Consider the following 63,591-nt stretch of genomic DNA (forward strand, 5'->3'; position numbering starts at 1 on the left):
GGTAACATTACTTAATATATTCACCTTACCTTTAAGTAGTTTCTTTGTGTTACATGCTTGAAAACAGAGCTGTTCAAAAGAAAAAGGACTATTTTCCTTGTAGAAAATACTGGTTCTTTTTAGAAAATGACTGACAGAAAATATTTTTTTTTAGTTCAAGGAGATTAACAGTCATTCAAAGGTTTTGAAGGAAAGAGTATTATGAGCAGGGCTCAACAGTCTTTTTCACAGTGCGGATGAACATTTTTCAATCAACTTCACATATGAAGCTTTTCATATGTGATCATCAAATCTGGAGTAAGAATGGCAACAAATAGAAAATCTATCAAGAAGTTTCAGAACTTGGAATAGGCATTGAAAAATATTTCACCTTTGAATGTATTTTGTTTTGATAGTATTATGTACAAGTATTCATAAGAAATCTTACACGCGTGTGTCTTAAGGTCTAAATTCAGGGGTGGGACAGTGGATATAATTCTGCCGAATTTATGTGGGTACAACTTGAACAATTTCTAAAACTTGCCCTTTATTCTAAGAGCTGCGTTTTTCTTTTCTGAATACTACAAACCCTAAAGAGGGTCGTGCAAAGAGAAAAGAGCCCTCATTTCCATTAAAAATTGTCATTTCTCAACTATTAATTTTCCCTCCAAACGTTGGAGAGAAATGTGTAAATCTACAGAGGAGGCATGATTTTATGGCATACAAAACATTAGTCCTGACTCTGAAAATAACACATAGATACACAACCTAGCTCTGTTTCCACTATACAGTTAATGCATGCTTTTAGTATTTCCAATTATATATATGGCATGATCTAACAGAAGACCATGTATTGTACATAAGAATGCATCGATACAATTTGGCTAGATTTCTTCAGTTGCAGTTAATGCAGTATTTAGTTAGTATAACATTACCTCCTTGATTTTTAAACTGTAACTCCAATAGGGAACAATTTGCTCCATTAGTAGAACAAGACAGATAGTTCGCAAAGCTGCGCAGCTTCCTGCCTCCCACCTAGGACACTAACCTTCTTGGGAATTGTGAGTTAATCCAGTTAGCCCTGCAACCACAAGGAAGCTTAAGCAACATATGAAACACAGAGCACTGTAGCAGTGTAAATGTAATGTAAATATGTGGGCATTTAAAATCACCAGAGCTGCAGACCTGAGAGGTGATGTTTTTGATTGAAAGCCCTGTGTCAGACTGCATTTTGAATGCAGGTTTTAGTCAAGCAATGACTTCAAGTTTGTTACATCCACAGGGCTGGCAGGCCTTCTGAAATTCCAGGAGATACTTGTGTCAATTCTCAACAGCAAAAAGGAAAAGAATTAGGATCATTCTTGACTTTCTAATGAAGTGAACACATATGTTTCTATACTAGTATTTAACTTTGTTAAAAATAATTTCTTTGGGGGTTTTTTTCCCAGTATTTCAAACTCTCCTACAAAATTTTCTTGCTGTTTTCAAAGTTTTCCCCATATGTGTCTTTGCAAAACTACTAGTGAGAAGAAACCAGTTACCTGAAAAAGGACATAATAATCAGGTTTTTAGTGGAGTAACTAAGGATTTGGGGTGTTGAAGAGGATTTGGAGCCTGCCTTTTTGTTGTTTAATACTCCTGTTTTCCAAATGATTAGTGATTTTGGATGCATTCTTTATACGTGGGCCTGCCTAAGCCAATCCCAAGTAGATCTGATTTTCTCAGAGCAAGGCTTTGCCATTACAAAGGTCAAATTACACCAAAGTATCTCAAATTAGGCACCCCCTGGACTGAGAGATTTAAAACCACTAGTCCTTTTTCAAAGACTTGACTGCTGTATCTGGAAGCATTTTAACCCAACCAGCCTCTTCTATTCTGATGCAAGTAAGTTGTGGGGTTTGCCCCATAGTCAGGTTCAATATCTAGCCAAATCAACTATAGAAATGCAAAGGCTGCATCACATGCCAGATCTGGCATGGGACATACAGACTTACATAGAGTTTGAGTCAAAGAACTTACTCTACAAGGAAAACTGAGCTGGCATTCAGCCAGAACATTAAAATGTTCTTTGAGAGGCAGCACTGCTGGTTGTCAATGCCATGTGGTCCGTGTTGGTTAATGTTTGTGTAGGACTTTCTTACCTTTGTGAAGCCTTATCTAAGATGTAGTTACCATCAGAGGTCAAAGATCTTCTCCTGCGATGTAGCTCTCTTTGCTGCCTAAATGCAGGTCTTTAGGTCTACAAATAATGCAGTGAGCTTCAAATTTTACAGGCCTGTAGGAATAGGAAGAATTGTGCTGGCATCATGGGATACATATGGGTGTGTCTTTGCCTCCTCCCTCGACAATGGTACTATCCTGTTAACATTAGTCTGCCAAGTTAGGTACGTTATGTTCTAGCAGAACACAGCCTCCTAATAATGTTTGTTTGACCGATGATAAACTTTATTTTCAACAGGTGGTCTGTATGGGCTTGAAGGCTGCAATATTGCAATTGGATTTTTATCATTCTTCCAGTCTGGGAGGTTAGGCTCTGAGAAATCAGAGAGAAGCCAGTTATTTCTACCAAGAAAAAAAAAATCTTCAAAATGTCCTAAGGAAAGTTGTGTTATATTTTATGAAAAAAATAATCACGACACTGTGTGGTATTTGCTAATGGACAGGTGACATAAGCAATGTCCTCTGAAGGAATGCAGTTGTTCGTGGTTATTTACATTTCTGCTGTGAGTCGGATATAAAATCAGAGCCCCATAGCATTGGAGAAAGTTACTTTCTCCCTTAGTAGCAGTCCCTGCAGCAGTGAGGGGGTAAAATGACACTAAGAACAGATCAGTGACAAAGGAGCAGAATGCAGCACTCCTCAGCACAGCCTGGTGGACCCAAAGGAAAGGCCCCTGGGACACAGATTTATTGCCTCAGGCTGCCGGCTTCGCTGAGGCTTTTTCTCCAGGCGTGGACAATCCAGGTGGACTCTTTGAAACAAGACAACAACAATTTTAAAATAGCTTTAAAAAAGGAGAAAGTAAGCACTTATGAAAACTGGCAGGCAGAGGGAAGGAAGGAGTTTAGGTATGGAGTTGCGGGACTAGAAAGAATGACGGAGGAAATAATAAAGGGAAAAAATGACAAAGTGAAAACAAGTGATGAAAGAGGGACTATAGAAAGGACTGACAATGTAAAGGGGTGAAATAAAACATGATCTCTTATGCAGATGTTCGCGATTAGGAAAGGTTATTTCTCCTTCATTTTTATTTCCTTGGCAGAGAAGGGGGAGCTGTAGGGAGGAGGAAATTAAGTGTTTGGTCCTGGTGTCGATGGAAACTTTTGTTTCAGCTGCAGCTCAGGCAGGGGAAGAATTTCCCCTGGTCAGACCCAGGTGAGGGCTTACAGAGCAGTGGTATCTGTGTTGGAGGCAGAAGCCCTTAATATCCATATTAATTTGTCAAGCCTTGACTAAGAAAAGCAATGTTAATGAGGCTTTAACATGCTTGCCACTGACATGTGACATGCATCTATAAATATTCAACGAATGAAGGGATCACTTAACCACTCTTTCTTTGTTTCAGCCTCAGTTCCCATCCCAAACTGAACTGGAAAATTTTTTATGGGCTTTGGCTTGTCTCAGTTAAATTACCACCCCCCCCACCCCCACCCCCCCCCCCCCGCCTTTCTATACCTCCTTTCCTGTCTACTTCTGAATCACTTTCTCAAGCTGTGTCCAGGCTGCTTTCAGCTCTGGCATTGAACTGCAGCTTGTCACTAAAGGCATCCTGGCATGTACATAAAAGGGATTTGGAGGTGGAAATGACCACCAGTTAAATCACCTCATCCTCCCTCCAGTCAGTGCAAGATTGTTCCTGCAGCACACTCCCAAGGGCTTGGGGTTTTAATGCTTTGAGCAACAGAAATTCCACCTCCACCCCCTTTGGGAGGGGTGCCTGAGGGCTAATAGATCACACTCTTATGCAATTTTTCCTGATATGTAGCCTACATTTTCCTTTGTTTGATGTCTTTACACCGTTATTCCTATTTATAACTGGTGCTGGGTGAATCCCAGGTGGTTCTGAGGTTTATTTCTGTTTAAGAAGGCATGCAAAAAGGCAGAGACTAGTCCACATTCTTTAAAACTTTTGGTGCCTTCCTGACAGGCTCCCTTATTTCTTCCTTAAAACTGCCCAGGATCCAGCAGAAAGCCTCATTTCTCTCTGTCCCAGGAGGGTAGGAGGCTGGATACTGGCCAGTTCTCTGCTCTGGTAAATCTCTTCTGAGAACAGAGACTAAAGCCCAGATCTCCTCAATCTATAATATGCCTTTTTCTAGTCATTACCCAGTAGCCTAATTCCTCCAGTTTAATTTCCTGCATTCATCAGGCTGTTGCCGTGCTTTTTGCTCTCCCTGATTTAATTGAGGGGGTTTATCCATCCCTTTTCATTGGACCTGTTCCTTTGATGCCTGAGCACAAAAGGTACTTCTTATGTATCTTTTCTTACAAAAGAAAAGTATTTCTTAAGCTGTTACTCCAGTTGATATCACATGAAACACTGCAGTAATCAAATGGGAGCAAGTGGGATCCCTTCCCTTGTTCTGGTAAAATTTTGCATGAAAGGATTCAGTCAGGGGCTGTGAATTCTTCCTCTAGTCCTCCATCCTGCACATGGAGACAAGTGCTGCAGAGGAGTCTCAGCATACTCCACGCTTTAAGGCTGTCCAAGCAATAGTTCAACATAATCATCACCAGCAATCCTTTTCAGCAGGGACATATTATACATGTGTGCAAGTTCAATGACAGACAGCGCTGTCAGGACTTTCTCACCATCTGAAATTCTTCATCATGAGAGCAGCTTCCTCCTTATTCAGTTGTCAGAGACATTAGCCCAGCCCTTGATTCAGGCATCTAATTTGGCCAGGACACATAGTTCACAGAGGGACTGTTCCTACTACTGTCCTTTTAATAAATACTAGTTACCAGGACTGTAACAAGCCCAAGATCATATCTTTATTCTGTTCAGTTTGAAGAAGGATTTAAATCCACAAATCCATGTTGCTGTCAGAATGGTCCCTGTGCTATGGTGTATAGTCTGTCTTCTCACTCTTTCCCTTTGAAGGATAAATAACAATAAAAAAATTGTTCTGCTGCAGGAAGAGAAATAAGAAGTGAGAAATGCCTGCTGTAGTCTGGTAGTCTAGGCATTTAGATTATGTGAAAATTATTTTTAAATGCCTTTACTTGAGACATTTTAATTTTTTACACAACAGTAAATAGGTTCAGCAAGACACTGGTTCACAGATAGCATTCATGTTTAGATTACTCTTTTAGGAGGCAAAAAAACTGCAGTTCTATCCCCGATCAAAATCCAGGACACTGACTTTCCCCCAGTCTTACTACTCTTCTAACACTAGTCAAGAGGTAGGAGGAAGAAGCAAAAGCACTGCTTCTCCTGTATGTTTTGTGTGGTTTAAGTGTGCTATTAGCCTGCTAGACCCCAAAAGGAAGGTGGAAGGAGAAATAACCAGTTGTGAAGCTTGCTGGCTCACAGGCAGCACAGTAGTAGTTGGTCTTTGGTGGTTGTTCACATAGCGAGTACTAGGAATAGAGTAGGCTGGGAAAATTGTCTGCTGTAGAAATACAGGTGGGAGAACAGGGTTTCCGTAGACATGAGCTTCCTATGTCCCCTGTCCTGGACAAATGTAAATCCATGGTTACAATTTTTGCCATCAGCTAGTTTCTAAACTATATATACATGTACGTAAAATTTGAAAGCAGGGGTTTATTGCGTAAATTGAATGGCACTGTCAAGAAGTAATAGATACTGATAACAAACCACTGCACTGCCAGAACAAATAGCTGGACAGCGTAATTACTTATAGAAAGGGATTTTTTTTTTTTTTTTTTTTTCTGAGGCAGAGGACTGAAGACCATCAAACCAACCCTAAGATGACTCAGGAAAATTTACCAAGAGTAGCATTATGTACATAGGGAGACCCTTTTTGGCATTACAGACTGTAAATTACGGTTATTCCTAGGAGGGAACAAAAGAGGTTCTGTCAGTTGTACAATTACTTTCATTGGCGGTGCTCTTTCAACTCAAGAAAACACTGGCTGAGGTTCAAGACCAAGATTTGGCTCAAATGCCACCATAATTTTTCAGAAATGTGATGAATGTTCCTCAAGAAATAGTTTCCTAAGAAAGCCACAAAAATGTGTCCAGCTAGGTTACCAGATATCTAGAATGATATCCAAATGTTGCTACCACTGATGATCAATTGCCACAAGTAATTTTATCAAATGACATTTTTACCTGTCAGACTAGCTGATACTCTCTGACAAAAAGATACCCAAGAATTTGGATGAACTGTTTCATAAAGATTGATGTATGTATACATGTACACAATTCATCACACGTATCTCAAGCATTTGTTTTGAAGGATAAGCTATTAAAAAAGAAAAAACATCTAGTGACAGTGGAAAAAAGTCCTGCCTGCCACTGTGAAGGTAATGACATGTTGGACATGCACTAATAGCCTGAAGGTCATATACTGAACATAAATTCAGTCAATTATCTCTCATGCCATATTCCCAAGCCTGAGCAAAAACTTTATTTTATTGAAGCTGATTAAGATTTTTTTCCATTGCTGTCAATGAAGGCAAGGTGTCAAAAGTTTCTCCTGCTGTCTTCTCTGATGATGCATCCCTACAATATAGCAACAGTAAAGCATGTATCATTACTGATCTCAGTTCTAGCAAACTTAGAATATTAGTAAACATTAGTAAACTAATCTTTAGTTTATCTTGACTAGAATCTTAAATTGTTAGAAGAGACTAGAGATGAGTCATGTAAAACATGCGCTTTTGAAAAGATCACAAAACACCTTTAATGATTACTGCAGTTATCAGAACACAAACACTACTTGTACAATTTTTTCTATAATGCTTTACATAGAAATACTGGAAAATCGCTAGGTACTTCCAGAGAATTGCTGCTGGCAATGGGATGAAGACATAACAGCATAACCATCAAGCAAAAGCAGGAGAAATAGCAATTTCTCTCTGTACGACATTCATACAACTAGAAGTGTATTTCTGAGGAGGCAGATTTAAAATCATCTCAATTCTAACATCTATCTGGAATATCTTCTACAATTCGGAAAGTTGATTTCTTTGCACCTTTAATCAGCTGTACAAACTGGTAATATTAATTTCCTTGTTGGCAGTATTGAATTAATTAAGTTTAGTGACATATTTAGAGATTTACCAGTGAAAGGCTTTGCAGCTAGGAAAGTAGTTCAACGCTCCTCTAACTAAATGGGCCTCTCCAAGCCTGTATTTTTACTCTTTGCTCTTTTCTTTCCTGGGCTGCAGAAAGATTTTAGGTCCATAGTTAACCCAGAAGATGTTTCCACCTCTCTGTCAACTCTCCAGTGACTTCTTGGTACTTGTAGTTTTGGTATGAGTGTGATCAGATACTTCCTCACCTTCATTTCCAAGTTATTTTAGATTATAAAGGCCTGGCATACTCTCAATCACAAATCTTAAATTTGGCAACATTGCTACAACAGACACATGCATACAGAAAGCAGAAGGCTAGACAAAACAGGATAATTTGAAGACTGTATTTAATAGCACAGGAAAGAAACAGAATTAAATTCCCCCAATTTGATAAGATTGCTGCAAAGAAATGAACTTGTAGCTTAGTAAAATGTGTTAAGTTTTGCCTCTCAGCAGGCTATAAAAATTAATGCTTACTAGTTAAGGTTTCAATGTACTTAAATAATTTGGTTCCTATTTAATTGCATTTCTGCAGGACTGAGAATAAACAGAAAAATATCCAAAGTTTGTTTATACTGATTAAAACCTTTCCCAGACCTTAAAATACCAGGGGAAATTTTCTTCCCAAAGAAAGGTTAGATTGATTCCTGATTTAATCAGTTGCTATCATTATTGAAACCAGGGGTTTATATGGTGTCTTAGACCCAGAATAACCCTCCTGTTATTAACTCTGTACCATCTGATAGTACCCTCTATATTAAACAGACCAAGAATGTAGTAAACAGGTGATAAAAGACACCACAGAAACAGGTCATAACATACTCCTATGTCTTTAATGGAAACATTTTGTTACAATTTAGGTTATGTGATATTCTTGCATTTTAAAAATGTGTTAAAGAAAATGCACAGAATAAAAAGTGAAAGGACACCAATGAATGTAGCTATTTTAAATGACCAAGTCATAAAAGAAATAAAATACATTACACAAATAAACAAAGGTTATATCCACAGTTATGAATACGCACTCTCCTCTACACAAAAACAACAATAAATAAAATCACATTATATGCAGATAGTTCTACTTACATCAGTACAATATACTGTGCAGCTTTCCATTTGTTTTCTACTAGACTGGTACTAGGTTTCTCTGTTGCCCAGTATTTTTACGTTAATAATGAACAGTATCACCAAAAAAAGGGGACAAAGTTAACGTCCACAGTGTCTATCCTGAGTCCTCTTAGTTTTGTGATAATTACACCCTATGCACAGGAAACACAGCAAATTCTACCCATTGCCTTCATCCTGCCACTCTGCACAAGTCTTCTCAGCATGTTTAGACCTACACAGTAAAGACAACAACGTTACTAGGTAAATACCCAACCTAAGGGCACGGTACACCCTCAGCAGGTCCTATGCATCACTTAAATCGTGTTTAAATTTTAGGTAAGGGGGCTGTGTGAGATTTAAAAGGTGAAGAATGCTTTCTGCTGAGTCTCTAAGAAACTAGATATTGAACAATAAAGACAGTGTACTGTGCAGAAAGAGCTTGATCCCATCCTCTGTACAGTCAATAGTATCATCATGGGAGTATAATCAATCCCAAGCATTTTCCTTCTTCTCTCTCCCTAACTCAACTGCACAGGTATTTTCCCTATATTCTCAACAGATCTTGTTATCCCTTGCATCCTATATGACGCAGAAGTCATTACAACGTCTGCCGCAAAGCTACATCACGGAGATACTAAATATGTAAGGAGACATTTATCATCTCACATGGCACCAATATAAATGATCACTGATTAGTAACTGTGATATTGGCTTTTCAGTGGCGGCTCGTTCCTCTGTCACACTGCATACACAGTTCACAGAGAAAGAGAAGTCCAGATCATCACCAAGTATGAACCAACATAGCTGTGCTCATTATGTCTGCTGGTGGTTTAGTATAACATTAGCAAAACCTCTGTTCAGAGTTTGGGGGGGGGGGGGGGGGAGGGGGAGAATTTGTGTTCCCTGTGCATACCAGTTGAGATTACAAAAGAAACCATTAAAATAAGATTATTTTTTAAATACCCTTTTTGGTACATCTTCTTTGCTTACTCAAGTGTCTTCTAGAAATATTCACATGACAGAAACACCAAGCAACAGTTCACATAGAGTGGATTTTAACCTTTCAAAGACTTAACACCTAATGAATCCACATAAGATTTCTGAAGTACTATAGCTTAACATGCAAACTGTAACAGTGTCAGGTTATTTAGAATATTTTGCCTTTGATGCAGAATATTAACTTAGTGGTTAGTGAGAGATTTTGAATGAACTCTGGGCCTCTCCTTTCAAAAGCTAGTTTTGTATGCTGTAAATTTGGTGTATGTCAGTTAGGAATCATTCTGAAAGGTAAATTCTGGAAGGAGTAATAGCATAATAGAACAGTCTATGTAATGATACACTGGACATGATTGAACACTAGCCCAAGAAAGCCTCCAAGCCATGGCAGCATTATCTTCTTGATCAAAACCAGCAGTAACCTCATAAAAACACCAACATTAACCTTTATCCTTTCTTCCTCTATGGGTGAGATAAAGGGAGAGCTGCATCTATGCCAGACTTAAGGCTTCACTGGGACAAACCACAGTCCTTAGGCTTCCTGCCATTCTCTAGAAGAGAAAAGACACTATCAAAGTCTGCCGCACAGTTTGCTGACCCCTGCAGACAGCCAGATCTGAGGTCTCTCACAAACAGCTATTTGTTTTAATTTGAACAATCATTTTCCATCAGTCTCAGAGCTCAGATGTTAAAAGGTACCTGAGAACGGAAAAAATAGAGGCCTCAAGCCATCTGAATTAATTTCTGCCTCTAAGCAGGGATATGCACAGTGCAAACACTTCCATTCTTCCACTTGAGAGGTTTCACACACACACAAATCTTTTTGTGCTTTCAACAGCAAGAAAGAAAGGTGGGGGGGGAGGAGAGGAGACACATACAACACATCTGAAGGTGAAACTTTTTCCAGCACGTCCTTAAAAATATATTCCAAAAAGTAACTTCTGTATTTCTTTATTTCTAAAAAGAGCTAAAACTGCCTCCTACAAAACATGCACTTTGCTGAGATTTGTCCCTTCATCGCTCACTGTTGTGAGACAAGTTACTAGGGCATGTTGCTGACCAACAGAAAAGGTAATGTACCATTAGAAACTTAAATTTCTGTTCCCATATGCCCTGCTTTGGGGAGGGTAGTCACTAGATTTGATGTCATTCTATAGCAACAACAATTAGGGTGGAAAAAAAAAAGACTGGCTGACATCACCTGACAGCATCTCACCATACTTGGACTAGTGCATTTTCTGTGAGCCCAGTGGTGCCCAGTAATCATTTTAGCTTTAAAGGGACTGCTTCTATAACCACAATTTACGGGGCCAGCCTTGGGTGTTTTTAAAAGGAAAGAATGCCAGCTGCAAAATTCAGATTAAACTTCAAAATGTTTTTGCTTAATCTGATTTTTCAACTTTGGTTAAAAGACAGGCAACATCAGACAATTCTGGGTATAGATCTCTGATAATGGCTGGTGTGGCTGTGGGCCAGCATGAGGTGTGCTGGCAGCTGAGTAGCGCGGTGGCAATGAACAATGGCTTAAATCACCTAAAATCCAGCTCTCACTGAAGAGGGAGCATTTCTGACTAAATGATTCAAAATGGCTGTCTCTTTTCAACATACTTCTGAAGCTAGAGAAAAGAGCATGAAAAAAATGGGGAATTCACAAGTGTTCACTCTAGTCTGAGAGAAAATGAGGAAAAATAACCTAAACTGCTTTATTTAAAGGAACAGAACAGCTACACGGCTACTCTGAAGCACAGAGGAGGGTAGTGAAGGATGTGGAACTGTCCTGAGCTCCGGAAAAGGTGGACTGAATTGCCAAAGAAATTTATGACCAGGACTATTAGCTTCCTGTCTTTGATGTCTATTCTTGGCTTTCCAGGAGCATTATGGCATTCATGAGGTGAAAATCGCGCTGGAGCCAAGGTCAGCTAAGGCTGATACAGACTGTTCTACTGCAAAGCTGAGAAATTCACTCTGAACTGCTTCAAGATGCTGAGTTTAAAGCCTGAAGACACTTCACTGCGGGCCTGAGTTTACTTCTACTGCATCAATGAGAGGGTTTTTTTGTCAGCTTAACAAGAGTGTGATCGCATCCTCCAAGCCAAAAAATGAATCAGAGATCAACCTCCCAGTAAAACATGCTGTCAGGGAGCACACTCTTGTTTTGTCCAGAAAACCTTTTCAAAGGTTTAGCTACACCTTAATAGTTCTCCATTAAAAACCAACAAAATACTTTCAATAATGCAATATAGCATTTCTTAAAAAAAAATTTAAAACAGATCAATAAAATTTATTTTCAGAAGTGAATGAATGTAAGTCTTTAATAACTGAAATCTGGCCACAACCTTGCAAGGTGTACAGCACTCTCAATCAAAAGTTTTAGCAATGACTGAATGTTCTCAGAACTTAGCTGGGTTTGGTCTTCAGTGAAGAACATCACAGAAGGAACTGGTAATTAACTGGTGATGGTGGTAGCCACAGACAACTCAGGACACACAAACCGTCCATAAACAAAACTTCGAGAACTACCAATGGCACAGGTACAAAGCATCTAGGCATCTGACTCTAAAGTTGTGGGTCTCAGCATACTAAGTCACAGGGACTACTGAAATTTTTGCTTCATCTTTGTCAACTTGCAGTGGAAGTCTACATGTTGAAGATAAGAGGGTGGAAGTCAGGTAATTTGTCCACAGAATCCTCAAGAAAAGGATTCAGAGGTGAATCAGCTATTAAGCTGACCAATATTTGGTAATTTTAAAAAAATGCTAAATTAGCAGAATGTGCCAAAGTTTGACAAACAAAAAGTATGAAGCCACTAGTTCAATTTCAATTTAACAGGCACAACTGTAAGATTTAGCAATAAACACATGGCATGGCCTATGGGGCCAACCTTTCTCCAATTCAAGCACACGGCAAGATTCCCTTTGGTTCAGCCATGACCAGGATCATACCCTCTGGTCCCAAGTGAGCAAAGCACTTAGAAGCTGAAGTTAAGCATATTTTAAGTGTGTTCTAAAGTGCTGAGCTGAGTCAAGGCCCTCCTTGTGCTGTTCTGTAATACAGACGTATGTTTGTAATACGGGCAATTTGTTGAAGCCAAAAATGTCGGTTTTGAAAACTCTTTTGAGAATCAATTATTATTATTTTGATTACACATTCCCTTACAGAGTCTGAAGCCTAAACATTATGGCATTGAGCTAATGCAGATGAACCAGAAAGGAAAAATGCATTAGCTGGTAAAGAATCTCTCTGTTGAATAATCTAAACTCAAGGCAGTTTTTGATCTATGGTCCACAGAAGACCTGGGAACTATTAGCAAGAGGCCTGTGAAAGGCAGCTAAGAAGAGCAAGTTTATTTATGCTATACAGGAATCTACTTATGTGAAATGTCTTAAAATGATCTCCACACTTCCATGGGAAAAACAGACAGGTAGGTGTGCACCAATTTAGGTGTGCACCAATTTAGAAAGATTAAAGCTCACTCATCTAGAATGTTCTAATGTGCAAGAACGGTTCACCTTTCTTGGGAGGTACTGGGATGTAAAGTTGTGGCTCGGCCTCCATCAGCATCCCACCAACAGATGTTTCATAAAAACACTTCCTGAGGTCATGATTAAAAACCCTACATGAAACTGGGAATCAGAATTATTATGTTTTTAATTAAAAAGTGACCTTTCACTATACTTTTTTTTTTAATATGTTTAGTTATAGTAAGATGATGCAATAAAAAAGCTGTCTTAACAATTTATTGTCCCAGGCAGATCTCCTGGCTCAGATCTTCTGGTCTGACCTGACTGTGCATGGCACAGGAAAAACACAGATCAACACTACTGTCTTCCTCCGTAACTAGTGACTGTTTGAGTACTAGTTCACACTGCAAGGCAAGTCCTAACAAACATCATTCTGAAAAAATTTTGTGCTTCAAATCATACCCTCTTTCCTTTCCTTCCCTGTTTCTGTGGCAAAGTAGTCAAATGGATAAAAGAAAGTAAAAATACTGAAAGGTGTATTTGCAAAACAAGTAGATCAAAACTCCCTTGGAAATTATTTAAAAAATCCCAAACCTTAAGCATGCCCAGGGGCTAGAACTGCTTGAAAAAAAATTCCAAAAACTAATCAGGAAGTCTTTTTTTCTCCCCAGCTCCACAGCATTATGAATGCTGCTCTAGCCTACGTTCTTCTCTGGTGGCCATGAGATAAGAAGGCTACTTCAGAAAACTGTCCATTGACCGCAGTATTGCTTTGGCTAAGACACCTTTGCAGAAGTCATACGGGCCCAGACTGAGAAACGGGATGATGGAAATCCACCATGTGAACAACAGCTGTTACAGTGAGTCCCAAAGACATCAAATCTACCTGGTCTACATCCACCACCTATACCAGAGCTTCTCTGACAGTCAGGCAGCCCTGCCCTCTGGCTGCCTGTGACATTGGACAATACTTCACAAGGGCAGGTGATAAACCCCTGCATATGCTAAGAGATGAGTGAAACATAAGAAAAAAAAAGTCCAAGGAAATACTCGATGGGGTATTTCCCCATCGACAAACAAAAGGCAGCAGAAAGAAGACAGAGCCAGCTTTCACTCTTCATTCACTTCCAGCTACCCAAACTGGTTTCAGTGAATTGGCACTCTGGCTTCTCAGGACCTAGCAGTTTTGTAGACCACAGGCTTCAGTGCCAGTTTTGAGATTAACTTTCAAGTCTGACTATGACAGCTGAGACCGGAAAGTACTGCTTATGAAATCAAAATAGGATAAACCAAAAGATTTCATGCACTAGAACTATAGTCATAGCCGGATTTTCCCACAGATAATATTTTTATGGGTCTTCTTCACCACATTTGTAGTATGTACTGTTCATTTCCATTTGTTGACTAGAAAGCGCAGAGATCTCTTAACTAGTATAAAATAACCTGTCAGTAGCTAGTTCATCACAGATTCAGTTTTGCTCCTGGTAAAGTCAACAGCCAAAGTCCCAGGGATACTGATGGCAGCAGAATTAAAGTGAGCCCTAGAGTAGTGTTTTACCACCCTGATTCCTGAAGATAGTTCCTCGTGTGTTTAACTGTACACACACGAATAGTTAGTCTCAGTGATTAATGTAGGACTATTTAACATGTGAAAAGTTCATTATTTTCAGGATCAGGGCCACCATCACATAGACAATTCAATAACTGCATTTATATTGTTTAAATAACTGTTTAAATGTTGCACATGCCTGGACAAGAAAGTGGTGCAAAAAGTCTGTTACTATCCATAAAGTCACTGTTCCTCCCCTGAATACTGGTTCTAAAATGTATTTACAGCTGTTGGCTTTCCCTGCGTGTTACTCCTATCATAAAAAATATGTCTTCAAAACATCCTCTCCCTTCATTTTTAATCCTACCAAAGCAAAAATAGATACTTTAATAGAAAAATACAAGATTAAAAATATCCTAAAAATAAAATGGTAGCATGGAATGTAATTTTTACACAAAAAAAGATCCCCTTTTGAATTGCCTCAGCTATACAAACACTTTCATATTTACAATTTTGGATGCAGTCCTGTGCTCACTGAAGTTAATGGGATTTCGCCATTGACTTCACTGGGAACAGGAGCAGGCTCTACATGGACTGTATTTGCCTCTCTGAAAAGTCATGGCAGTGGAGAGAAAAGAGCATGATAAAACACATATAAGACTAAGGAATTAGCCAGTCCTCTCCAGGGCCTGATTGTCTTCTCTCTCCCTATTTCATACTAGTGAAACTCCTCATCCTTCACTGGATTTTTTCCTAACTCCCAGCACCTAAGAGGGAGAATCAGTGCTTTTGATTGTGACACTGCACAAACAACGAAAAAATGGTTTGTATGTGTTTCCACCTGCCTGACTTTCTCAGTGGAGTTAATTACACCCCAGTGGAGTTAGTAACACCCAAGTGCCAGTTCACTCCCAGAGCTAAACTCCATATGCCCAGTCTTGTATCCCCTGTAATCAATGGCAATGATTCAGTGATGCAGGATCATACCCCAAATGAATCCCTTTTTTCCTTTTGACAGCAACCAGCACCCATGCCTCTGAAACCATATTTGATACCCCTGGTTGAGATGCAATTAAGGAAGAAGGTGGTAGGAACTGGGGGGAAAAAAAAAAAAGGGAACAGAATGAGGCATTCCCCATCAACTAAACCCATGTCTCCTGCCCTTAGAATATGCCTTAAGAAATACCGTCTTTACATATTAAGTACTTCCTATAACGTCAAACTGCATCATTTTCTTTTTTCATGAGATGAAAGGCCATGTGGCATAATGTGATTAGTAAATCATTCCTGAGCTTCTGAAAGAAATTAAGACAAAATTACTGCTTAAAAGAGTGAGTTCTTCAAGAGCCTCTTCTTTTGACACTGATGTCTTTGGTTGTGTCCTTTTCCTTAATTCTTTTTTTCCCCTAGGAAGAATGGGATTCTTTTTCTTCTTCTTTATGCGGCAGAAAAATGAGATCTAATGGAGTCTTCACGTAACTGCCGATGTTTCCCCATGTTACAGTCCTCCTGTCGAGTTCGTCTCTCAATAGTTATTCTGTATTTCTTTCTGCATGAAAGGAGAGGAACAGAGTGAGAAATCCTTCTCCAGCTATAGGATAACAGGACTTCCCTTATAAAGAATGCCTGTAGGGGACAGCTGGGTGCCAGTTGAAAAATGAAATGTGGCAGAATATGAAACCCTGGTCAAAGATTAAAGTAGTTTGCCTCCAAACATTTCACCCAGGCTCAAGAATGCCTGTTAATTTCTACACGGCAGTCTCAAAGCACCAAGACACAGACGTTTGCTCCTTTGAAAATTTCTGATCTAAGTGATTAGGAAGTTTTTGTGAAGTGTCATGTGAATTGTGTCACATCACTGCTTTATGTTGATCAAAGCCAAATTTCTTTCCAGTATACGGGGTGGGGAAGCACTTTCGGCAGAGTTCAAACAACTGATCTGACTCTTTATTCAGTTGTGTTTCTCACTGAAACTATATATTAACCAACTAATCTTCTCATTTCCCTTTGAGAAAGCTACTATGTTTGTAATGTCAGAGGAGGTAGTATGATGAATTAAGAAGAGGGCTGTAGATCATAGATAAGAAATAAATACAATTGCTCATGCATCAGACACAGCTTTTCCTGTGTGTCTTCCTCTAGGGCCTTTTGAAGAATTCTGTTATGTTACTTTATATGACAAACAAGCCCTCTGACTGCCTTGCAGTTTCCCCTTCAGTACCCAAATCTCCCCCCCAAGATCATAAGAAGATTCACATTTATATTTTATGCATTTATGCTTCTACTCAGTTTCAGGACCAATTTTTCAGAAGGGCATTAGTCCAGTCACATGTGCATACACCACTACTTGTGCAAATGTATGACAAAAAGCTTGTATGCCAAGGAAAGCTCTGCTCCACCTGCATGTGTAGCAGGAGACAGAGCTAGATAGCTAGCAGTGGAACAATGATTTTCAAAACACCAAGGTTTTAATTTGGGTAACATGGCTCAATAGAAAGCAGGAACCTACAAGTTCTGAAAAGATTCCCTAGACATTTGTGTCTGTATCAGTAGGCTCCAAAATAACTTGAAAAACCTACGTTCTTTACTTCATTTAAGTATTTTCAAGTCAGATCCTTCCACAGGTCAGAGCATGCACAGTAGCAGTTCATGCACAAGGACAGGTCCACATTTTAGAAATGTAGCTCTTTAAATCCTTTCAAAGCTGCATATCAGAACTACTACCCAGGTCTTTTAATGCTTTGCATGCACACTCAAAACTGTGTTTGCATGCTCATTTGTACCTGCAGCTTCTATACCTTTCAAACTGTATCTCCAAATGAGATTTAATCAGAAGGTACATATACAGTTTGAAAGGTACAGAAGCTGCAGGTACAAACTACTTTCAGGCACACAATTGCTAGACCTGGATTTTTTGAAAATCTGACCCATCCTGATATGTTATGTTTCATATGTTTATTCTAATAGTGGAATTAGAGGGTTGTCCTATTCCTGCTTTGAGTGAGTGCAATCAGATCTCCAGGGTGAAATTCACCTACGTGTCTTTAGATGTCTCCAACGTGCAGATCCATCTGACAGAGTACCCACGGCTTCCTTCAGCCAAAGGAGAGAAACAGGCATTTCTAAGAGGGATTCTTCTGACCTGGTTTAGGTTTTACAAGAGGATGACATGAACTGCACTGAAAGAAGTGCTCATTTCTCCCCTCTGACCATAAATACAATGACTGGGTGTTGAGCTCAGGTGTGTACATCTACTTTTACAGACACTCACCTTTGCTAACATGGATTCCCAATCCAAATCTTTGTGCCAGATGACTAAGAGTTTAAGTCCTGTTCCTACAATGACACTTTGCATAGTTTTATACCAGCTCAGGACATGTCTTTTGCCTCATTTCTTGTGCTCACATACCCATTCCTTCCCAATATCAGCAATGCCAAAAAACACACCTAAAAATTATCCTCTCAGATTGAGAATGTATAAAAGTTTCAAGAACCTCTGATGACATACAATATAAAGACAGACTTGTATTTTCTTTTTTATTTTAAAGAGAGTCTTTAATCAGTCCCAGCTAACTTATCTCAAACACAAACAATGTATTATATAAGCACCAAACACATGCAAGAATAAAATCACCGTGCAGAATTTCAGTTGTAAGCACATGATGAATAATCCTGGTTCTGGGATCTTTTGAAACCCTGGAAGTGTGCTAGTGAATTGAGGCAGTTTTTGCTTGTTTCATTTTGGTAACATTTTTTTACAAACAGGTATTTTTATTGGATAGAATTATTTGATTCTTATATGCAGAGGTTAATTCTATTCTTCTTTCTGCCTTTTCCATAGTATAAGAGGATAAATTATAGTACATAGAAGACGCTGAACATGTATAACTAATTTATTCTGTCAGTGTAGGATCAACTCTCAAGACTTCAGATTTGCTGACTAGCAGTTTAAGAATTATTTTACTTAAATAGGAATAAAACACTGATCACCCTGCACTGACCTCAGCTTACTAAGTTAAATGCACAGCTTTGAAATCCAAATGCTCTCTTACACCGAAACAGAAACCTCTTTCTAGCTTCCAGTACAATTCCACTCTATACTCAAAAACTAAGCACAGTACCAGGCAGGTGATACAAATCTTTTGCACGACCACAGCCTGCACAATTGTGCTGGCAAGGAGTACCAAACAAAGAAGGCTTTCAGGCCAGGGCACTTTTCTAAAGCAACTGTGAGCGACTGGAACTTGCTGGAATTACTTCCATGAGTAAAGTTACTCAGAGATGTAAGTGGTTATACGATGAGGCCCTGAGTCAATAAAATGATTTGGATATACACAAAAGGACCATCAAAGTGTGTTTGTCTTTGATGGGAATGTTACCACAGATGATTACGGTGCCTCTCTGTCTCCTATGAAGGACGTGCTGCCAGGAGCTGAGAAGTTCGAATGACAAGTAAAGAGTTTACAGAACTTTCAATGAACTGGACTAACCTGAAGAAGTAAAAAGCCATTAGCAATCCTGCTCCAAGCAAGGCGCCCACAACTATTCCTGTAACTGCTGACTCTCCTAGACCACCTGCTTGAAGAGAGGAAAAACAATCAATCAATATTCTTGTATTGAGAACTATTTGCACTGACGTATTGGAAAATACACAAAACTAGGAAATGAATGACCAACACCAGATAATAACTAAAGCCTTTCAGAGCTCAGGACAGCATGGGAACCTCTTCCTCAGTTCCAGTTTCTGTACATTTATTTTTGTCCTTGCCTTCCCTGGGGATAAACAAGCACCCAAGATCAGTGTCAGATGAAGACACAACTCTAGAGATGTGATACACAGGAATGTTGTTAAGAAACTGGTCTGGACAGCTTGGTCTGAATCATAACACAGACTGGGATTACAATGATGTTCGTAATAGGAATCAGCACTGAATATGCCCTGAGCCATTATAACAGAAACAAACTCATTTCACCTAGTTTACCATCATAACCCTCTATCACCCAGGTTTATTAAAATGATTGTATGATTATCCAACAGCTTCTCAAATATTTTTTTTTCTGAACCTATGCTATTCCAAGTTAAACCCATATGAGCTTTGCCTTGCTCCGAATCTCAACAGAGGCAGAACAGGGACACAGTGGCTGAAGGGGAGCCCAAGTAGGGACTGTCACTCTGCAAAGTGAAGAACAGTCGAAGAACAATGGAATTTTCATGTGGGTGCAGCCTGCTACCTTTTCCATGTCTACCTGGGTTTGTAGAAAGGAACAGAGAAATATTAAGGAAATTAAACTGCTCCCTCCTTTTCATTTATCCTTGACCCTTTGAAGGGATTTTGTCTGTATATCAGGATGTGTGGAAGGAAGAAGGTGCATAGCTACACCACGGTGATCATAGAGGTTATGGTCTGGAAACAGTCTCTACAGCATGTGTGTACATACAGGTTTTTCAGGGATTGAATAATTATCAGGCCACAGATACCTTTCCACTGCAGGACTTGTTTCCTGTGAAAAGGTTAAGACCAGCCTTTGCCACTGAGGCAACCATATCTTTCTACCCTTACCTCGTTGCAACATCCTGCTCACTACAACATGGTCTGCAAAGTCAGCACACCGGAAAACGAGGACACCTTCTCTGTGGAGGGTAGTCCCAGCCTTCTGCATTCACAGGTGTTGCCCCATTCAACTGACTTCACCTCTTCTCAGCTTACTGGACCCCTTGCCGTGCCTCCTCATAGCACTGAAAATCATTCTGCACTGGGAGAATACTGCTCCCATCAGCACTGGCCTTCCCAGCTGCTAATTATCAATATGATTATTCTCTGTTTGGGATTTCAGTTATATCCTTCTTTCTGGCTAAAAGAGATTTTACCTTTTAGCCCTTGGAAAGTCCTAAAGCCTCCAGGGCCCTGGGTGCATCATGATTACTGTCATGTTTAAGTTCAGGGAAGTGATTCAGACCACGTACTACCCAGGGCTGCCAGACCTTAACTTCCCAAACAGTCAGCAGAGAGACAGAGTCATGATGTCTCAGTTGGACAACTATGCTAAGCAGTTTAATATGGCCCGTTATATTGCATCACCACATGGATTCCTCTCTCTGACAGCCTGGGCACAAGAATTAAGTCACTAAACTTACATGATTTACACGGTGTATTGTTTGTGTGCTCTGAAACTCGGCTTTCATCTAGTCGCAGCCTGCCATGATTCCAAGGATATTTCACATTTGATCGAATTTCAAAACGCCCCTGCTTTCCGTAGTAGTCCCCAATCACCTATGCAAAAAAAGAAAGGAATGAAAAGATTTTCCTATCAACTTAGGGAAGTAAAACAAACAGGAGAGCGGCATCACTCACTTGGACTCCTGTGGAAGGATGCTGAATCACAGAGAAAAGAGCTGAAGGGGTCTGTGGGAGGTTACGTACTGCATGCCCTGCCCCGGGGCAGGATCAGATGAACAAAAGCATTCCTGACAGATGTTTATCTAACCTGTTCATAAAAGCCTCCAAAGATGGAGACTTGACAATTCCTGCAGGCAATTATTCTGGAACTTAGCTACGGTCTGTCGTTTTCCCTAACACGTAAACCTGTATCTCCCTTGTTGCAATTTTCCATCACTACTTACCCAACTGCCAGTGGATGCAGAGACTCTTCCATTCTGAAACATCCCTTGACATCTTCACAGGCTCTTATCTGGTCTGCCCTCAGGCTTCTCTTCTACATAAACTCAGTTCACACAACTTTTTTTAACCCTCTGAATATTCCTCCGGCTCTCCCTGGGCTTTCTTCAAATGCTCCATAGTGGGTTGAGTGCTCAGAACTGACATCCAGCTAAGTGAAAGTATCATTTCAAGTACCTTGTGTGCTGAGGCTCCCAACTACACACTCCAGGCTGAACTTTTCTATTTTGCAAGGATCTCCATGTACTTGACCATGTTCAGCTAAAATCTTCACATCTTCTGAAGAATGATGACAGTCTCTCATTCTCCACCTTGTATTTCTGCAGTTGTTGGTATTTACACAGAAAGGGCCTTTCACGCTTACTATTCTGGTAGCATGGATTATTATTTCAGACCAATTCATCAAGATACTTTAGAATTTCAGTCCTGTCCTCAACAGTAAATCCATGCTTTATTCAAGATAACATATGTTTGATCTACTGCAAAGTTGCAGGACTAAATTGGGCTAAGAACAGTCAGTCACTCATCTGAAAATAGTTAAAAAAAAAAAGAATCTATGTACAGTAATAAAGGCCAAATATCATGACACTGAAGTAGTCAGAAGTGATGGCAGAAGCATATCAAAAGACGTATTTGTCCTACCACGGATAAGAAACATCTATTAATACATTGGGTTTAGAATTCAAGGCATTTGTAGCCGGTTCAAATCTTTCACCTAAACTTCATTTTGAAGGGAAAGAGTTAAAAGACAGATAACAGTTGCCCAGGTTAGATACACCAAGACAGATTTCACACTAAATAAAGGAGCTAATTTCTCTCCCAGTTTTGCAACTGGGAGATAAATCCTTAGAAGAAATACTTTTTTTAACATTTGTTCAAAAATAAAGGCAAATTCAGTAAACTGGAAAAAGTAGAGGGTAAAAAGCCTCAGAGACCATTTGCAGGCAGCAGACTATTCATTAAGAGATTGTTTAATTTATCAAACAGGAGTGGGAGAGTCCTCTACCAGCAGGGCTTACTAAACATAAAAGCATGCAGAAAGGCTTATAACGAACAAACAGCTACGAGCAGTGACCAAATGGATTCAGATCAGAAGTAGGACATAGATTTTTAAAGAGCAAGAGTCGTTAAAGAGTGGAACAAACATCGAGGGAGCAAGCGAGGCAGTCCCTGTTCTTCAGTGTCTCCAAGTGGAAAACAAACACCTGTTACTGTGTGAGCTGTAGTCACCTGCAAGGGTAAGAAACCTGCCTGCCTGTAATACAGCAGAGGTCAGACTAGGTAATCTGATGTTTTATTCTAGCTTTAAACTCTGTGAATGGGCCTGGGAAGACAGCTCTGCCCAAACACCCATTCATTTGGCTCAGTTCAGCTGAGAAACATTCTCATAAGGACATAGAAGAAAGAAATCAGCAAAGTGAATAAAACAAGGCATCAAAAAACCTGTGTTTTTACAGTGAGGTGTGAGGGTAGAAATGAATGTAGCAGACACAAATAATAAGTAAACCCATGTAAAATATGTTAATAGCATGTATATTTGTATGTATCATAAACAAAGAAGAGGGAAATTAAAATGAGCAACATGATAAAAGGAGAAATTAACATAAAAAAAAGATAGTTTAAATTGCAAGTGAATGAGCAATGGAAGGAAGGCTAGGAGAGGGAGACTGAATTGATAAATGAGATAAAAAGCTAATGGACTGAACAAACAGAAGAGATACAAGTTGTTCAAACCAAAGTTATCCAAACCAATTCATACTCCTAGCTTCAATTAATGATGATTACTCCTAACCATGGGAGTGTCTGCAGTTTACTGCTGGAGTTTTTCAGTCACTTTTGCACACCAAAACACACTAGACACCCTTATTCATTTAAAAAGGCTTCCTGAGTCTGTCTCTGCCTCACCACTGACAAGAACAGTAACATCACCAGATTCAAATCCACATGTAGAAATGTCCAGTTCAGATTACTGCTGCTTTACGTTTGAGCTTGATGAAATAGCGGAGACCAGCAAAACTTAGGTTGATGCTGACTTTGCAACTAACAGATGATGCTGCAGCTGAGTTTGGGCAATGTATGTATTAATAAACTCAACCCAGTCACGCTATTTATTCACTACGGGCACCTGGTGCTATTTCTCATAAACTGTTTTTCACAGCCTGACTGCTTCCACTCCTGCTGTGTCCAATGGAATAACCCACGTGGTGTATATGGAGCCCCCTGATTAAAACATGTCTTAATCATTGAAAACAAGGTGCTCAGGTCTTACTGCCTGATAAACAAGGTGAGGCAAGGTCTACACTCCTGCCTGTGTCTGACCATGGCGTAAGATTAAAATACGTGTACTCACTGTGTTTATACATCAGGGTAACTCATGCATCCTTGTTACTATAAGATTAATCTTTCTTCTTACCAGTCAATAAAAGGCCTTACTCATTGTAAACAATAATTCCTCATATTCAAAATTTATCAATGCTTAGCTAGCCTGTGAGATTTCATCCTTTAGATTTTAAAGACTCCAGCAGCATATGAAGAAAGACATGTACTGTTACAGAAAAGAAGTTAAGAAAGTTAAAAAAGTTTTTAGAATAACTACTTCAAGATAATTTTTTTACAGAAAGGATTTGGGCCCCAGATTGACAGGATTAAGCAATAACCTTTTAATGTGTGTATTAAATAAACAGGTGCCCACCAAGTAAACAGATGATATGATGTTACATTACACTGGCTAACTAATCAGTGGCCAACTGCAATGGTGTTTGTTTCCTTACCTCCTGTGTGCCTGCCTCTGGATCCGTCATTCCAATCACAGAGAAATCGCCGTATCTGTCTCCATTGGCATCAATGGACACCTGCCCTGCAATGCCTAAAGAATGGCATGCAAGGAATTAGAAAATTAATTAGTTGAAATACTGAGCCTTTCCAAGGAAAACAAGAAAACAGTGAACAGTTTTTTGCAGACCGATATGACAGGAAATCTCATCAGTCTCCCAGCATTTTTGTTGGCATTCCAAAAGAAATTGTAATTTCATCTCGGTGTCTGCATTCCTGAATTCTTAACATTTCTCCTTTTTAAATATCAAATGTGTGAGACTGTTTGGGGAATATGTGAGAAAAATCTAATCCAGAAAGCCAGCACGCAAGAATAAAACACAAATACATTTAATGTGAATTATTTACAGAGACCCTAACCCTAAAATATCTAATGATGCCTCAATAAAGACAGTCCAGCCCACGTGTTGCAGAGGATGCAGGGGCACAGCCCTATGCCCTGCAGACTAATGGGGTTGGTATACCCATACAGCAAGTCCAGTGTTGTTTCCATCTCATGGGATACTGGAAGGGATGTGGACAAGAGGCGCCATGTGCATTACATATGCATTAAGTCCTGTAAATGTACATGATTAACTGCATAATACGGTGCAGTTTGTTTTATATTTTTAGACCCCCAGTTCACTTCCTTCCTTTACAAGTTCTAGTAAACTTTACGGCAACTGGGAATCATAGACTCATAGGGTAACTCAAATTTGAAAGGACTTCAGGAAGTCTCTAGTACAACCACACGCTCAGAGCAGGGTCAGCCAGGAGGCCAGAACAGGAGGATGCTCAGGGCTTTATCTGGTTTTGAAAACCTCCAAGGATGGAAACTGCACAACCTCTCTGGGGCAGCTTGTTCCAACTGGCATGGTGAAAAAACACTTCCTTGTATTCAGTCTGAACCTCTTCTTTCAATGTATGCCCTTGTCTACAAAGAGCATGGCTCCAACTTCTAGTGGCGTAAGTCAAACAGGTTCTTGAAATCAATACAATATCAATTTACTCTGATGAAGCTACATCCTAACTATGACGAAGACATTGCAAAACTTTGCTGATATGCTTTATAACCTCAGATATTCTCAAATGTGACCCCCCACTGCCTGACACCAAACGTAGCCATTTACATCAGTGCAAGTCAAACAGGCATCATTTTACACCCATGTTACACAAACTACATGAGTAAACCAGGCACAAAGCAGTAGAGAATCAGGTTCTCAGTGACTGTAAATCAGAAGAGAGAGGTCAGATATTCAGCCAGAGTATAAATTTCCCTCAACTTCCCTAATGATAGTAAACATGTAACAGATTAACGAACCTACATTTATCTTGTCTCTGTTCCTGCTTACTGATGTCAGGAATGTTTAAACCTACTGTGATTTTCAAAATGTAGTGGTCATCAAAAGATTCACTGTCAAGCATCTATGTTTTGGTATAACAATACAGTAATCAAAAAATGGCAAATTTGATTACTACAGGAAAATAGAACAGGTACAACCAATTGGCTGTGAAACTACTGGAAGAGGCCACTACGAAGAGCTGCAACATCCTTGCCTACATGACAATTTGGATTCTGGATCTGACAGGAGGTGTTAATTGGAACAGACACCTTCCTGGCCAAAGAAAGCCAAAACTCAATTTTTAGAAGTAGGTATTAAAATTTGCTGAAACTCAGAATTCCTATGGGATTTTTCTTTAATGGGAAAGACTAATTTTTAACTTTTCCATGTGAATCAAAACAAAGAGTTTGAAATGTCAACGCTTCCTGCAATGTTCTTCCTTAAGAAACATATTTAGGAAATTTTGAAACAACCTTAACGAAGAATTGTGTTTGGATGAGGGTGGAAGGATTTTATCCAGACTCTCTTCTTGTTATATTAAGTTAGATACTTACATACAGAAAATTTTGCTACTTTTACAGAGGAAATGCCAATGAATAGAAAATATTCTCCACAAAATATTCCCTGCAGTCGTATCAGAGTGTCTCTAACAACCCAAGCAATAAGAAATCCTTTGATCACCTCAGCCTTATGCTTTCCTAAGTACATGATGTTGGATGTGCAGTTGTGGCTGGCAGACTGTGAACACTGCAGAAAACAGCATCCACATCCCACTGGAGTTCTGATGGGTCACCTATTCAGAGCAGGCTGTAAAATGAGGCACCCAGGAAATTAGATATCTAGATGTCAGCAGATGATGTCATTAATGAAATCGGAGTTCTCATCATCGAGGCCTGCAAAAGTTTAAGTAAATTATAAAGCTTCAGTCCTGCAGTAGAGCCTGGTGTGTGTATGCGTGGACTGTGATCTGCGATGCTACAACCACTTCAGAGAGGGTCTTATAGGCAGAACAAAGGGGCGTGATTTTCCTAAAAGAACTGGCTTGCAAGATGTCAAGTTAAATGCCTCTTTCCTTGTAAATTATGTCCAGCAAAGTACCGCCACAGGGAAGAGATGGCATATGACTTACGTGGCATTTTGACCTTTTCAGCTGCACCGTTACAGCTCAGCTTGACAGCTACATTTTCACAATAACTGTGACAGGTCAGCCAGTGACAACAAACAGGTTTTCACAAGTGGAGAGAGAGAACATTTTTTCCTCTTGGCTGGTTTTACAAGAAAGGTGTGAGAATCAACCATGTAACCTGCATGAAGCACATGGTACTATAAAAGACTTGCATGGCCACACCAGCTGGTGGCTTCCTGGAGCAGAGAAGTAGTAGAGAAAACACAGACACGCTGTGCTGGGACATCTGTTCATGGACAAGATAACCAAACAGTGAGGCAAATCCTTAGACACCGGATTCCCTCTGTTAAAACAGTGCGTTTTGGGAAGCCATGGATGTGAAGGGAGGTAGTGGGACATCAAGCACGATCTCCAGCTGCTGCAGGGCTCCTCGTAGGACGACTGCAACCAGCGTAATTTAAAGCAATCCCTGTGTTGCTCTAAGCTGCCCTGGGCACCCTTTTGTCTTGTGTTCAGGCCACAATTTGAGAACAGAAAAGAGGTTTGGAGCTGCTGTCCTTCTTGCCTTCCTCCGTTATGTCCAGTGTGTTCTTACAGCAGAGAACCTGGCCACTGAGTTTTTTCTTACACATTCAAATTAATCATTTGCTTCTTATCTAGGGGAAGTGTTTCCTTCTCTTAGGCATTTCCATAGGAAATTTTGCCAATCCTACACCAAAAGATTGGAGTATTATAAGAGATGGATGGGAATATTAAAAAGAGATGGGTGGGAATATTCTAAGAGATGACAGATGAATCCAGTAATCCTCGGTTTCTTTATTACGATCCCTACCTGGCAAAAGCACTACGTATCGCTTTGCATCAGCAGGGTGACATGCAAGTGCCAGTTGCACTGTGGAATTGCAACCTGCAGGGTTAGGCACAGAAAGGCACAGTGCTGTTCAGCTGCTGCCTCTGAGATAACACGTACTGCTCCTGAGGCAGGGGGGGAAATCCTTCCAGGGCCCAAAGGAGCCCTGTCAAGAAACAAAAAAAACCCTGGCACCTGCTTGCGTCTATCCATTCCCAGGCTTTTAAGATAAAAAAGTCAAATGGAAAAAATGAGGCAATGTCACAGCTAATAGATGCACATGAGTAAAATGAGCAGCTGTAATCTTCTCAAAAACAAAGAAGGAGCTTGAGAAAAATATTGGTATTTCTTTACAACATCAATGAGAGTCATTAAATTGCTAGGAGTTTTTTGAGCTGAGTAAGACCTCAAGGGTCGGTGCAAAAAAAGTCAGACTGGTGAGGTATATGAGCCAGCCTTAAATATGTATATGGTTTCATATGGCTATTTTCCTCTCATTTAAGAGTGGAACAGGCACGGGTCCTTGCTCTGCACACAACAAAGACCTGTATTATTTTGACTCTGAAAGCTGGAATTCCATATGAACTCTCACCTTCGTATGTTCTGTTCCGTGTTTGCTGCACAATTTTTTCCCCATCTTTCTTACTGAATCCAAACTTCAGGACTTCCTGTAAAGCTAGAGCATAAAGAAGAATAGCATCATGGAATCCTTCCACAAACATGTTCACCTAAAAAAAAAAAAGAAAAAAAAAGCAATGGCAATTGACACATGAAAAACTTTTCATCCCTATGGAATTGATTAACTAGAGGGGATCTCCAAATTAACCAAAATGACTAATTTGGGGGCTTATTTTCTCAACTGCTGAAACACAAAGGAATATGTTTCAAGAAAAAAACAGGGGAAAAAGGCAACTTTTGACCCGTTTTTAAAAACAGTTAACCACTATCCGCTATTCTGAAAATTCAAATCACACTGTAATGTTGTGTCTGAATAGCTCTGCAGATAGGGGAGAAATTTGCAGATCACAGTTCCCATGCCCAGACGCAGATATTCTACAGCTGACCACGTGAGATTCTGCAAGACGCTGAGCACCCTCATCCCACAGCACGGAGTATGTCATCCTCCCCCTGCACAGAGGACTCAGCACCTCTCAGGATTGGGAAGTATGTTGTGCCATGATTTTTTTTGGAGAGCACAACTGGTGGATTTGCTTGTTTAATGATTACCGCTTCCATTTCTGGCCCTTTTTCAGCTGAGCATCTCTCCACTAGCAAATGAGCAACAGAGGAAACTACTTAGCCTATACAGTAAGGCATTCTCTGGAACTGCCAGGAGAACAGTTTCCTGTCCTTTTGCAGTTTTTTTCAGTAAGTGACATGAAATGAATGAAATGTTGCTTTTTAATCCTAATATAAAAGAAGTCTTCTGCCAACCAGCTCTGCCTCCAACAAGCCTACATAGGCAACCTACAGCTTCTGGGCTACACCACTGTGAGTAACAACAGTTAAAAACAGAGTGCTGCAGAAATATTACAGGTTTGTTCACAGGAGCCTGGTGTGCTTCAGTGATGAAGCAGTAACTATTTTAGGAGCTGAATTCAGATGGAGACGCAGCAGCAGAAAGCAGACACACATGGCTTGAGCAGCTCAGGTATTCCTCTTCTGTAAGCAGCAACTCACATCTTAGTAGTGCAATGCACCCTGGCTTGATGCACAGTAATTCAGAATGAATTATTTTTTCAGCTGCAAGAAAGATGTTCCCATTCACTTACAATTTCATTAAGCAAAGGCGTAATCAATGATTATACCACATTATGGGGTCTCTTATTGCCATTTCCAGTGAAAAACCCACCTCTACAAATATTCTCCTGGATAGAAACGACGTTTAGCTTATCTTCTACTTCAGTGTATCTAAACAATTGAAAATGTTGGTAAATAAAGTGCTACTCCAACTCTCATAGTTTTAGCTGGATATTAAAAATGTTGAAAGATAAAAACATGTAGCCAGTTAAGTAAATAACTGCCCCATAGATAAAAAAGTATTACATAGTCGATTGGCTAAGCTGAACTAACCAAGCCCTTGGTAATGTAATTACATGCAAGACATTCCTTCACTCTTAAACCAGTTGCCAACAGTAAGGAGAATTTTGGAATTATTTACTGATAATACAAAAGTTTACATTGCTCTGACATTTAAAATTGGACTTTCAGATAACTCCAACCTTTGTTTCATTAAGAAAATGCACCACCAATTTAGGGGAAGAGCCCACAGTGCTACAGAAGGTGCAGAACAGCTCAACTCAGTCTGACAGCCAAAGACTAAAAGGCAGCTGCAGTTAGCTTGACCTAAGCAGAAAGCATGAAAGAAGAGGTGAAAGTCAGGCTTTTGGTAGAATAACAACAGCTGATGGACAGAGTGCACACTAGGACAGGCTTTGCCAGCAGGGGGTTTAATTTTTCAGAATTGAAAAAAAACCCAAACCAAGAAACCACAAAGCTCAACAACTGCTTTATGTGCCAGTGTTAGAGTCCAAGTGGCCTGTGGATGATCAAAAATGGGTTTTCTCGATATGACACTCATTCTCTCAGGAGAGAAATGAGTCTCTCTAGTTGCTTTACCTCCCTGCTGGCTGATTTACAGCTTGTGGCTGGCATTCGTATCCAGGAAAGCTACTTGTCACTTCCTTTGTCCATGGCAAAGATCTCTCAGTGTAACACAGCAACCTTTTGTCAGCTAATTTGCTCAGTCTGAAATCCATCCATGCCACCAGCCTGAAAATCCTCCTGAAGGCACTGCAGATTGGCCAGATAAAACCCATCAAAACTCACTTGGCAGTTTGGGAGGTTATTGCCGCAGCCCCCTGCCTTGCCTCCTGGCCAAAAGCCCTGACATTACCTAAGAAAAATCACATTAGAAAATCATCAGAAGATCATCTGTGCCACCTCTCAGTTCCTCATGCACCAACCCTGGCATTTTGTCTTAAATCGTCAAGGAAGGTGAAACTGCTGGTAATTGATGCCATTTGAAATCTTCTTCTAAAAGAGTAATATTTACTGTTTGCAACTGAGACCTCACCTACACTCCCCAGCCAAACCATAGGTTGGGCACACTGGCTACTTTTCACATTATTCCCAGAACATGTTCAAGCACCAGTTCTTGAAAAGGCATACAGGATGCCATGAAGGGCATGAAGATTTCCTGTGTATCATCTTGCTCAATCATTTAGAAGTTGCCATGATCCTACACAGAGAATAGGTTACATGATGTGTAGGACTGCTCTAACTTAGAAAGGAGAAAACAGCAGAGATGGGAGGAATATGACAATGCAAAGTAATGGCTGCAGATAATTTTGAAGGGATCGCTCTTTCTTTGTTCCATTTTCCACCTCTCCAGAGCTCACTCAGGTCCATTTTGCAGTCCTGTTGCCTATGACTGTCTAAAACAGATCCTCTGAGTAAAAAAAACGCAAAATTTGTTCCATCTGATACCACTCCTGACTTATTAGAACAGTGTACTACTATAAGCCATACAGCCCCAGGACTTCCTTTCTGGACAACATTAACTCTGTTAAATGATACCTCCTGTACCTTATGGGTATGAAGGATTTTCTTTCCTCATCTTTTTTTTATTATTTTAACATAGCTTCTGTTCTACATTCAGTCCTATCAGAAATGATGAAACAGACTGACACCAAATTTTCCTCAACAATTTTTACACTATTTGGCCTGTGTTTATTTGAATTTTAGAATACCTGACAGTAAGAATAAAAAAAAACCCCATCCTTACTTTGCTGCAGGAAAAGGGTTAAAAAGGGCTAGAAGAAGTGTATGTTCCATGAATGTGTCAAATAGGGACCAGAGTAAATATGAAGATGTCTTCACAGGTTGCTTAAAGGTCTCCATGGTAATTAATAATGTGTGGTTCAACATTACACAGCCCTCAGGACAAAACTAAACAGATTATAAAAGCTATTAAAGATCCACTAATCTTGTAGGTAATTAACCGTTCTTTTAGTTGAGCTCTAAATAAAAAGCAGAAATTTTTGATTACAGTATTTTCCATTTTGATTTATGCTTTTTTTTTAATTACAGGTGCGAGCTGAGCTCCAAATGCTGTGATCATAATTTGCACACCAGGTCTACTAAAACGTTGCTGTCCCTGACCCGTACTGCACAGCAGCAACACCCTTCAACATGTGTCATCAGCAATGTAAGCGGCAGCACAGAAGGTGCCAGGTTTGCTGAACATCTTTGGAGGCTGCAGTACAAGTATGTGGAAACCCCCCTGCTGAGATATCTTCTGTATTACTTTCACATCCCAATTAAGGTACCATATAACTAAAAAGCTAACTGCATAACTGGATGAGATAAACATACATTTGCACTGTTTATTTTCCTACCTTTCTACTCTAATTAACCATCTCCCATCAGAAAAAAAAACCCTCCATGGAAATTACATGAATAAATTTTACACAGTTCAAAGTTATAGTTCCCCAAGCAGCTATAGTATGACCACACTATTCATATATACCAAGGTGTTAACAGCATACACAGCAATGCAAAATACTACCGACGTGGAAGACAGCCAAGCTACAGCTATGCAGGACCCATAATTTTCCATATCCTGCCCACTGACTATTAAGTAAGCTTATTCTCTTCCATCTGGAACTGCCCAGCTCTGAATCACAGCAGTTACAGCAATTCACACCACTTTAGTGCTAGGTGGGGAGGATCATCGTTACTTTTTCTCTACTGCAAAAGCAAACAGCTAACATTCCCCAAACGGGGTGTCTGCATCTACTTCCCAGTATATCCGCAATGACTTTAAAGTCGTCAAACTATAGTCCCAGCCAAAATCAGTGAGGACCCTGGGGGACTGCATAGGGCATACTCTGACTTTTTGCAAAACTCTTACCAATTTACATACTTGACATGCTACTCAGGTGAGCTAACACCCACTGAAAATCCACTGATATTTCACCCTCTTTTGGATTAGTCCACAATTAACAATTAGTTAAGCAAACAAGTATAGAAGTTTAACGCTACAATCACATGAAGCTCATCTAACCTCAGGATTATGAATACTGTAAATGAATCCTCATGAATTTTAGCAATGCTGTGTAATACTATAAAATTATAGCATGACACAGTAAAAACATGGCAACAAAGTTCAAATACAGCAACTACATTTCAAGTATGTATATGCTATGATGTACTTCAAGCCAATCGCATGCCAAATTGATTCATCTCCTTCATGACTATGGACTTCTGTGGCATGGCAACATATCTTACAGTTTAGGTAGATGTTTTCCTACTATCGCATTCTGTTTCAATGTATCTCAATAAAACAGCGTTTTTCTAAGCAGTTGCAATTTAATTCTCAGTTCTCTGTTTTCACTCCTTCTTCACCAAGCCTGTTATAATTATAGTCCTTCCTTTATGAGCTTTTCCAAGAAACCCTGATGTAGTTAACTTTTTTACATGCATATCTGGACATGTATCCTTGGTTATGTTCTGTCGATTGACTCACTAACCAGCAATGTACTCTTCACTTAATTTTGGAGCAAGGACTTTTCTCTTTTATACCATTTGCTAATGTCACAGGCTCCCATTCAAGACATCACCACTGCTGTTGCAGTTGTTACAAGTACTCCTTTATGTTCCTGGGATGCCCAGGGAGCCTCAGCGGTTCCTTGATGACTTGCTACGTTCTTGGTCTGAGTTGCACAAACCCAGAATAAGGTGCTCATGATCCCCTTACGGTAGACAGTAAGCAAATAGAGATGATTCAGTTTTAAGAATTTTCTTTTTTTTAAAGATAAACTATGATTGTTACAAACGGATTTTCTGTTAAATTTTCAGTTTGCATAAACTCAATGAGTTGATGGAAGCGAGATGCAGGTTGAGAACCACTGGAATAATTTCCATTATCTCTGGATGAGAGTGAGATGTGGATTGAGAATTTAAAGCAGAGGGAAGAATATCCTTACATCTGAGCATTACCCACAAATACACAAAGTGCATTTCAAACCAGTAATCCAGTTTCAGCTTTGCAGTAACTTCTTAGTCCTACTGCTGCTAACACTACCCCACATCATCCTGAGTGTTACCATCATAACATGATTGCACAGCTCTCATTAACTCACCGTCCAGCTCCTCAGATCCTCATCTGACTTCTTAATGCCACTCTGCAACAGAAACTCACAGAGGTCCTAAATTCCATCTATGGATAACAGCCACTCCCATGCATTTGGACTGGGATTTCAAGGACTCCAAAGTATAACAGAGGCAAAGCCACAGGATTTGCCCATAGCCAGCTGTCATAAACAGCATGTCTTGGGGTGCCTACAGACACGGGTACATGACCCAACCTGTTCCCACAGAGATCACATCACTGTGAAACCAGCCCAGCAACTGGAAAGGAGGATAAAGCTGTAAAACAGTTAATCAAGGCTGCATGTTTAGATGCCTAATACTAAAAATACTGCCTGTTCGCCTGGGCAACCAACCACTTCCCTAACGGAGTTGGACCTTACTGGTTCAAAGAAACAGGAAGGGAAAGAGAAGAATAATAGAACCACATGCCTTCTCCAGAGAAGGCCATTTCCTCAATATTTTATTCACAACTAAGAAAGAACATACGCTGTTACGCCAAATTCTGGGCAATGCAGCCGTAGCCAAGGACAGTATCTCACTGTATTCACTGATATCAACTCTCTATAAATACATAAATACGTGAGCTGGCACCTGCTCAAGAACATATGAGGCCAGAGCTCAGGACTTGGTTTTCTAAATGACAGATAACTGTCCCAATTCTCATTTGTTATTTGGGGCTGGAACACACACCTCTCCTTAGAAAAAGAGGATGAGCATTCCCCAGTGTAAGAGGATATCTATATAACAATAAACCCTTGTGCATATTTAAGAGAGATTTATTCAAGTACTGTTGCATCAATTTAATCTTTCACAGGGAGACAGTGTGTACGTGGAAACCCAGACAAGACTTTTCTCATAGGGGAGCATGTGACTTCATTATGTGAATTCTGCAAACTGAGGCTTATACACTGCTTCGAAATTATAGCTTAAAAATTCAGTGCTGTAGTCAAACCAGACACCACTTCCCTTTAACTTTAAGGAGGCTTTTTCCAACAAGGCTGCCTGCTTGTCTCCATCTCCTCACTGGTATTTATTGGTACAGCAGTAATGCTGAGCGCAGAGGAGATAGAGACGTGTGCCTCCCACTAAGCACTCCGCACACCAGGCAATGTGGCCCCAGCATGAGGACTTTGCAACTGAAGTGCAAGTTGAGAGAGAAGACGTAGGTAGAAAAAGCAGGGAAATGATTACGTCTGGTGAGCAAGCAGCGGTCACAGCCCATCAGCTGCCCACCTCCATCACGGAAGAGCCTGCAAGTGCCATTTGAGAGATGAGATGTACAGAAAGATCCCTGCTTTTACTGCACTTTGTTTGATTTGGACACAAAGACCCTCCGCTGCAGCTAAGCCCTTTTCCTTCAGGGTGAGACTGTGCCTTTGCCTGCCTGCACTGTTCAGCCGTACATCTGACCAGCTGGTACACAAGCTGATGTACACCCCAGGCATGCCAAACCATTGCTACCCTTGCTCCACTTAGACAAGAGGATGCTTACTCCAACAGGACTGAAATACCACCAGTGACAATTCCCATCCACTTTAAAGCCAGATGTGGACCAGAAACAAACCCTTTGTTCCACATAAAGGTCTGCTGAAATAAAATAAATTAACAGAAAGAAAATAAAAAGAAATTAACAACTAATGTCTGGGATTTACTTAAAAAAAGCTGCCAATTTCAGGGAGTTAAGGGATTTTGTCAGTAAAGACTATTTTCTCACTAGGGAAAGACAACTAACCACAAAGCCAGCTCCTTTGCTCCTGTATCTCCTCATTCTTCTCTTTCTTGTTTTTCTTAATCCCCCATTCTTGAAAAACTGGTAGATTTACTCACTGTCATCCAGCTGGGGCAGCCACAAGTTGCTCTTTTGTCTCAACAGTGAATTGAAGCAGAAACCTACTCAGTCCCAGCCTGCAGGAGAGCTGCACTGCAAAACGCCAGCTAAAACGCAACAGGGCACAGCCACAAACAAGATGCAAGGGCACAGAGGAGCCCTTCCACCTGCTGCCTGCGAAAGCTGCTCATTTTTTGTTTGTTTATTGCTTGCAATCCTCTCCTATGATCATCTAGAAAACAGCTTTAAACCCCTAGTGCCTGCTGCCAACAGGCCAGGCAGAAAACTTTCAAGATACAGCCAAAACCTGCTCCTTCCATTAAACACAGCCACGGAAGTCGCCACCTCAGCAGATTTAGAGCCTTACCCACAGTCAGCTCACATCAAGGGGCTCTTACTATTGCTGATTTGCATGAACTTTGGACCAAACCCGTGGCCTGACATCACCCAGTCTCAGACCCCCCCCAGACCTCCAACTGTACGGCCAAAGCAGGAGAGGGATGAGCTGAAAACTGCCCTGCACCAAGAACAGGGAGCACCTCTGGGACCAGATTTTCCGCCTGCAAACCTTTGTGGGATTTATTCCTGGCTCTATCCAATGCATTCACTGATTCTTTCTGCAGGTTGATACCAGCCATTTTACCCCTCTATGGTTTTGGTTCCTGTATTACCTTTTAATATTGGTCTCAAAGGAGTGCAATCGATGTAGCTAAGGAGCAGCACGGTTTAGTACCAGAAGGGAACTACCTACAGAATAATCATTTAGGGGAATTTTTCCTTTATGTAGCCTTTAGACACACACTATTCACCTATGTAATTTAGGTCTAAAGCGCTCCAGGCCACCTATCAAGAAAAATGACAGAGAATGCAGTAATGCGCTCCTGCGGTTAAGGTGAAATCCACCTCGCCATGTTCATAATACATACCTAACTCCAGATAAACGACCAATGCAAAGGATCTCTAGTACACAGCACTGTATGATCATTGCTTGAACACTGAAGGGATCTTAACTGTAAAAGGTATAGCTGTCATTTAAAAATTAACCATTCTACTTTTTTAGGATCTCCTGCCTTCTAACAAACTACGTGGTCATTCATGTGGTGAGTTACAAAACTATGTTCAGAAATCATACTTCTAGTCACAGTGGTGAAATATGAGAGATATTAAAGAAGTTACTCTTTTCAGCTGAACACACACAGAAATGTAAACAGGCCTGTTTTAAATAGATTTTTTCTAAGGACCCCATTGGTAATCTGATGATAACCTGTTACACACTTGTAATGAATGCTTATATTTTAAGTCAGCATTATGCAACCGTTGGGACATTTTAATTGCAGATAAACACCTAGTAACCAAAAAAACACCCCAGTCCTTTCATTAGATAGTGAGTTTTAAATGTCAGCGAGTAAGTTTGTTTTTCAAGCAGGAACATATTTCAGTTTTCAGGATGACAGAGTCACTCATCTGAAAAAATCAGTTCCACTTCCTAAAATAAGCTAACTGGTTTAAATAAATGCAGAGCTAGGACAAACAGGAAGGACATTTTTTTGTTAAATGTTTATCCTTGTACAATGTGCAATTGTTTTGGGTTCTGGATTTCTAACATTATCACCGAACCACAGAAATAATGGAAATATTTTATTTTCTATACTAAAACCTCTCAAGATCACATCCGTTTTCATGCAAAATTCAGAGACAAATCACTGAATCACTGTTGTGGAAACTCAGACGTTGAAACTGAATTTACCTTTCTTATGCTAGCTTGTGAATAAATACTATGAGGGTGGGATGGTGAAATCTTTGATGGGATAAAAAGCCACACAGGGTTGTCATGAGCATCTGCTCAGAAACTGTGAAAGGACCACGTATTTCTGCTTTGCAGCAGGTTAGCAAAGAATAGCCAGCAGAGCATTTAAATACAGTCTTAAGGCCTGGATAAACACAGATGATACAGGCACAGCCAAAAATGGTGCTTAGCTCAAAAGTACACTTGGAGCTGGGATTAGTCCTCTAAGCTCCTTATTCAGTACCAGGCAAAAATTAGGCACACAAAACCGGGATTCATAAGCACCAGCACAACACCTCACCCTTGCCAGCACAGGAGGTGGAGAATGAGGGATGGATGTGACCCCGTTACTCTCACACAGGCAGGTAACAAACTCCTCACTGCACAGAGATGCAGCAAAGTCTTTACAAATACTCCACAGGTAGCCAGTGCTTTCAGATCCCCGGCCCCTTTCATCTAAAAGCCCCTGAGCTCCAACTGCTGTGCTAGCATGAGAGAAATTCAGGATCAAACTCCTGCTTTCAGGGAAGTCTGAACTCCACACTTCTGCCCTGTCTGCAGGGCATCCTGGGGTGCACACGCCCCGGAGCCAAAACCCAGGTGCTGGGGGAGAGGAGTGACGTGCCAAGACCTGGGGTATCTCTGGGCTGGAAGTAAATCATCGGCCAGAAGAGCCCACCTGAGGCTGAAGTTGCCATGACAAATGATCCTTTTATTAAATACCAGGGTAAATGGGCATACCAACTTGTAAACCTTAATGGCAGGGAACTAATGCAATCCCTCAGGCTGCTATTAATCGTGCTTCCATTCCAAATAATTTAACAATTAATTACTTGGTTTTGTTATTTTCTTTCAGATACTGGCTATCTGATGAAAGGTGTTCAGCTGGCTGATAAACTATCCCTTCGCTGGCATACCTGTGAGGATCCCACTAGCACAGAAAGGGAGAGGTATAGCAGCTATCTTGAAAGACATTTATGTGTACCTGTCAGCAGGCAGTAATGTTTCAGCTACACACCCAGAACATGTCCTCCCACCCTCCAACAGCAGCACAGTAGTTAACGCCTCAAAGTTTGAGGATTTACTGCTCCTCCAAAAGGCTGAAACCTCACTCTTTTAGCTTCTTGCTTCCTTATCAACTGTCTGATCCCCAAGATCCTGCTTGATTTTGCTTTCTAAGGTATTTTGTAGTCTGCAGTCTGGTGGGCTAACTGGATGCATTGTACAAACGTGTGTCCCATCAAATGTAAATGTCCTCTTGCCTACTGAATGTCGCCTTGTTCCCGGGCGCGGAGCAAAGGGCACCCAGAGCTCCTCACCTACCCTCCTCCCATTGTCCCGCGCCCCTTTCTCATGCCCCTCTTATTCATTTGCTCTGAGACATAGACAGTTCTTGTCTTTTCAATCTGCCTTGATATATTAGTTCTTCTTGGAATGGACTAAACCTTTTGATTTTTGTCTCGGGCTTCTCTTCCTAATGAAAAAACTATCTACTAAAGAGAGAAGGAAAGTTGGGAGTATCCTCCTGCGGGTTCCTATGGCTCCTCGCGTGCACAAGAACACCGCTGCCTTTATTCACACAGCCCATCCTCACAGGCCGACGACATCAACCCCTCCGCATTAGAGGAACTGCTAAATATCTACTGAAAAAAAAATCAGAGCTGGCAGAGCAGTATGCTGATCTTCTCTCACCACCCAGGAGAGCGCATCCGAGCCCGGCTGCCTGCCTTTGCTCTGCCAACGCTCATACAGCTGGGGGACCTGACTCACTCATGGGGATGGCGCACCCTCCTGTTGAAAGATTTGTCCCTCCGGACAGTGAGTCCTTCTCAGAGCTACATTCAGGTTGCTTAACCTCCCAGCAGTCAGCCATGACAAATGAAATGTGCCAACGTAGCAAGAGATCACAGACTTGAGGTTTTACTGATTGCCACCTACACTGTTCTTTCAGTGAGACTTGTCACCTGATTGTCATAAAGTTAGACCTTGCCCTGCTGTCGTTCAGGATCGCTTTCACCGTATCAATAGCCCAAATGAGCCAGGAAAGCTTCCCTGAACCACCTCAGTGCAGGATCTGTCCCTGTGGAGGATCAAACAAGAAATATGCATTTCTGGCCTTGCAGAATTGTCCTTCCTTTATGCCCCTAAAGAAAACAAAATGTAGCTCCTTCCCCAAAACCCCTGCCAACCTCCTGATCAAACTCTCCGATGAAACTGTTTGGCTCACCCAGATTTCAAACGCTGAACTCTTAACCCGGTCTGTGTTACCGCAGCATGAGACTTACCCGCAGAGATGAACCCCTGCAGCGTTGAGGCTAGAGCAGCCTGTCAGCCATCCAGCAAGGACACGGCTCCCACAAGAAAACAGCTTCCAGCGGCCCACCCAGGACCCTGCTGCAGTGGCAGTGGCAACCTGACACAGGACAGGCTCACCCAAGCCTCCAGCCTCATGCCTTGTTGAGTTGAGGGTTTTTTTCAGTTAAAAAGGAAACTTTCAACTGAGTGTTATTTTCATAAGCTCCTCAGGGAACGTGGCTCACAGAAGGTACTAGCTGCTAGAAAGTCAGTTAGCAAAGGTCTTTCATTTGTAAAGAGTCATTTTGTGCAAAATAAGATACATAGTCTTTCCTTGCCTTCATCCAAACATCTCAGAGCCAAACCTGAGGACCATTTAATACCAGTATCAAAAATCCTATGAATTTACATAAAAAAAAAAAAGACCTCAATGGGACAAATTAGCTTTTGGATCATTAGCAATGCAAATGACATAGAGCGGCATTAAAAACAAAAACGGGTTATGAACATTGCTGGAAGACATATTTTTCACACTTTATTAGTGGAAAATAAGGTGCATTTCTAGCAAGTACTTCAAAGGGAGAGCACCTTGCCCATAAATGTCTGATTGTCGGTTTAGTAAAGTGGAATGTGAATATCTGTGAAACGCAAGTAAAAACACAGGGCTATGGAAAATATACAACATATATATGATCAGCTCTAAACTTTTACATTCCCAAAGAGTTCAGATGTTACTATTTTCAGATATACATACAGTTTTATAATATCTCCTCCATGGTTTAAGACAGCTTCAAAAATATGCTTAGACAGGCTAGAAAAACTAAACAGAAATCCACTGGAAGAGAGAAGAGTAATTTATCTCTTTTCCTGTCTCTTAGGACATCTGCTAACTGCAAATAACATACTATTATGCCATAGTTTTGCCTAAGACCCCAACGTGGAAGACTCTAGTCTTTCATATCACTAAAGCATTAACTTCAGAAAAAAAAAAAAGTAGCTGTTGTATTCACCAAATTTAGCAGTCCAGAGTTCCAACACTGCTCTTATGGAAACTGAAGAAACTCTCATTAATTCCAAGGGGTGAAGGGCTGGTTGTGAAAATCCCAAATATGTTTTACTAATAGAATTCATCTTGTTAATGAGCTGGCATGTGAACCCATTTTTTCCGGCTGCTGAAAGCAGCTTGTGGTTTGCTTTTATTCTTTCGAACACAATTAGCAAAGCACTCCAGCAGCTGAATAGACCTATTCACTTGAACAAATTATTCCCTGGCAGAGGTCTGGCTTTTTTTTTTTTTAAAAAAAAAGATCCCCAAAACTCTTTCCCATCCTGGTGTAGTCAGAAGAGACACAAAAGCCTGCCTGTCATTAATCTTGCCTCCCTGTGCCTGATAAAAGACAAGTGGGACGTACACTGCTGAATACGTACATTTTCAGCGTCTCTCTCAGTGACACAACTGAATTGCTCGCTTCTCCCAACCCTTATCTTAGTGGGTGTACAATCCTAATTAAAAGGCTGACGTAAGGAATACACACAGGGAAGAGTCTGGCACGGATGTTATGGATGAGATGATAAACTTTATGAGCACAGCTACCTCCCACGTAGCTTTTGTAGTTAACTGTTGGAGCTCGAACAGTTGCTCTTATGCACACCATTTTTCATTTCAGAGGGCTGAAAACATTAAACAAAACAGACTTGCCCTTTCTAATAGGTAGTAACATCTCGCTGATCTAATTAATCTAGGTAGCTCATTCTTTCACTGAGATAACTTTACAGGCAATTCAGGCTCCAGTTCTCTTCTCCTGCTGCTCATTTACGGTATGAAAAGGACTGTGGACAGGATAAAACCCACGCATCCACCTCGCAAACAATGCTGTCACGTAGTTAACAGAGCAGAAATATTTGTTTAATTAGTTACATTTTCAGCTTTTAAGTAAGAAGAAAAACAAGCCATGGGTGGTCTGTAACCTCAGAAGAGCAAATATCCTGGGCTGTAAAATCATCCCAGCTCAGAATACTGGGTTGGACATGAAAAAAGCATTTATTGAATCTTAGGCCTGAGTTGGGAACAGAAGGTGCATTAAGAGCTTCCCAACTGCAGCCTACCACCAATTCATTAAGTGTTCAGCATTATTTAATAAAAATGGGTTATGCATATACTTTTAACTGAAACACTATTTATTCATAAACATTTCTAACTGGAGTATCTGTTGGGAGTTATTCACACACTGATTCAGAGACAGTTTCAAATTCTTCCTTGAAGTAAATGCATGCAATTCCCATTGCTGTGTGCCTCACCTAGCCTATAGGTCTGCAAGCAGAGCTTGTCCCCTATTTTGCAATTAAACCAAGGATCTCGATTGGTTTACAGAGACCAGGACACGCTGCTGTCAGTGTCTTGGTAAAGTATTAACATTACAGAAGTGAGAAAACTGCTATAATTTGTGTAATAGCATTAAAGTGATTCTACTGTCCTTACGCCTGAATCCCAAATCTAAATGGATTTTTGAAAAGATTCCTTTTTCTTTGGCTATTTTATCAGAGAAGTCAGTCTCCACATAGGGATAAAATAAAATGGTCAGGCTTTCTACAGAACTACAGGATGCTTCTTGAAAAATCATGATACTACTGAATGCTGAAACAAGGGCTGAGCAGATCTGATGCATCAGCCCACAGTTCTTTGAGATACATTAACATGACAGAAACTGCTTCCAGACTCTGAAAGTGGTGACCAAGCAAACTAATAATATTTGCTAATGGACTCAGGCAGCTGTTGCAACGGGATGTTGCAATGGGACATTGCAGACAGGGAACATCATGATTTTTAGCCCCATCCTGTGCAACTACTACATATCCAAATACTTCTAAGATACTTTCTCAGAACCTCTCTGCCACTATTATTTTCAATGCTGTTTAGTCAAAAGGTGCCTAAGGAAGCTTCTTCCTTCACAAGAGGGATTCCTGGAGGAGTTAGAGAAAGTGCCTTTTCCACGCTTTCCTGCTCACTCACAAGGCACAGGTTCTTCCACCTCCCCCATTTCCACAGCATAACATCCATGCAGAAACAACAGCAATTTCTGACCTGGGAAAGATGTACCCAGAACACGTTTTTCTCTTTTGTGTGATTTCACAGCTGGAAACGAAGATGGCCAACACTCTTTGACCTGTTACTCCTCCAAAGGCCGTATGTGTTGTCCATCTGGCAATTGGACAGCTGCTGCTTTAGGACTTTGCCCTTTCTGTCTCCCTTATCTTTCCTTCTGTCATCTGCTTTTTTTCCATTTTTATGATATTCTTTTTTAGTAGATAGTAATGCATTTAGGATTAGTGCTGGCAAGAGGCCAGGACAAAATGGCAGCGCTAACGACTTTTGTTTGAGTTAGGGTCACTGCGAGATAATTTAGACCACAGACCCAGGGCCTCATTTTCCCATGACACTGGAAAAATCCACGCAGAGAAGCAGAAACACTGAATGCTTCAAATTCAAACCTCGCCGAGTTCATCCTCTTGGGACACAGCTTGCAGAAAAGGATGAGGATTATATTTCAACACCCGTGGATAGGACTTGAGATGGACTGTACCACCAACTATCTTTCCCCAGAGCTTTTGGTTTTAGGAGCAAAATCCAGCAGAGAAAATCCATCTCTGTCGCTTCCCACCCACGCAGCTGAAGGACTTCTCCCTCCTAAGCTTCCCTTGGAGGACACAGCCTTACTTAGCACGTGCCCAGGCCAACATTGTCACTTTCTTCCCATGCTGCCAAAAGAAGCACCGTTAATGAGGTGCGCACTACCCACAAATCTCTCAGAGAGGAATGAACTGGCCCTCGGTTTGCCTTTTTATTTTTCCCCATTAGTTTTTAAAATGGGTATTTTTCTTAAGCCTGAAGGCTGCCCCGAAATGTTTCTCCTCTGAACATGGTAGCAGGACAATCAGTCAAGGGAATATGAAGCATCTCTTTCCCACTGTCCAAAGTGGGGAAATGCAAATTTCATCGTAAATGATGAAAAGTAAACCAGAGAGTTAAAATTCACACACTGTTAATGAAGTAACACAGCTAATGTTTTTTGCTTTGCTCAACCCAAGGCTACCCCTCTTAAAGAAGTTTTATTTTCCCACTGGGTTGGGAGACTGTGAGAAAGCAGGTAGGGGAGGCTCTGCTGAGATCTGTATAAGCTAAGCATCCACATAACACCAGGACACTCTGCATTTGAAACCAAACCTCCTTCCCCATAGCCAAGATCTGTAGGTCCTCCACAGGGAGCCCCAGATCCCTATGGCCTCCACCACGACCTTCCCACGAGTCAAGGACTGACATTTCAGATGTTAGGAAGCTGTGGTAGGCGTAGATAGATCACAAGTCCTCCCTCTGCCCTGACAAGAAGAGATTGGGAAGGGTGCAGAAAGCCAGGTGGGAAAGGAGGAGCAGGAAGGGGAGTAGGAGAGACAGCAGCAGCAGCAGGAGGGGCCCCATGCCACTGCCCAGCCCTAGCAAAGGCTGATGTTTTTGGGTGAGGGAGTGCTTGGAGCAAGATGAAAAGCTTTGGATCACAGATGGGAATGCAATATAGGGAGACGCAGCCCTCAGAGCCAGGCAGAAGGTAAAGGATGAGGCGGTAGGGAGCCAGGCACCTGCACAGCTGCCCTGGGACAGCCAGGAGCCCTACCAGCACAGACCTCTGATTCCACAAGCAACGATGGAGTCAGGAAAGAGAAAAGAGGGCTTGTGGCAGCAGGTACGCAGCTGTACAAGGAGTCTCCCCAACAAGCACATTAGCCTGCAAAACCTCCCCGCTGCTGGCACGGGGGGATTTGCTCTCTCATGGATCCAATTCTGCTTGACCATAACAGGGCTTGCATCTATCCAGCATCTATCAATGCCAAACTTGCACAGGGTTTGCAGTGGGTCCCTATCCTAAAGAACAGCAAAGCGTCCCCTTGCCCACCTCCAAACTGCCTGCAGCCAGCATCCTGAGCTCTCAGCAGTTTAACACTCCTCTCATCTGGAGAAATGTCACACTGCCCCCCTAGCGAGGGCAAAAAACCAGGGATGACTGGATCTTTAATATTCGAAATCACATTTCTCACCAACCATCTTGCTAAATGAAATCTGCAAAAGGGCACATAGAGGGAAAAGGAAGGAACAGCACAAATTACAGTCCCGTGCCTTGTTCAAAACTCATTAAGCAGGTTCTTCAGAGAGCAGCACCTTGAACTCGGCAGTTGGGGTTTCTCTACTAACCCGAGGCAAAGAACACCAACAAAAGACTACTTCTGCCTGCCTTGACTTTGAAAGTTTCACGGGGAAAACAGAAGCCACTGGTATGATTCAACATAACATTTTAAATAAAATATTTAAATAAAATATATGCAAGTTCTAAGAAGCACAGGTTTTCTGAAGACAGCTGAGGTTATGCAATGAACTGTAGGAAAGGTCATTTATTAACAAAACCTTCAAGTTCATCTGCTTGTGCTTTGAACTAAAGATGATGCCTCCACCTGGGGGACACACAAAGCTTAAAGCAAAGAGCTGAGGTAGGTGCCTAAGTGGGAGCTGGGAAATGAGGGGTTTGAGTTGCTTTCTTGAATTTTGGGCACAAATTCCCCCAAACCTTCCTTTAGGAGTTAAAGTAGGTGCTCTGGATGCACCAGTTCTTTTCCTTTCACCCAAAATAACAGCTTGCAAGCAAATTTACCCTTGCTGCAGCATCTTAACTTCATAGAGTGCACTTCACTGCAACATTTGAATTGCTTGAAAAACAATATAATATACTGCCTTAGCCTACGAAGCCAAAATTTCTTCTGTCTTCATGGGTTCATTATTCCTCTACTTGTAGGCATGTGTGATAGTGAGAGAAGTTTTGTCTCATGCTCTTAACTGCAAGAGATTTACATTTTTCTTGATAGTCCTTTTTCCTGTGGAATTGTTTGTTATTACAGCTCTTGTTTCCTACAGCTGAAGACTGACCAAATTCTCTTCAAGCCTCTTTTCTTTCTAAGCGTATTTGAAAAGTGTACTCCCCGTCACGGGGAAGGCTGACTGTCCGGGAAGTACTTGTATCAGCACGCAGAAATCCCTGTAGGTATGTGCTATACATTCTTGCTTTCACAGAACACTTTTCTACGAAAATTCATAACAAACTAGCTTTGTGGTAGCTCAAAAGCAATTTTCAGAGGCATCTTCCTCCTACATTTTGAAAGATTAAAAAAAAATAGGAACTTTCCCACATCCATGTCTGGGGGACAGTGTCACTCCCCTAGGTTTCAAACAACTCACAAGAACTACAGTGATATTTTAGACAATTTAAAATAAACAACAGCAACAACCTGAATGTGCTTAGTTGGGGAATAAGACCACTTCTCATTTGCATCAAGAAAAACTTCATCAGATGCAATAGAGAGAGTGTAACTTTCTGAAATCTGATTCTATCAAAAAAAAAGTACTGGGAGAGAACAAAGATGAAGAATGTAATTCTTTGCTTGTAAAAAAAAGACAAGTGATTGGTGGGAGAGTGAGTGAGACCTGGCAATCTGCTTTTCCCCAACCCTTCTGCTGATGAACAAGGGGACAAGCACAGGACAATTGGTCATGGATGGTGGTGCACAGACCTAGTGCACCCAGACCAAGTCTATTCTTGCTGCTATTTCTATTATCCACAAAAAAAAAAAAAAAAAAAGAAAAAAAAAAAGAAAAGATTATATAGGCAACAGTGGGCTTTTACAACTGAACCATGGTGTTTCTGTCCTGAAGGGCTCACTGCTATTTTTGCTTTAACTGGGAGCGTGTCTTTGAAGATGCTAAGGCCTGAAGCCTGTCATCAAGTACTTACGTAGTCATCCTCGTGCAGACCTTGCTTCTGAACAGAACTTTTCACCTCCAGGGAAAACTTCTCAAACTCAGGCTTCACGGTCCTCAGCAGAGTGACTGTTTGGAGGTACGAGTATGCCTTCTTGGCTTCAAGGTCATGTTTGTCTCCTCTTCTCCAAGAGCCATTTCCTAAGGGGAAACCAAGCATATTTCCAACTCTAAATTAGGTACCATTACAGGATTGCCCTCCTTTCTCCACCTAGAATTCCCCTCTCCTGCACCTTGGGGAGATGGCAGAGTACAAGGGAGAACCGAAGCTGCCCCAAGACATGTAGGAAACCGGGCAGGGAGGAATGGCTGGTGGGAAGTAAATGTGCAAACAGAAAGACAACTCTACTCCCATGCTGCGTTTGCTTATTTTTAAAGGGTGGGATGAAGCCTAAGAGTGAGAAGACGTCTTGGAGCAAAAAACATGTGCCAGATCTTGAATGCATGGATATTTAAGTTAGAACAGGTGAGAGGGGATCCGAGCACAAATTTTTTGTTATACATCACCCCACCAGCAACACTCTTGGACAGTACAAAAGGCACCAGTAAAGTCAATAGTATGATCGTGACCCCGAATGGGTGGCAGATGATGCAGCTACTTCTCCCCCAGCTCTCCCACTGCAGTCAAGAAGAAAACCATTTCTGCAGTGGCTGCCAGACCAGCCCTGCTCTTAGTGGAAAAGAAAGACTTAGAAATCAAATGGGATCCTGCGCCTATGCTGTATTTATATGTGTGTTGTGTCACAGCAGGGTAACGATTTAACTCATGACCACCAGTAATAAAATTTTTAAAAAGCAGCATAGCTGACTGGTTGTGATTAGCAGAGGAGTCCTTCTGCCTAACAGGGCCTGACCTTAGCACGTCCTGAGACCCTGATCCAAAGCTTCACAAGATCAGTGGAAAGGTTCACATTGCCCTGGACTAGGTTTTGCACTATTCTACGTAAATGATAAATAAAAGAGGCCTAGAGGGAACAGTGGTAGCCCTAAGCAGTGTGCCTTTAAATGCTTACAAACAATTAAAAGCTAGACTGTCATTTTATTTTCCAAACAACAGCAACAAAGCCCATCATGGCTAAATGAGCCAAGACAAAGACTAATGCTAAGCTTCCAAGGGCGACCTGGAGGCATGCGGGAGAGGATGTGGCTGCTCTGCTTGGGTCAAGGACCACAGTGCCGTTGGGTTCGGAGCAAGAGAAGCAAGCGATTTGGAAGTGGAGATGCTAATGGAGATGGAGTCTAGGCACCAAAACCATGGTGCTCCTTACACGGCTCTACCAGCTGCATTGCATGCCTGCAAGAGCAAATTCATGGACAGACCACCCCAGTCCTCCCAGTATCCTGGCACTGCTCCTGGGACTTTTTTTTTTCTTCCTTTTTTTGACAATAAACATAATTGGAGAATTGCTCTCCTTCCTCAGAGAGCACAGGGCAAGGAACGAATGACCTGCACTTCTCCGGAGGACAAGTCTTTCCTCATGCTGCTTTTGACAGCTCCTGTCACTCCCAGCACAGGACAGGAGGCACAGGACCACCTGAGCCCTTTTACCTTGCTTTTCCACCTCTGGAAAGTCTTATTTACCACAGCTCAGCACCAGCTAGGACTGCAATCTTTATAAACATGATGAACTTTGCTAATTCTTAATATTTTTTTTTTTTCAGTTATTTCATTCTCTTATGAAGAAGCTCTAGATATGTCTCCCTTGGTTTAGGGACTTTCTTCCCAATACAAAGTTTAACCAGTCAAAATTACTTACACCAGGACCCTATTCATTGGACCTGATGGAAACACTGGAGAGAAACTAACATCCCACCCTCTGATTTTGCCCTCAGAGGTAGCACTCTTCCCTTCAATGCCTCCATCCTGTCCTTGTTGCTGCTTTCAAAAAGAAAGAAATGCACATCTGGCAATTGTAAACTAGCACATCTTGCTCACTTCCCCACAGGAGGATACAAGCCCTGCCAGAGTCTCGAAGCTGAAAAGCCTCTGCCCCAGCTGAGTACCGCATTTCAGAGGTGAAGTATTCAAGAAGTATGGCAGAGACTACAGCAGGGAGGGTGTTGCTATAGCTTTGCATTTACAAATGAAGATGCCTAAGAAGGGTGAGATTATATTAAAAAAAACTGGTAGTGCTGGTAGAATGTGAGTAAGTTTCTGTGCTGGACACTATACATACTTATTTTTTAAAATCCTGACACAGGGAGCAGGGAAGGTACACTTGCATAACAGCGTTCCTAGAATAATTTACATATTTAAATTCCTTCATGGATTATTTTGTGGGAGATCGTCTTGCCACAGTACTTATGTGCAATTATTGCAGCCTTGGCATTTAATATGCCTGCTCTTCTGAAAAATTAAAAATATTCAGAACAGAGGGCAACAACAAACCGCAATATGGTCATCTGAACTTAAAGGCAAAGTGCCAATTTGTCAGTCACTCCCACTCTTAGAATTTGTACCTTTTATAAGGTACAAAATCTAGTATCTCCAGGCACTAGAACAAGGAATTCTGGGGGAATTTATCTACATTTCTTTTTTATGCTTGCTTTTCACATGTGATGACCATCTGCACAAAAGTCAACTTCTAACACACAGTCATTTTGCTCTTCATGGGAAACACATCCACACAGAAACAGAAAAATTGGTTTAAAAGAACTGTTACTTAGAAATGTCAAGAAATGCTACATTCTAACTACACTCCATCAGAAGACAGTCAGTTTTCATGAAGCCCTTGGAAAAGCTACAAGAAGACTGTAATACCTGTGATGCAAAGGAGGATGGAGCTGAGACTCCCACACGACCACGGGGCAAATGGGTATTGCCCCCGCCACCGTGCCGCGTGGAGGTCCCATGCCAGGATGGTGCAGCACTGCCCTGAACACAGCTGAACAAAGTGTCATCTACTGGGGGCTGCACCACAGGGGACACCCACCCCACATCAGCTGTGATGCCAGGGTCCCTCTGGGGCAGGGTCCTGAGTCTGGGGATTGCAACACTGCCTCCTGCAGCCACCGCTATCTCCTAGCAAATACCATCCTGGAAAGCAAAACCATTACAAAATGCAGCCGCCCACCTCCTGCAGCCACTGCTCTTACATGAGCAACCCCTGCTCAAGGAGGACTTTGGGTACCATCTGTACGAGCCAGCTTCAGCGCTTCCCAGGTTGTCAGCCTGCACTCACTTAGCCAAGCCAAGGAAACTATCATTTATAGGGGAGGATTCGTCTGAGCCATTTCAGACACCTAAGCATGAGGTGAGTCACTGTCCAGGGGTATCTACTTCTCTCCCGTGACACCAAAGGGAGCCCAGCTCACATGCAGACTTGTACCCACGGCCAGATGAATCACTTCTGACTCATTTCTGCTCTCTGAGATGAAATGCAGCAGTAGTGCAGGGGTAACGAGCCACCGCCAGCAGCCAGCGGGATTATTTGATCAGTGGTTTTACTAAATTCATCCCTGTGAAGCTCTCACGGTCTACAGAAGGGCTGAAACTTCAGGGTTTTGTGATTACTGACATGGGTAGACCTTCAGCTTTTTACCCGGGTCCTGATTAAGGCTGCAATGCCAAATGGTTTTGCTTATGCCACAAGGGATGAAGTCACTCCAAATTTAACTCAACAAAAAGAAAACCTTGATTCAAACCATTGGCTTTGATCTTGTCCTGCAACTTAATCTTTTAGTTATTTAAGTGACTGCCTTATTACCTGGCAGAACTTGGCACTTCTTAAGCTAACCTTGAAGATACACGTAACAGTATCTATACTCCTGTACATATCTGTATCTCCAAATTTAAACGGCTACATATGTTCATTATAGAGCTTTTCAACAAATAGCACTGTTTACTGTAAAAATAATCTCAGAGGTGGTAGATGGATAATGAAAAGTTTATGCAAAAGAATTTAACTTACAATTAACTGGTTTATTAAACAAAACACATCACCTTTTTGTGAATTCAATTGTTCCCATTCATCAGCTTTTTGAGGCTTGAAAGAAAAAAATCCAAGTTTTCCTTCTTTCTCAGCTTCCACTTGGTTTTCAATTTGAAATGAATTTGATATTGTAGTGGATTAGTTAAGGCAGGAGGGAAATTATTTTCTCTGCACCTGCTAAAGAGGCTGCTCCTTTCAAAAGCGACATTGACACTTCAACAAAACCTAGCTTCCCGGCAGGAATTTGCCTCAGCTTCAGCCATCTGACATTGTTTAAAACTCAGCAAACACGTTGCTCCAGTATTAGCTTGAATTTAACCGAGACAGGTGTAGCAGCTGAGAGTAGGTTTAGTCCCTGCTATGCACTGCCATATTATCAAATGTAACTGAATGCAGGCATATTTCAAAAAAGCGAATATTTAATTTACATTTTAAAGTCACGTTTTAATTTGACTAATCTGATCCTTTTTACTTAGGGGTGAAATCAGCCACCTTTATCCACCCTACTCTAGTACATTTGGACTGTCCCATGTCCCATCCAGTGCTTTCCCTTCAACACAAAACTGCTGAATAGTTTTGCACATGCAGTTTGTGACGAAAAGCTGATATGAATTAGACGTGTGGATCTTCCAGCACAGAAATGACTTCTGCACACCCAGGCCCTGCAACCGCCATGGCTCCGGCTGTTGCTAGTGCCTCCTTCCAACCATCTGCACGTACCGCAGCCCACCGGGGAGCCAGGAATACCCCTGCCCTGAGATTTGGCAGTCACAAATCTGGGGATGGTGCAGGCAACCCTGAGCACACACACTGCAGTCTGGGGTACCCACACCTGACTGCTATAACCAATGTCTCTGCCTGGCGCTGCTTCCCCTACAAGTAACTAAACAGATAATGCCTAAAGTGTATTTGGCAATCCACCCAGTGGCAACTACAGCTAGGAGGTCTGTTTTATTTCTTGCAAAACCATAGCCCAGGCGGAAGGTAACTGCAATGACAGGGGCAGACAGTGGTGTATTCTGGGACTCGTATTTTGAGCCTAGCAAATCTAAAAATACTACCAGGCTTACAGAAGGCTTTTCAACATACTTGGGCAGGAAAAACATTACCATATGATGAGCTGTTGAAGAGTTCAATATTGAAGAAAGCATAGTCCCCGTTGGTCATTCCTTGCCGATGAGCAGCCAACATGATGTTCCTGATTGTGTCACCGCTGGCACACATGATTACAACTGGTGGAAGAAAATGGAAAACACAGATAAGAAGCAGTTCAAGAACTTCAGGGAACAGTCTGTTAATCACGAACGCTGCCAGAGACAGTGACCCCAGCTGCCCTCACAGTGTTGCAACAAACATGACAACACAGATGGCAAACAAAGCTGATTTCCCAAACAGCTGACAGAAGACAGGTACCAAACAGAGCGGCTTCATGCTCTCTTCTCCTCTGAAAATAATTAAATAAAGCCTGTGTGCCATCTAATTTTTTTTTTACCCCTGCGACGTGTGCTAAGTTCTGGCTTCAAATTTCTTCAACTGCGTATATTTGTAGAGTCAATTGCAACCATTAGTCTCTGCTGTTACTTCTACGTGGGCAATATGAGGAATGAAGGTGATACAATGACATTACAATTTTAATTTCCATTCCATTGAACAGTTCGGTGCAGATTCATCTCGCCTACACCTCAGCTACCTAAAATTCAGGTATCTGGACTAGAATTTGTTGCCTCGCTACAGTTAATGGAGAGCAGCACCGCTGCAGCTGTCTTGGGACAGTGGTATGAATCTTTCCAAGATGTGACTTTCCCTCCAGAGACTATACAATAAGCCTAGGCAACAACCTTTGATGGGATGCTTAACGTTCATAAACGGGAAAAGCAAGTGCCACTTTCTGAGCATGAAGATTAATTGTGGTTACAAGATTAAATGCCACAGAGCCTCATCTGTCACGGACCAACAGCTAAATAGGGACTCTGCTGCTACAACGGGACCTACAGGCCCGCAGGTGTGCTCCGTGTGGGCTCCGTGATTCCTGCTGCAACAACTGTGGTTGAGAGGTTTCTTCCCCAACCTGCTCAGCGGGAGGAACTACTCCCCTTGCTACCCCTTCCCTCTGCAAAGGGAAAGCAGGAACTCAGGCGAGATCTTCAGCAATGGGGAGACACCTCCCACACTCAGCACGTTATACCATAAACTTCTATATAGGTTCACAAGGCTACGGGTATGAAGCTACTGACATCAGGGGGAGCAGCAAAGTATTGTACCGGTGTGTGCTTCAGGGCTATACCCCTACAGCAAAATCGTAAGAGATCCTACTGGGACGACGATTCGAAACCAACTGCACGCACGTTTCCAAGAACGCCGTCACGCATGGCAGAGCTCAAAAGCTGCAATAATGTACGCAAATATTTTCACCCCAACAGTAAAACTGAATCAAAACCACATTCAGCTTTTCTGGGTAGAAGTGTTTGCTATTATAAGAAATGAAAAGGCCAAACAGGCCAAATCTTTTCGCACACAATGAATCTTCTCCCATCACTTTTCTGGTTGGATGCCATCAAAGGCATCAAGTTCCAGATGCGCCGCCGGGGTGAGTCACGTTCGGTACATCCCCACGCTTCAGGAGAGTTAGACCATGCATAGCTCTGTCCTACTGATTATAGCAGAGAAATACAGAGAAATAGTAGAGGAAATATAGGGAAATAAAGAGAAATAAAAATTTCCAGAGCAACAGAGCACGACATTTCATGACCATTGTGAAGTGTATTAGCATGAAGGAAAAGAAGAAGAAAAAACATTTTATTACAATAAAATTTGGATCAAATCTTTTCCAGACGCACAGCAGGAATGAATTTGTCTCACTGTTTCTAATTTCAGCATAGGTGAGAGATTTCCTTTTGAAACATTTCCTTGCTGCCCTCCAATTCTCCCTTGACTTCACCTTTATAATTCACATCTATCATAAAACCGTAATCTGTAGATGGAATCAAGAGATTCCCACTACACCAGTAAAAGATCTTGAGCAAAAGGTATTAAAAAAAGCGAGGGAAAAACCCCTACTTTAAAATACATTAAGTCATAGTTTGTAAGCCTCTAAAGGAATGTAAGAGAAGTAATATTAACTATTTGGATGTGGTTTTTAACCCAGCAGGAGAGCTAAGATTACATATTTCAAGATTTTGAAGCAAATAAGCTATGGGCACGTCTCTCGCAATCTTTCAGAAATATAAATTATACGTATTTAATTTGCATCAGTACCTTGCTATTGTGTACAAACAAATGTGTACAGGCAAACACATAGAAAGTGTTCTCCCCCTAGTACACAACACGCAGACCACTGTAATTTTAATACTAATATTCTGAATTTATTGACTAGGATTACTGACTCATCCTGCAAACACTTAAAAGTTTAATTCCAGTTAAAGGAGTAAGCATTCCCTTTGCTACGCGCATCCCTTGGACTACGTGCTTATGCAGAATGTATTTAAGTACAGTCCTGGGCTTGTGACTATTACGGTAAACCTGAGCCTACAGCATGAAGTCTGCAGCGTGGTTAACCGAGCCTACAAGGGAGCTTGAACTACTAATGAAATTCGTTTAAGACAAGTGGTTAACTTTTATCCTCACATTTTTCATGATGATTTTCTTGTGGCTCCAGGACTTGAGTCTTTTGAAGTGGCTCCAGGGACCGAACAGGCAGCCACTGGCAAACACGGGTGCGTGGCTGAGTGTGCCCCTGCCCCCCGGAATCCCGAGAGCTCCGTGCAAAACCTCTGTCAGCAGCAACCTAACCCACGGAGCCAGCCTCTGCCCTGGATCCCCACGGGCTAGCTGATGGGGCAGCTTCTTTCTCAGCCCTGGGAGTTTTGAGCATGTATCCTGATCTACTTGAAACCCACTCCCACCCAGAGCACCGCAAGGAAGCCCAACCACTCAGGTGGCACCACCACCAGCAGCGATCTCCAGAACCAGAGAGGCTGCAGGGTCAGAGCACAGGACGGTGTGAGGGTAGGCGCGACACAGGAACCCTTAAAAACTGGTGAGAAAACCAATCGACCAAACAAAAACATTTATAGGAAGTGCTTTGGATAGTGCCACATTGCCCACCAGCCCTGCTGCCCTGTGGGGGACTTCCAAGGAATCTCCAGGAGAAACAAAGAACTCATCTGGTCAGCTAAAGCACACGGTGCATCCTTCACGTGATATGTGACTTTTAAAATACTGTGACAACCTGAAAGATGCCGTGAGCAGCAGGACCACACCCCAGGCCCAGAGGAACGTGCCAGGTGAGTCCTGCAGTCAGTGTTTAAAGTCAGAAAGGCACAAGTGGAAACTGAAGGGCCCCACTTGCTGCATTTTGCAGTAGCTGCATGAGCCAGAGAAAAAATGAAGAGGTGAGAGAGAGGGAGGGGACCCCACAGGTCTCAGCTCAGCAAAGCGTTTAAGCGCAGCCTGAGAGCAAGCCTCTCTTCCCTGATTATCAGCACGGTCTGCCTTTAGCCATCAGTCACGTTCCCACAGCACAGCCACAGCTCCCTTCGGCTAAGGACAAACGCTCGCCTTTTCCTGCTGTAAGCATCTGTTAGCCTCTGCGCATCGGGAAAGCCAAATACACACACAGAAGTTAGGCTGATTAAAAAAGAAAAGCATCTTTCCCCACGTAGCGGTGTCCTCTCGTACTTACACATTTCTTTCTCTCCATTCAGTACACTTCCCCGAATGGTACTTACTAGGAAAGCTCTATTTTAAGCACCTGCTTCAGTGAAGAGGGAATTAAAGAGCCCTATATTATTAGACCTCAGTTATCTCACACACGCTCCTGCACACGTGAAGGATTTCACAGCAGCCTAACGACATCAGCAATGCAAGGCTGCTCCGTCCGCAGCCTACGGCACCAGTTATGCCAGTCGCACACGGCACGATCTTTATCGGTCCAATTTGGTGCTATTTTAACATTCTACAACCAGGGGTGTAAAAAATGTACAAAGCACTTCGTACCTCCACGCCTCTTTTGGAAAACAGCTAAGGACTTTCTTTAACTCGATCCTGCGGTCAGCTCCTGGAATACACCTTTTCTTTTTTTCGCCATAACTTACTGGGGAAACCTATGGCCGGTAAAAGCCTCTAACAAAAAATGCCTTTTTGATAAGCCCATGTACCCACGCACTGCTCAGCGAGATCTCACTTTAAAACACATCCAACTACAAATTTGCACGTTCCAAAGCACTTTGAGCCTTTTACTACTTCATGATGCAAAGCCAGTTCATCCAGCCCAGGGGTGACCTGCCAAGGTGTTTTACAAGCCGTTTATCTCCACGGTCTTTTGCTAACCGTTGGTGGCAATATTACTGCACACACTCACGGGTTTCACGTCCCCACATCCCCCAAAATGACCGCTTCCCTTAAGTGCATTTGTTCTTTATTAAGTACTCGACAGGACTTCCAACGGCGGGAGCGGGGAAAAGGATCCCTGCGGCAAGACGCAGCAGGGTGAGAAGACAACATCTTTGCTTAGACTTTGAACTTACAGAGAGGCACTTCAAAAATCTCGAAGAATAAGCAACAGATTTGCTGCTCCGCAGATGCGGGCAATTTTGGGTAACCCAGACCGCCGGCAGAAAGCTGATTTCTCACTATGCCACTGAACTCTCCTAGCGCAGCCCCCGAGGGTGAGCCTCCCCTCCCCGCCGTGGGAGGCAAAGCTCTGACGAACTTCTGCAGGAGCAGCTTTCCCTCGGGGCCGCTGGTCCCCATCCGCCGGGGGATGCCCGGCCCGGGGACGCCGGCACAGCACCACAGCGACTCTCCCCACGGGCGGGACGTGCCGCGACTCCCCCCTCCCTCAGGGCCTCACCTCCCCGGTGCTCCCGCTGCTCCAGCGCCCCTTCCCCGACCCCAGCCGCCCCCGAAGGCCGTCGAGGAGCCAAGCCGGGCGCCCCGCCGCCACTCACCCCTCTCGCCGGTCTGGAGGGCGCGGACGACATCGTCGAGGTCGAGGTGTCGGCTGCTCTCGTCGAAGCTGTGCACGGCCATGTGGAAGGCCTCCTCCTGGAAGACCACATGCACGCCCTCCATGGCGAAGTAGCAGCTGCGCTCGGGGTTGCTGTCGCTGTAGAGCAGCGTGGCCCGGCTCCACTGGTGGTGGCGGAAGAGGGCCAGCAGCATCTCGCCCATCTTGGCGTAGGCGGGGGCGACGCGGGTGAGGTGCGAGTACTCGCCGCCCTTGGCGCCGAAGCCGGCGGCCAGCGCCCCCGCCGACAGCATGGGGACGTCCCAGTGCGCCGCCAGCCGCGCCACCGGCGCCGCCGCGTACTCGCAGACGGGCCCCAGCAGCAGGTCGGGGCGGCGGCGCTGCAGGGCCACCATGTCCACCAGGCTGAAGAGGGCGCGGTTGCCGCACGCCGAGTCCTCGTAGGTGAGCTGGAAGGCGTAGCCGGGCGGCAAGCCGGCGCCGCTCTCCCGCAGGCTCCGCACCGCGTACTCGATGGCCGGCCGCACGCGCCCCAGCGAGAAGAGGTAGGCGTCGTCCTGCGGCAGCAGCACCAGCACCCGGATCAGCTTCTCCTCCTCCGCCGCCGCCTCCGCGCCCGCGGGGCCGCCGCCCAGCGCCGCCCGCGCCGCCAGCACGCAGCAGAGGCTGCCGAGCAGCCAGGGCGGCATCGCGCCCGCCCCCCCCGAGACGCCCGTGCTCCGGCAAACTTCTCGCCCCCCTTCCCCGCCCGCCTCGAAATTGTGCGGTCGTGCTTTATTTCTCAGGTGTTTGGCGAATTCACAACCTGCCCCCGCCTGCGGGTTACGGACGGCGCATCTCGGCTCTGCTTTTCTTGTTTTCTTATAGATAGATTATTATTATCATCATTTTTTGCCTCTCCCCCCCGCCCGCCCCCCCCGCCGGATCCCCCTGCGGGGCTGCCGGGCTGCGCCCTCCCCGCTTAAGTAGCGCGGGAGCGGCGGCGGCTCTCCGCACGCCCGGCGCGGCGCGGCCGGGTTTGTGCGCAGGGAGGAGCCGGCCCGGGCGCTCCCGCCCGCCCCGCCCGCCCCCTCCGGCGGCCCCCCCGCGCCCGCACACCTCTCCCGCCGGCCGGGGCTGCGGGCGAGCTGCGAGCCCGGAGCCCGGTGGAACCGCGGGGCGGGGGGGTGTCTCTATCGTATCTATAGCACTTACGTATGTACATACATGTACCTTCCTGCTCGGCTGCTGCCCTCCCTGCCAAGCGAGTGCCTGCAATCGGGGCCGGGGAGTAAAGGATCCCATTGCACTTTGATTTCTTTTAATTTTTTCTTCGGGTTAAGCTGCACTTTACTGCATAAGGGAAGCATTTGAGCCCCCCACGAGGGCTCAGGGGTCGGTGCTCGGCAGCGCTGGGGGATTTGGGGAAAGGGGGTTTGCAGCATCAGCAGAGGGGGATGCAGGCAGCACCCTGAAGGGTGCTGCGGCAGGGTACAAGCAGGGCTGCCCGGCTCCCATGTCCCCACCCAGAAGGGTGCCCGTGCTCAGGGACGGCATAACCCTATGGGGAAGCCGGCACTGGATCTCTGACCCCTGCCTGTGTCCCTCTGGGGTCTTTCTGAGACCCTCCATGCCAAGAAGGCCCAGATGCAGCTTTCTGTCACTTCCCAGCCAGTGTGTCTCAGAGCCACAATTTCATGCCCCAAGCAGCAGAGGTTTCCCCAGTGAAGGAGACAAGTCCTGTTCTGAGATTATTTTCCTGGGAAAAAAAGAAATGTAACTTTTTGAATTATCTTGACAACATTGCCTCATCAGAGCATGTTAAACGCATCCCTGTTTAGCTCTACTTACTGGCCGTAAAGCTGCGATACTTCAGATTTTGTTAGTGTCCATTTAAAACGGACACTCCTGTTCTGGAACAAAGTCAATGTGAAATGTGCAAAATGTTTTGTGAAAGAGGCTTTGGAATGCCTGATGCTTTTTGATAGCAAAACCCTAAAGGATGGCTCTCTGTGGAGTCTTCTGTGTCCTGTAACAGGAGGCATCCTCAAACCCAGAGCAGGGCTGCACAGTTTGATATTTTATGGTTACCCAGAGAGTGCCAGGTTTGCATTCGAAAGGTGAAGTGAACTGCTCCTGGCTTTACAGAAGGGGTTTGTTTAGTTCAGCACAGAGGTCATTGTCAGGGCAGTATGTGTAAACTTACTTTTGTTGCTGCCTTCGCTGTGCAGTCTATGAATGGGAAGCCTGCGCTCCTGGGGTGACCATCTGCTCACCTTTAAGACGCCTCGATTAAGAAGAAAAAGCTGGAAGCGCTTGTGCAATTACAACCGAGAAGTGAAATGAAAACAGCAGATAACACGATGTACAGAAGTAATCATCAAAATAATCTTTTTTCCGGGAGCATTTATCTAACGGGGCTTGGTAAAATAAAGAAGCTCAGAAATTCAAAGATGGGTAGCGTCTCTGAGAAATGTGGCTCTCACGTAGTTTTATTTGATTACTGAATCGAACTTCAGAGTGTTCTTGAAGATTACATAAACATCCACCCTGGTGAAGCTGGTTTTGTATGTTCCTGTACTGTAAGTTATGTCAGGCATTTTTTGTTGTAAATGACTCCGTATAACATAGCGGAGATTAAGCAGAATGTTACAATATACAACATGCCAGCCATCTTCACCACAAAGCTTGCAAAAACATTTTCTTAAGACACATTTTGAAATGCTGACCTTTGTAGTCACTGCTTTATGGTGACCCTACAGATGTGTTTACAACACCGAAATCTGGACGGATCTCTCTTGATTCCCTCCTTCCCCCACCAGCATATCTTTTTCATTTTACGTGTGAGCTCCATACTCTCCTAGCTGTCTTATTTGAGCGTAAGCTGTGTAAACACAACGGAAAAGATAGTAAACCCATAAATCACAGGGCTGCCATCCCTTCACACTGGCTGCTCCTTGTGAGGTAAAGTACTGCTTGGAATGAATAGGAGTGGGAGAAGCAGGGCCAACATGAGGGGAAAAAGAAACAGAAGGCATCTAGCCGGTACTGTGTAGCAGTTGTAGTGTTAAAGAGCAATTTGGATGCTTTTGGAAGAAGATTTGGCCCACAGTATGTGGTCCTTACTCACCTGAGCAATTGCATTCAGCCTTATGGGAGTCGCAGTGTCTCTGTAGGCCCAAAGTGTCATGAACATTTCAGTTGTTCCACTTCACCCTAAGTGGTTTTATAAAGAAGAATCCCAGCCTGTGATTGATTTATTTTTCTAAGCCAGAAAGTTATGCATGAGAATTTACCTGTTAATCCCAATTCAAAAATGTCACTTAATCCACCTCATCATTAGTTCACTTACAGTATTTTCCATAGCTATAAATTCAACATTTCTCCACAGACATTATTTTTTTCAGCTACATAAATGCTTTTTAATAGAAGCAAGTCCAGCAGTCGTGAATCAGTAGCAGGCAGAATGTCTGCAGACTGCAGCGAGAGCAGGGATTTCAGGCTGGCTCTTTAGGACTGAAGTCATTTCAGACACAAGCTATTTTCCCCCCAGAAATAACTCATACACAAATCAAGATTCACTTGACTCACTGCAGCTAGCATTAGCAACAGTCTGAACCGCCTGCTGCAGATTAAGAAAATTCTTCACAGACAGGTTCGCTGAAAACATAGTCCCCCCTAGAGGCTGAAAAGATGAAATATTTTAACATCATCTGTACTGCAAATATATCTTGCCATTCAGACTTCCAAATTCTTTCCTTGTTTTTTGAGAAACCTATTCTCTTTTTATTTCCAGGAATCTATACTCTTCTGGAACACACCTAAGGGATTTCTTACCATGACATGATGTATCTGGGTGTCTCTTTTTGTGTTTTGTGGTCTTAAATTCGTGTACTTACATGATGTAAAAATTCAGTGCAGCTTTTAGGTGAAAATATTGCAGCATGAAAACTCGAGCTGATCTGATGCTAAAAAAATAAATGGAAAAGGGACATATTTACTTCTTTTAATTGACACCAACTTCTGCGTACGTATGTATACAAGAACTACAAAACTACACACATAAAACATGAGCATACATACATACATATAGTAATAACACTTTGCAGAACTCACTACTCTTGCTATCTTAACAGCTTCCACTTCACAGCACAAAGTAAGGTAAAGGCCAGCAGGTGGATGTCATTTTTATTTTACAAATGGGGAGAACAGAACTTGTGAAGGCAAACCGTGGTGTCTCAGAGGTCTAGGGTGATCTCAGGATCATCCCTCCACTACACTGCTTATTTTCACTACTACTGTTAAAATCACGGCTTCATGGTCCTCATCAGTCACGCAGTGCTACACCTACCCATCCTTTCCCACTGATACTGAGAGGTGAGTTGAGATGCAGCCCCACGAGAGGTGTGCTGGTCAATTATGCAAAAGCAGATGCTAGGATGAAAAAGACTGACCCCTCCCCAATTAGTCACAGATTCTGCTCATGCTCCCAGAGAGTATTTCAAAAGCACATACTCTTCTAAAGCCCACAAATTATGGGGCTAAAATCCAACCTGATAACCCAATGTAATCCCATTAGTACTCACTGTGTTTCCTCATATCTACAGGGCAATATTGAATGTGAGGTAGCAGGCTGAAAGACAACAGATCAGGAAATCTTTGCAGATATACAACATTCAAGGCAAAATGCGGGATAGCTGCCATGGCTTACAGAAAAATCCTGCTCTCAGAATTTTCTTAGGAGGTCCCAGTCTGGCATAAGAAGAGTGATGACAGATAGGCATGTTAGCGACATACCCTCATTCATCAAAATCAGATTATTGAGAACTGGTATGAGTTACAGCAACTTCAGGAGGGCCCAAATGAATACCTTGGGACTGATACAGTATAAACCACAGTCAACAAGTGTGTCTTGCAACAGTCTTATTTCTGCGCCCCATACAGATATAGCAAAGGAACTGGATCCATACCTTCATTTCCATCAGAAGACTTTGGAGACTCCCTGAAGCACTGCCCTTCACTGCATGCGAGAACAACATTAATGGCCTTAAACTAGAGATGTCTCACTAGCTGTTCCATGATACACTTTCAGTCACCTCATTTCTTCTCTTCCTTTTCAGACCAACCCATCTGGCATTATAGCAGGGATAAATGAGCTCTGACATATTTTATGTAAAGAAAAGCTGACGATAAGCAATAGACTTGCTTGTGAAGTTGTGAGAATAACTATTTCACAGTAGCAGTCCATCAATACAGCATGTTGGAATTACATTCCATGTTTCCTTTCCAATTAATGCCCTAGTCTGCATAAACAATAAACTGTCCACCTTAGCAATGAATGTGTCTAAATATATGATACATTGCCAAGGAAATATAGGCCTCATTCAGATTCATGTTAATTTTAAAATATGGCAAAATAGTTTTTCATTTCTATGACGCCACTAAAATTGTCATAAATTGTATACAGCATTTTTCAGTTTCTAATAACTTGCCACCCATCTCAGGAAGGTTTTCCTCTGATAACTGCAGGAAGAAACACTGCAAGTTCTACAAGGGACAGGCAAAATCATCTTTTGAAGTGTTTTGAAATAAGGACAGTGTGCACAAGATTATATGTCTATTGGAAGTTAATTTCTCTTCAGTAGTCCTACCACTTCCAAATTGAAAGAGTTGCTTTAGGGATTATTAAAAAGCACATTTTTCTTTCCCCCACTATGACTAGTATTAATGAAAAAATAATTACCTGTACTTCTGCAGTCCAGGCATGTCTGCAGCTGCAACAGTAACTTTGCCACACCTATGCTTTTCATTTCCAAAATAAAAGAAAGCTAAAAAAGGTATGACTATGGAAAAGGTCCATAGTTTTCAACAAACACAGCAATAAGATAACTTAGCTATTACAGTGTTGTTAGCTCTACCTACTCTAGCCTGCTTGATATTGCCCTTTATATAATGGCATTACATACAGCCATTATATATAAACTGACACTGTTTTCAGTTGCTTATCATTTTAGTTGAACATTAACAGTTTGGGTTCAAGTTTTCAGGATGTGTGTCTACCATGGCATTCTTATGTTCTTGTTCTTATTCTAACTCCAGCTGGAAGAGCTTGGCCATTTCTCAAGAGATTAAGGAAATGTTCACTGCCTTACATCTATAAAAAACTCTGGCAACTTCTTTTTGATTTTGGCCCTTCAGTTTGGGGTGGAGGGGAGTGGGGAGCCTGTCTGTGAGGGAGAGGCACATGAAAATGTGTTTGCATTTAACCAGGTGTGAATTCTAAGGTTAGAAAGACTGATATGCCTACAAGCAGTCCTACAAGCACCAAAAGGTTAACAGCATAAAGCCAAGATTTCCTCTCCCCTACATGCGCACCATCCCCTTGCAACTTGCTTATCACGTTGTACCTGCACTGTCCATCCCCAGCAACTGCGCTTTACCCCCACCCCAACCCTGTACCCAACCAGTGACCAAACAGGGATAAATACACTTGCTTTGGGCCAGGACTTTGAGGGACCTCAGCTGCTCCAGACTGCTGGATGAAGGTACCAGAAATAACACTGAGAAGCCTCATTTTGTTTTCTTTGTATAGTCCAGGGGAAAGCTAGCCTGATTCTCCTGCCTTCTCCTGAGACACCACAACACTGGCAATTCTCCAAGGACAGCTGGGCAAAGCAATTCCTATCTGTGTCCTACCACAGATTTCCCAAAGCACGTCACATGCTTCACAGAGAGAAAACACCCTGGGTAACAGGAACTGACCCCTACATTTTATATTCAGTTTGGGCAACATTCAGTTTGGACCAATTTTTAAAATGGTTCTGATTAATAATAAGAAAATATGCTGTATTTGCATGGTATTTTAATTATAAAACTGTGCTAGGGAGAACTTAGTCATCTTATTACGTATAGATGTACATCTATTGAACTCAGTCTCAGTCCAGCATCTGCAAACTGTAGCCTCTGAAATTATACAGGCAACAAGCAGCAGAACAAGTAAAGGTGTAAGAGTTCAAAGACCAACCAGAAATCAGGGACTCATTTGTTAACATGGCCTTATTAAGAAGAACCACCTGAGCATCAATTGTGAGCATCGACTTTGAAGGTAATTAGCTGTCAATAAAAGCCAAGAACACCCTTTCAAATGCAAGTCACTAAATTCTCACCATAAAATTTGGAGGGTGGCTTGTGTGTGTGTGGCGTGTGAGTGTTGTGCTATGGAAGAGCACAGAATCACAGAATCACAGAATCACTACGGTTGGAAAAGACCTGTAAGATCATCAAGTCCAACCTAAAAAAAAAAAACAAAAAAAACCCAAAAAAAAAACCAACAAAAAAACCACCACAACCCACAAACAACCCACACAAGCCAACCACCACACAACAACAACAAGGCACAACACACCAAAAACCAACCCACCCAACACCACACAGCACCATGCCCATCAAGCCACGTCCCACAATGCCACATCCACACGCTCCTTGAATACCTCCAGGGAGGGTGACTCCACCACCTCCCTGGGCAGCCTATTCCAATGTTTCACTACTCTCTCGGTAAAGAACTTTTTCCTAATATCTAGCCTGAACCTCCCCTGGCGCAACTTGAAGCCATTTCCTCTAGTCCT

The 63,591-nt window shown here is 42.4% G+C and overlaps 1 protein-coding gene across 1 annotated transcript; it reads right to left on the minus strand.

The window, feature by feature from the left end:
• Positions 1-15,796: 15,796 nt before the first annotated feature.
• Positions 15,797-56,676, minus strand: NPR3 (natriuretic peptide receptor 3). Its single transcript, XM_059834365.1, has 8 exons — positions 55,968-56,676; positions 51,129-51,251; positions 46,062-46,228; positions 27,759-27,894; positions 23,808-23,902; positions 20,496-20,631; positions 18,850-18,937; positions 15,797-15,908 (listed from the first exon to the last, which is right to left on the minus strand). Exons 1-8 carry the CDS (start codon positions 56,674-56,676, stop codon positions 15,797-15,799), a joined length of 1,566 nt encoding a protein of 521 aa, XP_059690348.1.
• Between the last annotated feature and the right edge of the window lie 6,915 nt (positions 56,677-63,591).

This window comes from Gavia stellata, chromosome Z (assembly GCF_030936135.1).
Source record: "Gavia stellata isolate bGavSte3 chromosome Z, bGavSte3.hap2, whole genome shotgun sequence".
In the NCBI taxonomy this organism is placed as follows: domain Eukaryota; kingdom Metazoa; phylum Chordata; class Aves; order Gaviiformes; family Gaviidae; genus Gavia; species Gavia stellata.

What these genes read in the sequence shown, in the direction of transcription:
- NPR3 (XM_059834365.1), bottom strand. Translation starts at nt 56,676, where the DNA reads ATGCCGCCCTGGCTGCTCGGCAGCCTCTGCTGCGTGCTGGCGGCGCGG. An exon ending in ACGGAACAGAACATACGAAG is followed by an intron (nt 23,903 to 27,758) that starts GTGAGAGTTCAT and finishes GCCATTCTTTAG; the next exon opens with GCATTGCAGGGCAGGTGTCC. An exon ending in CAGAGGCAGGCACACAGGAG is followed by an intron (nt 20,632 to 23,807) that starts GTAAGGAAACAA and finishes TTTTTTGCATAG; the next exon opens with GTGATTGGGGACTACTACGG.